This window comes from Pyrgilauda ruficollis, unplaced genomic scaffold (genome assembly GCF_017590135.1).
Source record: "Pyrgilauda ruficollis isolate IOZ18807 unplaced genomic scaffold, ASM1759013v1 scaffold57, whole genome shotgun sequence".
Classification (NCBI taxonomy): Eukaryota; Metazoa; Chordata; class Aves; order Passeriformes; family Passeridae; genus Pyrgilauda; species Pyrgilauda ruficollis.
Window position 1 is genome coordinate 3,014,573 of NW_024527377.1, and position 72,089 is coordinate 3,086,661.

Here is a 72,089-nt window from a genome sequence, read left to right on the forward strand (position 1 = left end):
GGCGAGATCAGCGAGTTTTAGTGATTGTATAAAGTTGTGAGCTGGACATTTCCCCAAACCTTAACCAGAAACAGATGTATGGAAAACAAACAAGTTTCACAGCAATCTATTGGGTCACAGGCTGCACCTACAGCAAGAAGAAATATTACTGCAACTTCCCCTTGCTTTACTAAAAGGTTTCCAGCAACCTTTGTTCCAGTTCCATCACTGGGGTAAGTCTGTGTCTGTACAAAATATTTTTATTTTAAAATCACTTCTGCAAGAAGAAAGGGAAAAGCCCCCAGGCTGTAAACATTACTGCACAACAATCCCTGCCATCTCTCTCTAATCTGAAAAAAAAAAAAAATGTGTATTTCTATATCTTGTCTTTTTGGAAGGGCCAGAAGGAAAGTCTACTTTCAGCCAGATGTGGAACATTTTTCCCCGCAAAGCTGCATGAATCTCTTCCTACAGGAGTTATATTGTTCCTGGTGCCCCAGTCAGCCGTGCTGGCTTTGTTTGAGACCTTTTTCCTTCTTCTTTTTTTTTTTTAATCCCTCTGGTGTTGAATTTGGAGTTACCAAAGCTACAGGAATGGAAGGAAGAGACCCGGTCACAGCTCAGAGCGACATCTCCGAGCAGCATTCCAGCAGGGTGTGGCAGTCTGCTCCTGCAGATGTTGTTCCCATCCCCAGGCAGCTGCAGCCCTTGCTGAAACCTCACTGAGCGACAACCCGAGAGGCTGAAGAACTGCACAAAGTCAGTGATTTTAAGATACTTGAAGTGCTTTTATACTGGCTGACAACAGTTGCCCGCTGGGAGGGAAGGATTTAGTAAAGCTTCAGGAAAGGGCACAGCAAAATGTCTGAGCTCAGCTGGTAACAGACTGGTCACACAGTTTCATTAAAACCAACTACCCCCCTCTTTTTTCCTATTTCTGGACAAGAGGAGCAGGACTGTCAATAAATGTATAAATAACCACTGCTTCTGGGTCTTTTCTGTGAACCTTCCAGGTGCTGTTCTGAGAAGATGGAGACAGTGCTGAGGAAAACGTAAGCTTTACCCTTTCCTGTAATCTTAGAAACTGCTGGCTGCATTTTGGAAATTGAAGAATACAAAAGGAGCCACAGTTGCCTGCTGGAGCTACAAATGCCTGAGTGACATCAACTCCCGTGCCTTGTTTCGGGCAGCTCTGAGACTTCGCTGTGCGATCCCGAGCCCTGGCAGCATCCCGGACCTGCTGGCTCACATCCGCCTCCCTTGCCCCGACCCTTGCTCCGTTCAGCATCAGCTGCCGAGGTTAATGCTAATCTCTCAACAATTCCTACCGCAGCTGTGTTACCGTCAGAGAAAAAAGGACCAATTTAAGCTTTCAGGAAAATCCCCACATCTCTGTCCTTGGCTCAGGAGCTCACAGCTGCCGGCACCAGAGGGCGCTTCGCCTCATCCTTGCACCGGCCGGAATTCCGGGAACATCCTTTTTATTCCTCATTCCCTTTATTCCCCTAGCCCTAGGGACAAGTTACGTGCAGGCCAAAGGCTGTACATCCCCCGGGCAGCCACTGCTGTCCGTTTATCGCTAGGACTCAGCTGCAGGAGAGGGAAAACGTGTCCAGGCGCCATCCGGACGGCGCCACGGGAAAAGCCGGGGCCGGCACCCCAGTACCGGCCCAGGCAAATTCTGCTGCTGCACAGCTCTGTTCCTGCACGACACACCGCCCCCGCCCCAAAGCCCTGAATCCTAGACAAATCCTACAAGTAGTTGTATTTTAAAGCCAATGTCCTGCATTGCCACGCTGCTACGTGGGCTCTGCTCTCCCCGTGCCTAATCCCAGTGTGCAGGAGCAGCGAGAAGGGAGCAGAGGCACTCGAAGGCTCCCAGGGGATTTCCAGCCCGACAGCACAGTGAGGGGACACAGGGCACACAGCAGCCCTGCCGGGGGACACTGATTCTGTACTTTGGTCTCCTGGCCAAGCCAAGCCATCCACTTTCTAACTAAACCCCTATTCCCTTCCCCTCCAAAGGAATCCTGTTGCCAGGCAGTAGCCCAGGACACTTGTCCCAGAACACATAGGTCACTGGTGATTTGTTTATCTGGATTACTCAATAGCCTGACAGCAGAAAAGCAGGTGTGTGGCATCTTTGACATCTCCAACCTTTCCTCCTCCTGGCAGCCCTCTCCTGCAGAGCCTCAAAACCTTTGGACGCATTTCCTCTCCCAGAACTTCCCAAAAGAGCTTTCAAGCACTCCTCGACCTCACCCCACCTCCCCTGGGGCACATGACACCCTCTCCACACCCTGCCTGGCTTTTCCCTGTAAGCTCTGTGCCCTGCAGTGATACAAGGGCTCAGGCAAATCTGTTGGAAGAGGGAAAGCTTGGAAAACTCTAGACTTGCATTGTCTCAGAACTGGTTCTCCAGTAATAGATTTTCCTAATATAACTGAGCTTTTTGCACCCGCAAAAACATGCTTCTCCTCCATTTTAACTAACAGTATTCAACACAGTTATTTTCCTCATTAGTATCTTAGTTCAATGCACATCAATTTGTAGCAGTTCCCACTAAACCATCTTTGAGGGAATTTTTTTTCCTTATTAGCATCCTGATGACATCAAGCTTCATTGAATAAATAATGATTAAAGGAAAAACGGGGGGATTGTAAAACAGATCAGTGGGAACCTTGTTCAGTCTTCAGGCCCATGTCCTAAGAATTTCCTTCCCCTGTTTTCAGAGAAAGGCCATGTGATCAGAGGGAAGGTTATTCTGCCCCAACCCAAAGAACATGCCTAAGGCTGCCTTCCATCTCCTCTCCCTCAACTTCCTGGTTTCTTGTTCCCATTACCTGCAGTGCAGAGTCTTCACCTTCAGTTCTTCAGCCCTTGCTGAAGAGAGGTGGATTTTCACAGAATACAACAGAGGAGTCAGCTAGAAAGACCCTGACCACCTTCTATGAACTCACAACGTACTATGAAAGGCTGTTTGGTTGAGAGGAAAAGCATCCTCTGGTGTGCACAGCAGTGTGCAAGAGCAGTGCTTCCTGGCCAAAAGCAGAGTAACTGCTGCAGTACTGATTCCAGGGATGAGGGATCCTCATGGATGCAGAGACACAACTGATGTGCTCAGCTGAGAGCAGTGAATGAACCGTCCCAGGGTGGCTCCCACCCTGCTGCTGCTGGGGCAGGAAGGAGCCATCTCCCAGTGTGCTCCCGGGTCACTCCCAGCAGGAGCTGAAGCCCAGCCGGCACCAGGATCCAAGCTGTCAGCCCAGGAGCGCTGGGACCCCTCTGCTGCACGGGCAGAACACGGCTCCAGGGGATGCAGTTCCACTCGAGCCACCACCAGGGCACATCGTGGAATCCAGACCCTCCTCACAACACCCTGGAGCTACAAACAGGAGCAGCAAAGGACTCAGCACTCCTTTTCAAGAGATGGCAGTGGAGGAGAAAGCATGATGAGAAACAAAGATACAAGACAATAAAGGTTAAGGTACTTTTATTATAAAAGTCTATACAATGAGCACCAGACATAGCAATGCAATTATATCTGGTTAAGTTATATATATTCCATATCTATATATCCATATAGATATATAGTTTTTGCTTTTACCAAAGTAAAACTGTTATATCACAAAATGCCTAGTTCTACCATTTATTTATTGCTCAACAAGGATGGCACAAAACACACTCAGCATAACTGTTGCCATGCTTATCTACTATACTGAATAAACAGCCAAACACTGCATAACAAACACAAAGCAGCTGTTAATTCTGAATTGGAACCAGTCTGATCACTCACTCACTTATAAAAATATTGGAATCATATAGATTTAAGCATTATAAAGGAGGAATATATTATTTAAAACATTTAAATAGTGCATATTGACATTTTGCATGTGGTATATAAAACACAAACATTCATGTACAACACTATACAGTACACATTAGTTTCAATGTTTGGATACACCCGTGTCTGCAGACTGATAGAAAAGGAACTGAAGTGTACATTGCACAATGGAACTGAATAAAACTGGTAAATGGTCTCAAAGACTACTTTAACCTCATAATTCTCTAAGGTCCCAGATCACTTTGCAGTTAAAAAAAAAAAAAAAAAAAAGAAAAAAAGGCATACCACCAGTGCTCAATAGTTTTAGTGCTTTTTTTTTTTCTGAATTCCAAAATTACATGCCTATAAGCAGAGTAAAACAAACCAAGAAGTATTCTACAGTACACAAATGAAATCTGAGCACTAAAAAATCCTACTTGCAACCTATTTCATATGCTTCATGACAGAACAGCAAGTCTCTGAGGTTATGTGCGAGCCATTTCTTACATCGTGAGAAAGTTCATTTTTGGTCTTTCATAAAGCAGAGTGAATCATTGCTATGTTGACATTAGCCAGTCATAAAAACATGCAGTGAGAGTAGGTGCATGCAAAACATGGCCACAATCAAACTGATACACTGAATTTAAAAAGAAAAACAACTGAGAAAGCACCAGCTGAAATTAACATTTTGATTTTGCCAGATCAGAAACAGCTGCGGATGGCTGCTGCAGAGCAAAGCTAGTCCCTAAATCATCATTCAGCACAGCAGATGTGATACTCAAAACATTATTTAGATTCAACTCTGAAGCTAAATCATGCAAGGCCCATAAACTGTTTTGCTTACATCGTAAGGATTAAGTAATGTATTTTTATTCTCCAACTGTAAAACAAAACCGTGATAAACAGCAGTAATCTTCCCACTCCAAACCGACGGTTCTCCCTGTGGTGCATGTTAACTATACTGATTTTAGCCCTTGACACCATACTCATTTCAGGTACAGTGGGATTTTAACTGTCCTAAGCCAGCTCCTTTCTGTGGAGCCACACAAGTTTGAGCACCACCAGATTTCCCAAACACCACAGTGTTCACTGTGCTCCTCAAATCTTCCGAAAGCGGAGATGCCGTATCCAATTCAGCCCAAACACTACGTCACCACTGGCTGACAAACAACAACCGAAAAAGGGATCAAATGAACAACAATGACATGAGTCCTGTAGGCAGCATGTGATTGAACTTTTCAGTTTTCCAAGGTTTAAAAGCCACTAAGAAAAGGTCACTTTCTGGTTTGTCCACTGTCACCTTTATCAAGGAGGAAACGTGACCGCTAATGAGCAAAATCCATAGACGTTAATTATTACTGTGTACAGGTGGAATTTAGAATACCAAAAAACCAAAGTTGTTCCACAGCAGTCCTTTGAAAGGAATTACAGTCTGTTTAAGTGTTCCAAGAATTAAGAGCTGTACCCTTAATTTGCTGATTTTTTAGGCAAGAGGAATAGTTCGGTGTAGCATTACAATATTAATAATTTCTTCAACAATGCAAAAGGTTAGTAATAACAAAAGTCTCAAAGTTCTTGAATGCTAAAGACAAAAAAAAGCTATGGTTGTTTTGGAACAGGATGGATGCATCTGGAATACAAAACTTCGATGGAAACTGTGTTTGCTAAAGTTGGATAGAGCAGTCTCAAACTCAGAAACCTTACTTGCTCTCTAGACAGGACCTACTTACCCTTCAAATATGTCCTAGTGGCACCACAGTAAAGTGCACAAACTGGATTCTTTCAACAGTGCATGACACATGAACACAAGCACCCAATAAGTACAGGGGTAGTATATGGAAACAGCATGTTACTCAACAGGTTGGAGGAACATAATTTAAATTGATTTTGAAGAATCTTGTTTGCTGATAAGGACTTCTAACAGCCTCAGTTTGGCTTTGATTTTCTTGTACTCCCTGTACTCATCCAGCATGGGGACCCGATCTTCTTTCTGTACATTCCTGTAAAAAGACAAACATCAAAATTTCAACTACATCCTCTATCCTCCAGCAAGCCAAACACAGAAGCAGCTACAGGATTATTTTAGGGCAGATGAAAATATTATTGGCAGCTTGTTCACCAACAACAGGCATGACATAGTTTATTGTAGTTAAAACTGCCATCACCTAAAAAACTGAATTAAAAATCCAGCAGAATTTATTCAGCACAACTGCTCCAGCAGTGGGTAATAATCATTGCCCTAAGCTCTCCTGGGAATTTTACAAACAGGATATGAAGAGATTCATTTCAGATTCTGTGTACACACTACAGAAAAAGACATATTTAAGTCAATCTACGTTTTTTACTGTAAGTAGATTGACCCACAAATTGGCAGCAGAGCATTATTCTTACTGGACTATAAAAAATAATCTATTAATATGATTAACGTAATTATTTGCCATTGAAGTCAAAAGGAGTTTTGTTCCAAATTCAGAAGTGCACGATGAAGCCACGTTACTGGAATTTGTGTGACCCGTGCTCCAGGAGTTTGTAGCTCAGGAGAAGGCACAGACAAGTGACAGCATTTGCCAGTCAAGAAAGTGACCTCTTAGGAGCACGACAATTCATGACAAAACAAAGAAACCTAAAAGAACTAAACTATATGGAGAATAAAAATTATAAAAACCTTCACTGGTAAAGCAAATATCCACTGCCAGAACTGACCTACTGCAACAAGGGGCAAATGGGCAAATTTCCCTGCCCTATGTTAAAGAACAGGGATAATATGGGATTTTTAAAATTAAAAAAGAAAAAATCATACTATCTAGTAGGTTGTTTTAAATGCTATTTTTAAAAAATGGAACTGTTAAAAATACATCAAGTTTTCTCCCTCAGGAGATGATCCACAGCAGATCAAAACAGAACAGATTCCAGCTGACAACATTCAAAGTTAGAAAATGCACTTGGCTACATAATGAGGCTGCAGCCCAGCATCTGGTTTGGTGCTAAACAAACCTTCCATTCTGCTGATAAAACTCCTCTTCAAATTCTCGTAATGTCTTACGTAGCTTCTTTTTCTCAGCTCTGGCTTTCCACAGTTGCTCCAATAATTCAGGCCTAAAAATTTCAAGTGAAAGAAAAATATGTTGGCCGTACAATAGAATTTAAATTCCACTGAAACAACTGAGCTAGCTCCACTAATAATTTATTTGTCTGGCTCATGAGGAACATGCTGTCAGTTTGAAAGTGAAATATTGAGAACAAACTAGCAGTTAATAAAGGGGTATAAATTTTCTGCTGTCTACACAGCTCAAGTAAGGCTGAAGAAGGTTTAGAAGATACTAAATAATTCAGAGTACAAAAAGATCTTAGTCAGACATGTCAGAGCAAAGAACACTCATTCAATCCAAACATTTCCTGAGAAGTGCTGAACATGTCACTCCCTTTCACCCAACATCATAGGTTTAGTATCATGACTCTAACTACAATAATGCAACTACTATAATTAAATTATCCACTCAATTGTCCATACATAGAAGCAGCTCGGGTGCTGGAGAGCCTCAGGTCCCGGGTGAGTTTCTCTTGACCATCTTCAATATCGGACTCAGAGTTTTCAACTGGGCTTAGAACGGGCTGTGTTTGGGCAGCAGTTTTTAAGATTTCATTCAGGTCTGTACACAAACCATCACTTTCCTCCTCTTCCTCCTGAAAGTGAAAACAGAAATTCAAATCAAATATGATGTATTTCAGTTCCCTATTACAAGTACTGGGAAGTATTTTTTTTTAAATGCACTTCACCTACCTTAATTTCTTCAAAAAAATGGGCAGTTTCACCTTCAATAATGGGCTGTAACATCTGCCCCCGCCTCTTGGTTGATGGTGATCCCTGAAAAAATGTAGATTTGTTTCAAAATGTACAGTAATACATCAAGTACTGTTTGAAGTCAAAATTACATTGAAATCACCCAAAATTTCCTCTCTGAGATGAATAAAAGACAGCGAACATACAGAGCACAAATAAAATAACCATACAACCCAAAAAGCTCAGGTACCCAAGGTATCCTTGACACAGAAATAATTGCTGTAGCTTATAATTCACTTTAAAATATTAATTTTCAGACTTAAAATAAAAAGCATTTGCCCTCTCCATGTTTTGTAGAAGATTCATAAAGTGCAATGACACCTCTGAATTTTGTACTTATTTTTGTTCTTCCCAAACCAAAGCACAGTTACAGAGGCCAGAGCTGGTTATCTCCTGCCAGACATCCATTGGGAATCCTGCCTGGTTCCTTTTCCAGACCACTCTGAAGCCCTGCAGGTGGAAGTGTGAAATCAGAGCTATGTGTTGCCACCTCAGAGTCAAAATCCTCTGAACTCCAGCCTAAAGCAAGTGCCCCTGTGCTGCCCAGGTGCCTGCTGCACACTTGCCATAATGTCCTGCTCATGCTTTATCCCCAGACAGCAGAAGCAACTCCAAGAGATGGTCTCTGGACAGGAAAATGTGAAACACAAAAGCCACACAGACAATGACCTGTCAAAAACTTTAGTTAGTGAAAGGTAAAGTCTCCTGCTTCTCTGGACATTTCCATACAGGTTTCAGTGCCTGTCATTGGTGTACCAGGATAAAGTAAGAGATCTCATGGAATCAATTGTCATACAAACCTAAAAATCCATTCTTAAATATCTGGCACTGAATATAGACTACTTAGAAGCTATCACTGAACAATCCTTGGCAGTAAGAGAGAGCTCCTCATATCTCTTATAGGTTTCCAAAGCAAAGACCTGTGAAAGAGATTTTACAGGTGCTGCCTACAGCACAGATTAGGAATCATGTTCCTGACATCTCTCCTGAATTTAAAATCCTTCTGGTGGGCTATCACCCATCCCTTTATTTCACAGCCAAAAAACCAGAATGGCTATGGTACACTGATAAGGCTATCCAGAATGTAAAACCCATCTCAGCTGAAGAGTCAGAATTTGAGGGGAGAGATGGGATAGAGCTCCATCAGTCAAGGGCACGACCAAAAAGCTGTGACTCACAGAGAAACACATCGGTGCCTAAGAGCAACCTGTGTTTATGGAGTCCAGAAAGAGATTCTCATAGAAAAGCCCTTAAACTTGACTGTGATGTAAATAATGTTTTTCTTTAAAAGGAACCACCAAAAACAATGTACGTGCAAGAAAGGCAGAATCTTGACCTGGTCCCTTTATCTCAGTGTACTCCAGCTTAGAGGGGAGAGCTCAGAACTGTCAGTGACAATGTAAACAGCAGATTTATGTTCCTGCTGAGTAAGCCCAGCTACCTGTGTCTGGGAAGAACTGTCTGTATGCAAAGAGATTATCTCACGTCAGCTGTGCAGTCCCTTCATTCCAAAAGGGTCAGCAGCCAACATCCAAACAGGTATTTTGCAAGTCTGGGTCAGTATGCAAGGCTAGGATTATGGCTCATGCAGAACAAAACCAGCTGGCTGTCATGCCCCAGCTGCTTTACAGGTACTATAAACAAGGTTACATCAATTTCCTTGCACAGTATGAAAACTTTTCTTCCTCATCTCTTAGAAGACCACAGAGTGAGGATAGAAAATTCAGAAGGAAATGAAGTGAAAACACAATGAAAAAGCATGGATGTTGTACAGATGCTGCAGGTGCTGGTAATATGTCTGTCTCTAGGGAAGCATGAAGGAATGAAATGGCTTTGATGGCAATCCTGTCACTCAAGCCTCTGCTGACAGCAACCTGCACTGCAACTGGTGTTACTATTCTGGGGAGGACTAAAAGTACAGTATGTGCTGTGGATCCATACCTAGCACAAGCACTTGGGAACATCTCAGCTACAGCAAGTTAGCACAGCTCACTTACTTCCACAGAGAGCCATTTAATTCCCAATAGCCATCAAGGTCACAGACAGCTTGGAACTGCTCTGTTCTCAGCAATAAATCAATCAAATGCCTCAAGTACAATGACAACAATATCTCATCTCTTCCACAAGAAAGATGTTTCACAGAACAGTATTACTAGCTCTTCTAAAGGCAGCCTTGCAGTTCAAAAGTGGGAAAATAAATATAAATAGCATTTGTTTTACTCACAAGAATAGGAGTAATGCTTGCTCTAGTTAACATTTGTTTTACAAGTCTGTATCTGTCATAAAGTGGCTTCACAATATGTCTTTCTTCTCTAGTAACCTAGAGGCAGAGAAACCACAGAATTAATTATACCGGTCACTCCATCACAGACAAGCAAACACAAAGCCGTGTGCTTCTCCTGCCAGGCTACCAGCGCTGCAACTAGGAATATGAAACTACCTCACACTGTGTGTATGAAAGGGGGTTTATGCACATAAAAGGGAGTAAGTGGGTGCTTTTTCATTCTCTCTCACTTTAATACCCTGTATTTTTCAGGCAAAAGATTTAAACGCTTCCTAAAAATTAGGGGAGCTTCTGCGCAGGCAAACCCTGTATTTAAATATCCATGGAAAAGAGGCAAAAAAGGGACCAAGAACTGGGGGAAAAGATGTATGCCTGGCAATGATGATGGCTCTACAGAAATGAAAGGAAAAAAAGAAAAAGATGAAACTGTAGAGAAGGGGGTGGGAACTGTCCTTTCATTTCTGTTTCTGTGAAATTCAGAATAACATTTCCAGTCTTTTCTGAGGAAATTCAATAATCTTGTTTATTTTTAAGACATCTCTTTGCCTCACAGACATACAAGGCACCAAATGACACCCATCACTTTGCACACACCAATAACCTGCTGATTTCTGAAAAGGGGCCTAATAATACATACTTTTTTCTTTTTTTAGAAGTCAATGCAGCAAGTTCCTCAGATGACAACATGGAGGCCAATAGATACCTTTGTGTTTTGGAGAAGGGAAAAAAAAGAAGAACCCCCCACACCAGCATTAAGTTCTAGTCTTACTATGGCTCCAGGGTTACTGCTGTCTATGCACACAATGGCAGAGTTTGAAATAAAGCCAAGCATTACCGGCCGTCCATGTTGGCTTTCATAATACAGGAGGCTCTTCTGGAGAGATGTTTTCTCTTCTACCAAATGGTCCTTTGTCATTTTCTATCAAGAATAATCAGCATTTAATCAAACACAAGTCACTTTTATTCGCTATCCAGATGCCTAAGCCAAACTTATCTTAGTTAATATCATACAAGCCACCTTCCTCCATTTAAAGCTGTTCAATATTGTCAGCACATACTTGTAAAGATTTTAATACAGAGCAAGGAGGATGTAGTTCATGTTGATAATTTCCCCACTGAGTCTGAAATATGATGGCCTGGTAAAGAGCTGCTAGCCAGAGGCATCATCATGTTGGATCAAGTAGTACCTCAAGTGCTCTATTTCCCCCTTATTCTCTTACAAAGAGCCTATCCAAACCTTATGCTTACCTTTATATCTTCTGGTAAACATCTCTCAACTCGTTTTTCCTTTAATCTTTTCAAAATGAGTTCAAGTGTAGCCTCCTTGGTGGGCTTCTTCTCTTTCTGCACAACCCGCATCTCATCTTCATTTTCTTCATCCTCTTGGTCAAGAGAGGAACCAAAGCTTTTTGGAAGAGTGTTACTTCGTGGGCGTGTTTGAGGTATGAATTCTCCCTCTGAGCTCCTCTGCTTTGCATCTGAAATGGGAAAAACTGCTCAATCCAAAGGTTTAAAAGAAATAACACAGTTTATTTAACTGCAAGTACAGGAACATAGCAATTTGCATTGGGAAAGTTTCTCTCCTGAAGAACTAAAGCACAAGAATAATTTGATTTTTGAATAGCGCAGAATGTAGAAACGAAACATTTTTGTGTGCTGTGGAATTTTATGAACGACTTAGCCATTTCAGTCATGAAGATAATTTGTGTTAGTAGAGAACAAGAAACTGTAGCAACCTCTTACCTTTTATTTGCTTTCTCAATTTGGTAAGTTCAGTCATCCATTTTAAAACTTTTGGATTGGCTGCAATATCACTATAGGAGGGCTGAAAAGAATACAAATAAACTACATATTAAAACAAACACACTAAATCTTGTTTATATGTACTTCTTTGAATATTTGGTAATATTTGTGATGGTGAATGTGAACAGTTACAGGAATGCCATTGAGTATCAGCTCCGAATCTCAGTGCCAACATAAGGACAACACTTGTGAAAAGAAAACTGAAACAACTTCAGCAGCTGAGCCAGAGAGTGGTAAGACACTTCTGCTTTCCCACACGTCTGAAATGGCCCCAGTCTCTCAGCAGAACTGTCACTCTGTCCCCCTTTGGCTCTGGCATTCTGGCAAATTTTCTAAATACTGCTGTTGCTCAGCTCCCTTTTGCAGACAGCAGTATGTAACAAAATTCTCATTTGTGAACACAGTTATTCAATAATGAACTACAAGAGTCACTCAGCCCTCCCATGCAGTCCTTTATCCTGAGTAAAGACGGAAGTGCTAACCTACCTTACTGTTTTTCTCTTTTTCAAACTGTTCCTCAAATTGCTTTATTTTTTTCTGTAATTTCTTGACAAGCTGATAAGGTGTCTTGTCTTCCCTTTTGTCATCTTTTGAGCTAAAGGATGCTCTTCGTGTTCTGTTTAAAAACATTATAAAAATCTCATTTAGATAATTAAATGAGTGCAAACAAGATGGATATTCAAGTCAGAGATTAATAATTTCGTTTTTTCTCCAGTTCATAATCCATTAATTTCAAGCTTTCAGAGCTATTTACTCAAACTGCTTTGAGCTGCTGCCTTCAAGATGTGATGTTATTTTTGTCTCTCTAACAGGAGCAATACCCACAACAGAAAAACGGTATTTGAAATTCAAGTGTAATGTACCATTAATTGCCAATCTTCTGGTGCCTGGGCTATTTATAAAAGTTACCATATACTCAGCTGTTCTTCAAGTACTGTGCACAGAATAAAGCCCAGGCTAGAAAATACCACTGAACAATCTTTGGTAATTAAACAGCTTCACTCAACTGTCTCAGGCAAGTTAAGAGATAATTAAGCCCAAAAGTATCCACATAATTTGTTAGTCTTACTAATAAATTTCTTAGATTTTACTAACAGACTTCTAAAGTATGTGGTTTTGGTTTTATATCATTTTTCACACAGCTCCTTGACACTTGCTGCTCTTGCAAAGCATTTTTTGCTTCAAGACTGACGTGAGAATTTTCCAGAACACTTATCATACAAAGTGCCTGAAACATCCCTCAACACAGCCAGTGAAATCTATGCAGCTCAAAATAATAGCAATACTAATCTAATAATCTACTGGAGCAGATCCTAATTAGTTTCAGAATGAGGAGAACAGCTATTATCAGCAGCATTTTTCTGCAGGTCAGTCTTCTACATAATTTTAACAGTACTTGTTAAATATCTTCTGTAGCTAATTGGGGATAACTTGCACAAGGATCTTTTGGCATCAGTAAATCTGCCAGACAGACAACTAGAAACTCTAAGCTTGTTCCAATCTCCTGTTTCAGGCTTTGTCATTTTTTTTGAGATTATTTCTTCCCTAACAGGGATGAAAATTCTTCTCAACTTCCCTTTCCCAGTAACAGGAGCAGACAGTACAGGTCACGGGTTATTACAGTTTTGGAGAGTCACACTGCCCAGTTCATACAAATAACCTGCTGCTTGTTTAGTGACAACTCTACTTTAATAAATTAGGTTAACAAAATACAAGAACAAAAAAAAAAAAAAGCCAGAGCTTATATAAAATCAGACCAGAGTCTAGCAAAGCCTAGTAAACAAAGGATATAAATACTACTTTCAGCCCAGGAAATGCCATTTGTCCAAAGCCATGACCAAATGCCAGGGAAAGCTCTGCAATCTTGTCCTATTTTTATCCTCTTTCCCTCAGCATCTGTCAAAGGCCAGTTGGAGAGACACGATCCCACCCCAGCTGAACCTCTGCTCTAACTCACTCCAGCAGTTCCTGGGCAGGCAGAGCAGTCAAAGGGTCACACAATGCTATGTTTGACCTTGGTCCTCAGTCCATTCAGATCATGAAAACCCACAGCAATCTCAAACAGCTGTATTTTCCTTTACATTTATGTGTGGCATAACACATCCTGCCCACCAGACTGCATTAAAATACACACCTAACAAAAGAAAGTGCTTTGGATGAGGAGTCCAACGTTTCTGGATCATGTAAGAAACGCTGGCTTTGCCCAAAATCCAAACTGCGATGTGACAATATGGGATGACAGTCCTCTTCCAGTGGATGATTAGTCATCCTCCCAGCCTGTGGGGAAAGCTGAGCTTCTCCAGATTCACTGTCCTCCTGCCAAGACTTGAAAGCAGGAAATGGATCTAGAAGATAAAAAAAGGAGAGAAAATGGTATTTTTCTGTTACCAGAACTATCAACAAGAGTCGAAACAAAAATGCGAACCCAATGCTTAGTCTTGTATGCTCTAGAGGATGTGGTGTCATACACACAGTGAATAAAAACAGTGAAATGCATCAGAAAGCTACAAATTCTGTCATATAACTGAAAGAAAAAGGTACTGAAATGAAGTATGCACACTAGGATCCCTTTTTCAAAGTGTATCTTGGGAGTATGCATTTCTGAGCAGTTCAACAGTTTAACAGAGCCTTATTTATGTATCAGAAATATAAAATAAGAATATGTTTATTGTTCATTGCAGTATTTTGCTGTGGAAATTCATTTTCATACTGTACTCATGTACTTTGAAAGTCGGTCCTCTTGGCTTTGAAGAAGGTAAGTTTGACAGTACCTCTTTAGGGACAATGCCCATTTGCTTAAGTCTTTTTCAAGGAGTGTTTTTGGGTTTTATGATAAAATCTACCTTAACACCACTGAGAAAAAGAGATTTCTTAATTTGTGGAAGGTGATTTTTTAGGAGGGAGATTCCAAAACAATCAGTTCTTTCAAATCCCTATGAAAAGCTCCTTGCTAACATTCTTTATAATTGACATGGTTTTCTTGCTGTCTAAAAAAAAAGCTGATACAGCCTTTCAATTACTTCAATTTAAAATCCCACCCCCCTTTTCCTTTCAGACTTGCCTGTTCTTTTTCCTAATTCAAATCTGAAATTTGAAAACTGGGTTCAAAGTGTGCAGAACAACAATAAAACCCACAAAGTCATCTTCAAAAACAAAATAACCCTTGTACCTGCTTTCCACTGCACATTTACTCAGTATGATTGGGAATTTTTTTCTTGTTTTTCAGCTGTGATCTTGCCTGTTTGCACAGTACAAGATACAAGAAGGGGACCTTTTTGAATCAACAAAAAAGCTGCAGATCAGAATATTCCCAAGATATAAGGGACAGCAGGTGAAGGGTTAGTTAGAAAGCAAACCATCAACTATCAAAAGGCAGATAACTGAACGTATGGCGAACCATACTTACCCTCCCCTTCTCTCTGCAGATGCATTGTTTTGAAATCAATGAGGGGGAAAGTGATAGGGCATGGCGCTAATAAAATGAAAAAGAATGGCAAAAATACTAAAGTGAACACACAGCACAGTCAGAACAAACTATACATAACATGTAAAGCAGGAAGATACAGTACCAGGGAAAAACATCCCATCTTTTTGGACCAGGCCCTGAGCACTCTCAGCTTCCAAGCAATTCCCATGGCAGGTAAGGATGCTCAGTCCTCAGCCAATTTGAACTTTTTACTGGAAAGATTTACAAAGAACTGGTAGAGGAATAGTAAAGACTCATTGCAGTTTAATAAGAGACTCATGCATCCTCACATGAACAAAGGCAAGCTCTAATGTTTTTGCTCAGAGCTTGTAAATAATAGAGATGGTGGTGATTTCCAAAAAAGCAGGGCAAATGCAGAAAAAATACTCAAAATATAGATCAACCATTCTGCATTTTCACCTTCGACCAGCAAGCATTTGATGTTGATTTTCAAGAACTCTGTTGCATACAGGCCTTTGAGTTTTCTATTAGATTGGCTTTAATAACCCAAATCTTGTAACTGAATTTGGACTAGTACAGATTTCTTAACAAAGTCACTCTACTTCAGTGGAATGCCACAAGGACTTGCAGTGCCTTGGAAGGCTGAGTTCCTAATAATCATCTTAAACAGGACTGAAGTAGTCAACATTCAAATACTTCACAGTGAAATTAAGACCTCTTGCAAAGAACATTATTTAATACCAAGAAGTAATAATATAAATTTATAAAAAGATACACTGCTTTATTTTCAAAACAAGGGTCATAAAGCTATTTGGGGAAGTAAAACCAAAAGCAACTTCATGAGCAGATTTAAGGAAATAATGAAAATGGATGCCACAAACCTTCTTAGAATACATATTAAGTCATCTTAACACAAACAGAGGATGTAACAAAATGTAATGTGCAAGTAAGCAATTAAACTAAATAAAACACTGAAAATATAAGCAGGATTTTTATGTTTTAGCTTTAGTTCTTAACTTGGGCAACAAGAACGGAAACCTGGACTCAGTGTCTTCGGGTGCCTGCAATTTGACTTCTCACATATGACATAGTCTGAATGTGCAGTTTGCTAGGGCTCAAGAGCACCAACCAGCAAATATCGTACAAAACAAATGAAGCCAATGACAAGTTGCAAACCTCATTATTTGCAAAAGGATAAAAAGGGGAGTGTGGACTCATGAAGGCAATTAATTTGCAAGGCAGTCAACAGCAGTAACAGTCAGTTCTCACCACTTGAGCTTCAGGACAAAGCTGTATGTGCTGACAGCTCGAAGCTGCACTGTTACAGAACACACATTCCAGCTTTACTTCCCTCATTTTAATACTTCCAACACTGCAACCACAAGTTAACTGCAGTGGTTCCTTGCTACCAGCGTCTTGCTACGGTTTCACTGTGACACTTAAAGGCATCTCAAGAAACAGCTGTCACTGCTGAAAGTTAAAACCCTGTCCCTGCACAGTTAACCTGCACTACATCCATCAAGTTGTATTGCAAGTTTTCCAAACCAGAAACGAGTGGCCTGTGGCCACAGCACTGTCAGTGACAGCTCACAGTGGTTTAGCAGCTTAGATCACTTGCATTTTTTAAGGTGTGATGACTCCAACACCAGGCAGAGGAAACAAGATACAAGGAAGACATAAAAAGAGAAGTATTTTGAAAAGAAGGTATTGACAAGAGTGTTTTGCTCTGGTTACAAAGGACTTATGGTTGTTTTAAGTAAAACAAAAGTTTTAACAGTTTAACCAGACATTTAAGCAATAAAATTCAGTCAAGTCACAAGCTCAAGGGATTGCTAAGCCTGGAAGGCAGCAAAGAATAAGGTCACAAACACAGGGAATCCTGTCTGAGAGAAAATTGTTACAAGTATTTTTCTTCTCCTAAAATGCAAACCGTGGAAGGACAAGGGGCACAAAAAAAATATCCATCTGCAACTTCAGCCTTTATTTGAAAATTCAGAGCTGCTTCAAGTTGTCCAATGACATGGAAACCAAAACAACTGACAGATTTTTCTGAAAAACTGAAATATGAACTGCTGTGTTTGGCAGGTTAGTGATTTTAAGTCAAATTCAGCCAATTCAATAGTTTACACTTAATAAAACAAAGACAAACAAGACACAATGATAATTTAAACTAAATTATACAATTAGACAAAGTGTTTTTAAAGACTTGGATGAGAGACTCAGGGTCATGAACTTTTAAAACAATAAAAAACAAAAACAAAACAAAACATGCCACCTAGAATGCAACTTGGACTTTTTTGCTTTCTTTCTTTAGTTTTCCCTTATATTTTTTCAAGGTTCTTAATTAAGCTGCAGATGGTTCTGAAACAAGATGAGACCTATGTCATGACTTGATTGCTCTTACCACGTGTACAGGAACATGCTGTTGTCTCCTGCTTTTACTTTGTAAATAGTTTTATTTATCACTCCTCCCTAACTATAGTGTGAGCTAAAGAGTGAAAATTACCTTCCCATTTGTCACCATCGGATACATTCTTCAGATCCAGATGTGGCACTTGGACACCCGGCGCTTCCTCGGGACCATGAACGCTGTCATCCCCCAGCACCTCTGAATCAGGGTTTGCATTAAGATCACAAGTCTTGCTACTTGAATCCTGTATTTAACAAACAGAACAATTTTATTATTACTTAGCAGCTGGAAATCAGGTATTTAATCAGTTCCAGCACTTCTAGAAATTTTAAGGAAAAAAGAAATCTTTCCAAAGTCGAGGAGTTAAGAATACAGACACACACCCCAGCAGCAGTCAATTATTTACATTCCAAAACATTTCTTACATGAGATGCATAAGGATAAACTTGCTGTGCTGCCCTAAGTTTCTGTCAAGTGACATGATGAGCTCTCTAACAGAGGTCTTGCAAGCCTTGCAGCCACCATAAGATGTTAAAAACTAAGTTTATTGTGTTATTTCACATTTATATTTCTTATAAGATGCTGTGTATCTGTATAAAAATGAAATCTTTCTTACCAGAAATGCCTCTGAAGATTTTCTATCATTGCCATCAAGCAATATACTATTTTCCCTAAAAAGAAGACACAGACCTCATTATTATTTTAAATGGACATTATCATTTAAATGGACAGGAAACACTATACACTCCCTTTTTTTTTTTTTCCCACAAATCCCATGCAGTTTAAGCCGATAGGCAACATATTTATTTAAGGCAATAATTAAAACTCTGGGGGATTAAAGTTAGATTACTTTTTTTCCAATTTCTGATCTTCACATTGAATTTCAAGTTGTAGCATGTAAACAACAATTAGACTTGAATAAAGCTGAAAATAAAACCAGCTCAGACCTTTATTCTCAAACAGAGAGCAAACATTTTAAAACTCAACAGAACAAAAACTGATATTTCAATCAGTGCTTAACTAAAGCTGCAAATTAACAGAGCTTTCTGGCTAGTCACTGTTGCTAACATTAATTCTTCAATCATTAAGAGCAATAAAATGTGCCAAAATATTTTGAAGAAAATAAATTTTTATTCTTCTGTTTCTCTTGCTCATAACATAGGGCTGATCACAAAAAAAAAGCTGTAGGTTAATCTTATAGATTTGTATGACTATAGAAAAACACAAACCTTTCACTATTATTTTCTCCATCAACATCATCATCTTCATCACACGGTTTCAATAATATGTCTGCAGTCTGTTAGGGAAAAGTATGTTTAGAAAGATTTGGGAATGGCTCTCAACAGAAAACATCTCCATAATCATCTCTGACCACAAAATGCCCTCAAGAACTGGAAGTTTCTTATGTGCGTGGATGGAAACTATGCTTTTTAACCATGTGACATTTTCACATCCCAAGTAAGGCCAGTGACCAGGTGTTGTAATCACCAGAAGTCAGATATAGACTTTTCATCTTCAGACAAACCGGTTTTTTTTAATTTCTTCAAGAAAGGTGTACCTAAAATTGTCACTCATGACATGAAGTTTGGGGTGACTAAAATCATGGCAGTTTGTACATCCTAGTCTCAAAAACAGTTGTGCCCAACATATATGAAATTAAACAAGTCTGACAAACCTTTTAAAGGAGCTACTAATCCCTGTAACTAAATAAGCAGCAACAGAATTGGAAGGGGATGAAAAAGTGCTGTCAGTTCTATGACACCATCTCACAAAACAAATTCAGATGAGTCCATGTCACCACTTTGTTCACTAGAAGTATTTATGCCAAAGCCCAGTAGTTGATTTCTTCAGAAAAGTGTCTTATTTGGGGGAATACAAGAAATTTGAAATAGAAAATATGTCATTTGGTTTTAAAGTTCAGGAATTCTCACAAAATGATCTTTACAGTGTCTGAATGTAACATCAAGTCACCAGGAGACTTCAAACACACCAACAGTTGCCAGCTTTATGCTGCAGACAGCAACTGACACCCCTGTCAGAAAAAACATCATTCTTCTGTTGACATTATTTCAGTCCTCAAGCCAAATTCCAATCTGGGGAAACAATTTTTAATTACAGTGCATTTGTCACACTCCAGCAGATAATTTCCATCGTGGAGATGAACTGTGTAAGTCTTGCACAGTCACACTTATTCGAATTGTGGAAACAGCTGCTTCCATTTCCATTTTGGGCCCAAAGGAGAACTCATGTGCAGAGCTTTCTTTTCCCACAACCCTACACACTCCTCTCAAACTCCTTCCATACAAGAGAATCACCACATTTCTCTTCAACCTCTCCCCAGATGGTACAACTCTCTAGTTGGAAACAGTGTATTAATAAGATGGAAAAAACTAACACTGAAAAAAACAAAACTCCACACCAAAATGTCACCATCTTACTACTGCCAACAATGGACAGAAGTCTATCAAAAAGCAAAAAAAGGCCAAGAATGACAGCAGGTGTGACAACTGAAGTATTTCTATTGTGCACTCACAAGCATCATATCCCCCTTTACATCCAATACCATGTTTTATGCATTTTGTGCTATAGGATAACAATCTAATTATTTTTTAGAACAAGTTTTGGCACTAAGGTATGAGGAAAGAACCAGGACAATGAATATATTCTGTGAAATTTAATTTACAGAATGGAATTCCAAAACAATATGCTAGTTTGTGGGAACAACTGGAAAATTTGGTTTGCTAGGTGATTCAAGAGAGTCATTTGGGATCCCCAACAGCACACAAAAGCCCAAGAGCAGAACACATCCCAGTAGTGAAAAGAACTACGGAAACATTTTGCTTTAATAAAAATACAGATTCCAGATGACTCAATTTCACTATGCTAAGGCATCCATTCCCATCTTTGCAAGTTCAAAGACCCATTAAATTCTTCTAGTTAATTTAAGTCTACTAACAATAGGTTTGCTTATCTGGTTATCTTTCAGGAAACAGTCCATAGACCAGGAAGATTTATGGACTCACAGGCAAGAAGCTGAAAACCATTGCAGAAACTTCTCTACACATGTGTAACAAACATCTCCACCCACAAAATTAATGATTTAGATTTGTAACAACAAAAGTGTTAGCAAATAAATAAGGAACTATAGATTTGGTTTTTTCATTGGAAGGTCTTATCTGACAGCTGCATATACTTGATGCAGTGGAAGAATACTCTCTCCTCTTGCACTTTAACTGTTATCCTTGATTTCATTTTTGTCAGCACATATTTTACAGAATTCCTTGACTCCATCAACTAGTGCTGAAAAGAACAGGATATCTCTGCCTACCATAGAAGGAACTGGAAATAGAGAGGAAAGGCTGTAATTAGCTAATGACAAAACCTTCCTAGCACAAGCACAGCCAAGAGGCTGCAAAGTCTCAAGGTGACTGCTACCCTTTCCTGATCCATGCAAGGTGACTCTGGGCTATGCTGTAATCAGCTCTACAGCTTCTGCTCCTCAGGAAGCCTTTACTAACACAGATGGCATTCAAACCAGTGCTATGCTGCCTCATACTCCAGCTTACCTCAGCAGAAGGAAGGGCTGGTATCTGTGAAAGAAGAATGGAAAAGTATCAGCCAGGGACCAAACAAGTCACACCAAAATACACAGAGATTTCTCAGTGCACATGGCACAACAAGGAAGACAACTGACTGCACAGAGCAAAAGCACCACATAAAGCTACATCAGAGCTCTTAGGAAAACTTGGATCTCTAGAGCACTAAAGTTGCAGCAACTTATGATTTGATATACAGGAGAATCTTCCTCTCACCTGAATGCTTTCTTCTTCCTCAGTTACAGTATCTTGTTTCATAGCTTCACTGTCTAAATCAGTGCAAACCAATACTTCAGAGCAGTCTCCTGTGTTTTCACTGCTACCAGTGTCATTATCTTCAATAACATCATTCCTAAAGATACAAACAGAAAGACTTTAGAAACCTGTTGTTACACCTTAAAAAAAAAATAAAAAAAAAACCCACCACAAAAAAAAAACACCTCCCCCCCTTTAACGTTATCCAACATCAGGATGTTTTTTGTTTGAGTTTTTTTTTTTTTTTTAACAGAATTATTCTGACCTGTAGGCAAAATTAATTATTAATGTGGTGTTTTGTACATCCAGACATGACAGACGTAATAAAATGTATTTATTTGATTCTTGTCTGAAGGGTCAGGCATACACCTCACACTTACAGTACTAACCTAAGGAATTAAATCACCATAGCCAGAAGCAATGACATCCTGAAACTACAGTGACTCAATGACACTGCTGTGGCTACACTCCTCTCAGTACTGAGGCCAGTTAGTTTATAGCTACTGTCACTGGGTTCCCCTCCAGTGAGAAATCACATTATTTCTAACATTTAATCTGCTAAGACTTCAACTTAAGGCATGTAACACTACAGCCAGATTAAAACTAATTGACACCATATTTATATTCACATATATGCTTTATGTGCCACCACATGACTCTGTCATTCATCACAAGCCTTTGACTTCTTTGCCTTCCTATTCCTCACTCAAAAAGAATTCCAGACCACATCAAGAAAGCTCCTTCTCTATCAGATATAGAGAAAATAAACAAGATGGGTTGAAAATTAACATTTTAACTCTTTTTTCTTAATTAGCACTAAGAAATTGGCACTGGATCATTGCTTTTTTCAGTTCTTAATTTAACTGTGTATTTGCCTTGTGCATACTCTGCTGCTTTAAAGAACCCAGACACCCCCTTGAAGAACAATATCATGTATCCTCTCTCACAGTTAATCCACAGTGGAATGATGATCAGAAGCATTTGCAGCAGTGCCTGTGCCAGAGGAGGATACTGGTTTCAAACCGGCAGTGATGGCACTTGGAGCCTCCTGCTCTGAGATCAGCCAACCTTTACAGCACTTGCACTGGGACTGAAGGAATTCAGCTGCTACAGGGCTGAGAGGCAATTACCCCCTTACAAACTACTTCAAAGACATTGAATCTTTAGGATTAAAACTCAGATTTAATTGATCATTACCAGCAATGACTATTACTTTTATGATCCACTGCAAACTTTATTCCTATCTTCTAAAACCAGTAAAGACTGAACAATTTAGAAAAGAGCATCTAAGTCTCTGAACACTTCATGTATTTCAGGTTCTGTTCATCTGTTCCAGCTCTGACCAACAAAGAATCTTAGGTACTGAAATCTTAACAACACATTTTTGAAGTCTGAGTATTAATCACAACTACTTATTTTTAATGAAGCACCAAAATGTACCAGCTTCCAAATGCTGCCATGGCAATCACTGCACTCAGAATCTGTCCTGATTTAAAAGAAAAATAAAATCTGATCAAATAAAGTTGGAACTGTATGCAAATAGACCCACAGTGGTCATTCTATCCATTTTTGGCTGTTTCATTGACACTGGTAGCCAGAGCAGTAAAGTAGTTATGTTGATGTGGAAAGACAGGGCTATGAAACAGAATCTACAATAACTTTAATACGTTAAAATTTTCTTGTAAATCACATGGATGAGATAAGAATGAAAGCACTGGAGTAAATTTAAGTTCCTGTGCTATTTGCACAGAATTCAGCAGTAAAGCAGACACTACCCTTCACAGCATTTTTAGCTATAAGATCAATTTAAAATACTTCTGCTTCAAGAGCAATTGATTACTGGCACCTGATGGAAGCTGATTTGTTTTAAAATACATACAACTGAAGTCAACAGCCAAAGTTGTAACTTTTGGGTCTAGGTGGGGGGTTTGGGTAGTTTTTTTTGGAAGAGTTAAGATACACAATCCTACAGAATTCATCACAGACACAACAAAATCTTACTGGTTGTTAGATCCTTCCTCATCCCCACTGGGATTTTTTGTTTCATTGTTACAGCCCAGTCGTTGTTGTTGCTGTATGTGTTTCAGATCGTTATCCAAGCTGCTCTGCAGGTCGAAAAGATGCTGTTCCACAGCTGCTCTGATTGTTCTTTCTAAAATGCTAAAAAAGAAATAAGATGGAAAAGTCCTATTAAGAGCTCTACTTTTGCACTGATCAACTAGACATAAAAGCAGAGATAAACCTTACATGACAATAATTTTTGATGGCAGTACTTCAAGGCAGGAGACTAACTTTTCCAAAAAGGCAGTGGAAATTACTACACTTACTATTTTTTAATCCATTAAGATTTACATGAAGTATTATGAAGTTTATCAACAGTACTTTAAGATTAATCAACACATTACAATAACTAACCTATTTTTTAACAATTATACACAAAAACTTATAAGAGCCTTATAGATTACTGTGACAGTAAATTCCTGTGTCTGTAACAGGTGAGAATCAACCCTGGAGCAAGTTCCACTTCATCACATGTGGCTGCACCCTCTCCTGAACAGGGCTGCCATCTTAAAAGGCAAAAGTCAACAAATAGGAGCAACAATCAGCAAGTACCTGATGAAGGACACAGGATATATCCAAAATTTCATCAAGAACATTACTCTTTAAAAACAGTATTCTTTAAAAACTACTCCACTGAGCACCTGTCAGGCAGCTCATCCTCAACACAAAAGAGGCCTCTAAAAATCCGCCTGTAAAAATCTTAAGCTATTTAATCCCATTTTAACTCTGAAATTGTGCTTTTATTTTTCCTCCACATAGGTACAAAGAATTCCACTGAACTGTACTCAGCATCACTTGTGCTAAAATTACAATATGAATGGTATTATAAGCTTAAGTAAAAAACTTCAGATGTATCTAAGTGTAAAACCAAAGTTCTGGACTCTGGACTCAAGCACACTGCTCTCATGCTCCTGCAGTCAACAGCACTGACAGGCATTTGGTACTTCCTGCATTAGTGTTATATGCCACCAGTGAAATCCTTCACAGTATAATATGTTCCTTCAGAACTGTAATCAAACCTACTGCATTTTTTTGAAAGGATACATAACTTCTATGCATGTTCTAGCAAGGGCACAACTCAAACATTTCATATTTTCATTATACTTACTCTGCAGAGGCTGGCAAGATACTTATGGGAGAGATATGAGCACTGCAATAAAGAAAGAAAAGTTAATATAATGCAAAAACTTATCACACTAAATAGAAGTCTTGAAGTCAACAGAAAGCAACCTAAAAATACTTAAATATTGCATGTGATGCAGCTACCAGAAGTAGAATAAACATGAAAGGAACACCCTGATTTGCAGTCCTCTATTATTTAAATGACAAAAATCTTAAGGAGCACCACCACGAGGCAGAAAGTTGTAGAAGTAGCAATGCAGATTTCTGTCTCACAAGAGCCAATATTTGTTGTGTTATGAAGCTCCAAGCTCTCAGATGCATGGTCTTTCCCATGGGAAATACTAATCATTCTGTAGTCAAACATTTCCTGACACCTTGCTTAAGAATGCAGATTTTAACCTTGCTGCCTAAAGCAAATTCCAAATTACTCTGCTTTCCCCCACAGGTTCTTCCCACTGTTGCATAATTTTGTTCTGCAATGCTCAACAGATCTTCAACACTCTCTGAGCACAGCTACAACATTTCAAGTAGAAGGCAGATTTTGGGACAGAAGCCTGATTTTTGTAAAGCATCTGGAAATCTCCAGACAAAGCCACTTCAGCCTAGAATGTTAAACTCCTCGAGGAGGGGTGGGAGGGTGGAAATCAACATAACTAACACAAGCCAGTTAAGTCATGTGTGTGTGGTCCCTCTACAATTTTTCATTAATATGATTAAAATTTTATTATAAACAGAATACTTAAAACTTCAGACAGAGTGACCATAAAGAATAAAAGCTGAGAAATCTGCTATAAACAACCCTGAATTGCAACACAGACACCTCACCCAGAAAAAATTAAATATTAATTTCAGCTTAAGTTGGAGGCAGGGATGGAGGTAAAAAAAAAAAAAGCTTTTTCTTTCTATTACAGATAACTAAGCTCAAAAAGCTGAAAAAGATTTTAAGCTACTCTTTACCATGCAGCAACACTGTTGCCAAAGTTGATTTAAAGTATTATTTTCATGAATGCATATGGTAAACCCTGAAATACAAAGGAGCTTGCCACTGCCCTGGAGAACTAGCAATCATTACCTCTGGGAGGTGTCCTATCAGTTTTAAATGCTATGAGCCTTGCTTGCACTAAAAAATGCAGACAGTCTCTCTGTTTACCCAAGAATAGTTTTAACACAGCAAATACCTTGGTTAGAAGTTCCAAGGTTTATTAGTAGTTCCACCACTAGAGAGAAATCATCTCAAGCAGTCTTTCTATTTTTCCTTCCTCCAAGTAGGTGAAACACAAGCAATAAAGGGCTTTCAATTAAACATAAGGTGATAAAGAAAGTGGTTAAGGTATTTATTTTAAAATAACTATACCAGTTTGCCTTAGACACCTTGTACTGGGCCAAGAGCAGAGTGCACAGAATTTAAAGCCCATATGACACAAAGTGAACAAGCAGGTGCTCATAGATTCTTTTAAATTCTTTTCCTCCCTTTTTTTTTTTAAATGGAAACTGGCTGACAAATCAAGTTCATCTTATGATTTGTGTGTGTGTGCCTGGTGAAAAGCCAAAGCTGATCTACTCCAAATGCATTGAGAACAGACAACACTCAACTACTATTTCAAAGCAGACATAGCTTCAGGAAATTAAAACACCTTGTAGCCACTGATTTCAAAGCTGCAGATCAAATAACTGAGGGGGAACATGCTGCCATTTTATATTTTTCTTACAAACAAAAAAATGGAGGAGGCAGTTTACTGCTTAGGGTATTTACATGTCATTTGTATTTCCATGCACAGAAGTTCAGCATAGTCCTACAACCGAAGTCAATTTCCTGATAAACATACTTTGTATCAGCAATACTTGAAATAAAAATTGAAAGTATGAAGCTACAAGTTTAGCTCCATGAACAAAGTAAGCACCATCTTGGGAGAAAAACCCCAATAATATTTCAAAATACAAAGTATCCATCTCAGTAAGTTCTACCAAAGTTGCATTATAAAAGGTATGCTTGTATTCTAAAGATACAAATACATAATTGTGTAAATTGAAATTGAATTACTATTGGAACAGTCACTCCTTGGACAAATTGGTAGAAAAAAATGAGGCAATTAGAGCACAGAACACTGCAACACCCTAATTGCAAAAGAGAGCAAGAAAAACTCAGTCAAGGGCACAAGTACAAACACTATTTATAGGAAACTGATGACTTGAAAACCTTTTCTTCTACCACTTGAGACAATGAGGAAATGTGTCAAGAATAGGGAGAATCAAACTCATCTCCAAAGAATCCAGATGATTGCAGACATGGTTCAGAAGAAAATTTTCCATCCTAGTGTGTAACCTTCAGCCCCCAGCACAGGATGGCTCTCCAGTGCTTTCACTCAACACCTTTGGGAGCATTAGAGGTACTCAGCAAAGGCTGTGCATAAATCAGCAGTATTACAAATCCTAAAGAATTCTCTTACTACATGAAGAATGTCTTACATCTTCAACTCACTTTAGCAATTAAGCACTTTCTGAAACAAATGTGACAATCTTAGTGAAAAGCCATTACAACTTCTAAGCCCACTACCACAGTTTAAGGATACTTTTTAAAAGCTGTAATTTTTAATGCCAGACAGAGCCTTAACGCAGCATGACACAGCAAGACACAGAAAGGTAAACATCTTTGTTTCATAATGCTAACTCCCTCCTGAGAATCCCTCCAGCACAGCTCCCTAACCAGAAAAGGTCCCAGTAAAAACATATCCAAAGTAGAAAAATACAGTAACTGGAGATAAAACATGTCCAAGTTCTCCTCGGTAATTTCCTGACTGTACACACATTCTTATTTCTCATTAAAATAATCAGTTGAGGTATTATTTCACTTTTTATCTCCAAACCACATTACATTTAATCTCACATAATTTTAAAAGTTAAAGCCTTACTTGCAATCATACCAAAATCACATTTTCTTTTCATATATTTACCTGTGCAGCAGAACTTTGCAGGCCATTCTGATTATTTTTGCTATCCCAAAAGAGCACTTCATGTAAAAATGCTTCATCTGGAAGCCAGCAAAGCGTGCTGTGGGCTGCTGGCTGTGCATGCTGCTGGCTGTGCTCCGGGGGCTGCCTGCGAGCGGCACCTCTGGAGTGCTGCACTAAACCCTGCAGTCTAAATAGAAATCGACTGCAACATGAGGTCACTCCTGACAATAAGCTGCCCAATCAACACTTGAAAGCTCTCCTAACGTGTTGTTTACAGATTTTCCAGGATGGAAGGAGGAAAAAGTATTTGGATGCTAGAAATAGCACTACATTAAAATAATAATGTATTCTCTAGCAGTTTAGGCAGCTCTTCTATTCAGTCAGCTATACCATGGATTTTGTCTCCCTTGGCAGGTGTTAATATTATCACTTCTCTCTGATCAGAGCTAGTTAAATAACAAAAGGGTTAACAAAAGTATCCCAGAAGCAGTGAGGCTATTGCCCTTGTCACTGCATTTAGCAGAAACAAAGTAAATTGTTTATATAACTTACTGCCTGTCACATCTCATATTTTTACACATATAATTTTGAAAACTCCAAAACGAAAGAGATTTTATATGAGGCTTCTAACTGACAACCTTTGAGATTAACTGCCCAATTAAATCAAATACTGCTTGGCAAGGCTCAGGGATGAAAAATTTGGAATAATGACAGAGAAGGATTCTAAAGTACTTATTTCACCAGCATGTCTTAAAATTCAGCTGCAATGCTGAGTCAGTAATTCTTTACTCCAAAAGTCAGGAGAGCAGAATGGAAAGAGCCGTGGGGAAAAGGCTTCTGGTAAAGGAGAACAAGTTTCCTTTACGTGCTCAACACCAACCTGGGAGCAACAAATGCTCCCTGCTGGGTAATGGGCTCAAAGATCACTCCACAGGTTTATTAGAAATACCATTTTCAAGCAGTCACTAAACCAAAGTGCATTACTGATTATCCACATTTTCACAAGATCTCTAACTCAAAGTCAAATTAACACCATGCAGTGCAGGAAGGTCATAGGTTTCAGCAAGAACAAACAGAATGAGTAGAGAAAAAAGACAGTGAGCAAAATTAGAAGCAAGTTATAGTCCAAATAACAAGGAGGAAGGTCAGATGCCCCATTGTACAAATCAAGATAAACAATCTCTTTTAGTATTCTTCACAGAGAGACCAAAATACAGGGATATTTGGTTCCCAAAATCTGACAACAACAAAAAGGAAACAAAACTCCAGCTTAAAGAACTACAAGAATCATGTTTAAGATCTACTTCTCCTCCTCCTTCCTGTATAAGCTGCCACAGGCTCTACATCAGGACAAAGATAAATAATCCAAATAAAGCTGCATTAACATTTGCTTTCTTAATTATTTTTTTTCTTACATCGAGAAACTAAGACAAAAACAAGGCCACTAAATACACACATAAAAGCCATCAGGTTTGGGAAAATATTTACAGTATTTATAGTGGTTAAAAGTTTAATAAAGAGCACTTTCTCATTCACTTTATAACTTTGTTTCCTGCAGTTGTTCTGGTTTAACAGTCAAAATTCTCCTCCTAAAGGATTCCTCCTTATCCTTCCCCACAAATTATTTAAAATGCCAACCATAATTAATGTCTATTCATTTTTAATTAACCTTAAACATCTAGTAAAATGTTTGTCTCTTCAGGCTATCCAATTTAAACTTTCAAACATGTTGAGTTTGTCACTACTGCTGTGTTTACACGTTCCAGAAGCAACCTAATACCTGTGAATAGTTAAACTGCAACTTTTTTTAATTTAATTCAAACTAAAAATAAGAAGCTTTATTACTGATAAAGATAATTAACTATTAAAATATAATTTCAATTACGAAACAGAATCATGATTCCATCATTATTTGGCATTTTACAGCTTCTTGCCATGAAGCAGAATGAAGCATGCAGCCAGCAGCTGAACACACTCCAACCAAAAATCCACATTCTTGAAACTACCCATTCTTAGGAAGTAATTTATTTGTGATTTTCCCTGCATTTCTTCTACTTTCAGTCATGTTTTTATTATAGATTCCTCCTACTCATCCCTACAATTTCTTATATGCAATGCCCATACCAAACACATGCTGCAGAGGGGAAGAGGTAAAATTCACCATCTGTAGAATGTAAACTCTAAGTACAAATAAAGCAGACTTAACAATAAAACCTTGCATACTACAAACAAGTAAAATATAAATCTGTGTATTAAGCAAGCACCAATAAGCTCTCAAATGGAAGTATTATTTTATGTTTACACACTCTTTTATGGGAATTGTGCTTAAAGCTGGGTCACCCTCCAACATTCCTGCCTATATGGCATTTTGCAACTTCCAAACCTGCCCACAGCTCTCCAGAACCACGTGACAAGAAACAGTCCCAGGATCTCCCATTGGAAAGATGGTACAGAACAAGTTTGGATCTACCAGCATGCAGATTCGTCTTATTTCTGCTATAAAGTTACTGTTTAAATACAACTTTACAGTTTCACTAGAATATGCTCTTTTTAACTTTGCCTGCATAAATTCCCATACTTAATCTCATCTGATCCTACAGGCATTCCTCTGCTGAATTTAGGAACAGTTATTTTAACCCACATTTTACTATTATAAGAACTGCACCTACTTCTAAAGCTTCACTTTGTAGACACCAACACTTATCTCAAAAGTCTGGCAGTTTCTCTCTCTGACAGAATAAATTACAATCCAAATCCTAAATCCAGACTCCAAGGCAGAACCAAGTTACCTTGTTGATGCTGTAACATTCCTGGAATCTGAGAGACTCCCTGTCATATCTAGATGCACCACAGCTGGACTTTCAACAGGTTTCTCTGTGCTGTCTTCTGGAAGTTCTTCTGACTGCTCAAGCTTTACATCTTCCTCTTCTTCCAAGAGATCATTGATCTAAAAAACATTTAATCAAAGATAAGGGATTGAAAAGTTCCTTTCAAGAGGTCCAGGGAATTAAAAAAGCATGAAAGGTATGGAAGTAACATGAAGAAGGAGAATGCTTTTTAATTTTAGGAAAAAACAGGCACACTAGACTTGCTTTTATGTAAAACTGTAAATTCTACACCATTAAAAAGCTGCTCTTGAATGCTGGACAAAAACTGAAAAGCACAAAGCACCTCTGATGCCATAAATGAACACACGCAGAATGAAGAAACAATAAAATCCCAACCACACTGAAATAATGAACTACACAACCTTTCTTCTTCTATGTCTAAAACTGATAATTCTCTATTCCACAGGTAGCCTTATTCATGTATCAGAAGCATTTTCAAACCCTCCTAGGGAAGACAATACAGAAGTCTATGAACCCAAACTTCAAAGCTCAAAATGAACACTTACAAAGTTTCTGTGCCCTTGTCTATTTTTGTTTCTTTGTTTCCAAACACAGATGTTTTTCCTGAAGCAGCAAAATATGGCCAATTTAAAAAGTAAAACAATATAGCCAAGTGGTAACTCAAGACAGCAGAAACTTCATTTTTTAAAAAGCAACTATGTCTAAAACACAAAAAGGGAAAGAAAAAAGTGATTCCATTTGACTCCCAAGGTGCCTCTGTGACTGATTATTGATCTCCCAATCCTGCAAACCCAAAAATTAAAGCAGCGGCCTCAAGAAAACATGCTTTATAAAATCTGTCACCAGTGTAAAACAAAAACATTAAATTAAGAAAAATTGAAACTTCAGAAGTTTAAAATTACACACAAGACAGAGAGAAGATATTTGTTAGTTTTTAAAAGGAGTGTAACATGTTATATGGCACCACATTCCAGGCAAGAAACGTATTTATCCCTGATTTTCCTCTGTAACTGCAAGAGGATGTGCCAGTGAAGCAAAGGCAAGCCCACCCACACACTGGGGCAGATGCCAGCGGGGCTGTGCCCTGCAGGGACAGCGTCTCTTCTGTCCCACCGCACTGGCCTGACAGAAGTGCACTGTTGACATCTGGTGGAGACACCACGAAATTAAAGGGACACCCCACCAGCCCTCCAACTAAGGGAAAAAACAAACAAAACCACACACCAAACACATTTTGTACTTAGGAAACCCTTTTGCTGAAACATGTAACAAGGCACAGCCAAGCCAGTAATTTCAAAGCATGAGAGCACAGCAGCTCTGGTTTACAGAGCAGCTATCCCAACCCAGTGACAGCCTCCAGCTGCAGCAGTCACAGCCCAGCTTTGTTCAGCAGCTCCCTGCATGCAGCAGGGCTGTGGCAGCTCTCAGTGCCAGGTTCCTGCATGGAGCTTTGCAGAGTGGCAGTGTTTGCTCCAGGAGCTCTCACAGCAGACACTGCTCGCTCCAGAACCTGCTGCCCAGCCTGGCACACCAGACCAACACCTACTGCAGGGAAGAGGAAGCAGTCAACTGCCCCAGTGCTTGCCTTACCTGTCTTTCTAGAGGAGGGGTTTGTGAGATAGGCTGTAAAATTCAGCACTCTTTGTTACCTGCCTTAGCAACTGCTTATTTTCCCCCTTTCCTCTTTACAGAAAACACATCATTTTCAAGTCTTAGAATCAGAAACACCATTCAAAAACTTTGGCACAGGAAAGCACGACTGATAACATCATCAAGTGGAGTGCAAGACCCTGCATGCTCCTGTAAGACACACCTAGAAATACTCTTGACCAAGACCAGTCGCCATTCATTTGATCAAAAAACAGTTCTTTATTCCTAAATTGGTAATTAGAAAGCTGTTTATAACAGTGTCTATGTTGGGCAGGATTTCACTGTTGGTTTAGCTCCTATATATTTTTCAATATAGTACAGTTACACTTACTATAGAATCAAGAATTTCACAAGCATTAAGAAAATGCCAGGTTTTGTTAGTTTGCAGGAAACTTCTAAGTCATACTAAAGAAAATGTATTTCAATAAATCTTTCATAACATAAATGTAAATGTATAACAGACAGTTAAGTGGTAACATATAGCCATTCAAAATATTCTTACCTGCTCAGTTATTGAGCTTAAATCATTAGTAGATGAAAAATCTTCCTCTTCATTTTCAAAAAACTCATAGTAGTTCTCCAGAAGTCCCGCCATTATTCTGCTAACTATTTCCTGTTCTTTCAGATCCTCCACATCTGTGTAAATGCTAAAGATTTCAACACTGCTTTAGTTTAAAAATCTAAATGCAACATTTCCCCAAAGAACACCTCTGAATGTCTTCTATGACTAAGTGCTACACTTGACACCATTATCCCCTGCCCATTCTGAACACACACAACTTTAAGCATGCCTTTACACTACTGCCTTGTAAAGCTTTATACCATTTTATATTTTAAAATCCTGGATTAGCAACTATTTAGTCAATTAAATTTTCATGAGGAGTATTTAAAAGTCAAATATTTTCCTGCGGAGAGGAAACAACAGTATAAGCTGGTACTTTACCAGCCTTCTCCCAGAACTCTTTTCTTGCTACAAATAGTAGCCTTACATACTATCACTAAAATATTTGAACCTCAGAATAAATACAGTAATGCAACAATCAAAACAGTGGCTTCTCATGACACAGCTCAGAGACAAGCTGATGTTTAAATCTCAGAAAAATTGCAAAACCAAACTGGGGTGAGAGTGTGGGTGGGAACAGAAAAGGATTCTGCTTGAAACACATTGTGCACTTTGTTACTGTTGCTCAGGGACCAGGAATGACTTTAAACTACAGAGAGAACTCAAATTCCCACAGAAACAGTGAATTAACTTTTTTAATTAACTTACTGAAAAACATCCGGGCCAAAGACTGCAGCTAAAGAACTTGCTGACCAAATTTCTTCATGATGTGATGCTACGTTAGCTAAAAATTTACACAGAAACTTTAACAAACTGTAATTAACAGGTGGAAGCTGCTGCAAGAGGAACCTCAACTTTCTTCCAAATTCATCTTCATTATTATAATCTGAAAAAGCAATACAAATATTTTAGTTACAAAGAAGGTATCTTTTCCTATTTGATAGCGATCAGCTTGTTGCCTCTGACAATTACTTACTTCTGAAAAGACAACTGATTTGATCAGTGAAAACTTGCTTGCGTTTGTTCATTATTATCCACCACATTCTCTTCTGCACGTTTTCCCCAATTAATGCCCACTCAAATTCCTGATTTCAGAGGCCAAACTCTGTATGTTTTTGTTTTACCGTTGTTACATAACAACGGCTCCACAGAAGAGCTCTAGAGAGAGCAACAGCTCCAGATAGCGAGTTAACTGCCATCTACTTAAATTCTTCTGGCACACAAGCTGCTTTGACACCTTTTCCTTTACAAGCATCCCATTCTCACCACTCTACCTGCTTTTATAATACTTAACTGATAAATCCAAGCTATCTCAATGTAATCATCTTCACATGTGCTTAGCTTGAAGCCTGCTGATTCAATTTCAGATCTGAGAAAGGGTCACCATAAAATCTCCTCATTCTCACCCCGTTTAACTACACTCTTCATCAAAATATGTCCCCATAAATCTTATTTGTTACCTCATCAGCCTTACAGGCAGCAAGGTTCAAAGAATTACAGCTGTTTGTACCTAATTGAGAAATTTCATATATAGGAAATGTCAGGAAAGCAAAATGGGAGAAAAATTGATACAAAGAGGCCTCCCTTTCTTTCTCAGACACTTGAAAACTCTTCTAAGATCAGTTAGAGAGGGAAAAGCACATTTGAAAATGATGAACATCTCTGCCTCTCTAGATGAGAGAGCAGAGACATCCTAGTCCTTAATATCTACAAAGTAAAGAGTGAGTAAATTCCCTGTTGAGCATGTATAGGAGCACCAAGCAGGATCTGCAGGATTTCATTTGCTCAGACACAGACAACATCTATAGCAGCTGAATACAGGCAACCAAGCACAGAAAATGGTTGTCTAAGCACATAACACATTAAAATGAATATTTCATTGACAGTTCTTACTCTAGAAATGCACTTTGGAAACAGAACAGAAAAAAAAAAATACTTTAAAATGTACTTTAACAATGTAGACTTTTATAAGAAAGGGACCACAGCAAGGTGATAATCAGACCACTCTGAACATACACATCTCCATGTTTTGTCTAACCAATCCCTCCTGAAACTTAAGTTCTAAACAAGCAGAGACCCAAAGGCACAACGTTCTTACCCCTAAATGAAGTGCTCTGGTACCAAGGCAGGGATACACGCTTGTGGGACACAAGGCCACGTGCACTGGGATGGCCACATTCACACCTCAATCAGCCAAATCACCTGTCTTAGAGGAACCACCTGCCTGCAATGAGCTCCTAACGACGCACACAGGCCACACCTTGCTGTGTAATGAAGGTATGCTGAGAACAAAACCTGACCTAATGATATGGAAGAACTGCTGAAGAACGAGAAAACAAGAACTAGCACATAGGTCAACAATTACTAGCACCTTCTGCAGGTCTTTAAGCAATTCCTCTGCCTCATATGCAGCTGATGATGTATTTCTGAAAACTAACTGAGATATGTCTATCAGACAGACAAAACCCAGTTAGAGAAATTCAAAAGTCTCATTTTAGCATCTGAAAACACTGTTTCAAGTTTATGTGGTTTGATTTCCTTGTTACAGATAACTTTAAATTTTTCTGAAATAACTTTTACACTTTAAAAAAGACAGTAAAGACAATAAGCTGCAAGTTTAAGTGAAGTGTCTCTACATATTGGACAAAAGGGAATTAAATGGGGACTTGCATGCTAGAAACAATCCATGTGTAAACCTATCCACAGTGCTCAAAGACAGGAGGAAAAAACCTATGGTCACACTAGATTTTACAGTCATAGAATGGAATTCTGCTGTCACACCAAGTGAATGTACTTCAGTCCCATTTCCAGTTCTGGTAGATACCATTGCAACCAAAGTGCACAGCAGCACTATCACTATTATTATTACACAGAGCACCAAAGACACCTTAGTGGCAGTACAAATCTCAATACAATACTGGGTTTTACTCCTAAAATCATCAAATAAAAACAGTGAAGCAAAAAGAGTTATTACCTTGAGAAAGTTGCATCAAATGTATGTGCAAACTGCCTGGAATAACTGGCTCTGGAAGTTCTTGAAGAAAAAATCTAAGAAGGCTAATAGCTGAGGGTACATCTGCTTCTTTAACCAGGTCCACATCTTCTCCATTATCATATCGTTGCCGGAGCCACTCCACTGTCTCAGCATTCCCATTGACTTGGAAAAGTCCTTCTTGTTCCAGACCCCCTGGGTCAGAAAAAAAAATTGCAGAAATAAACTTTGAGCTCTGGTATGGACAAATATATCGGAAAAATTAGTGATAATCAGCTATGCACAATTCCCACACTGACTGAAACATTTTCTGGACAACAGTTTTGCACAACTTCCAGCAGTTCCCTTCCCAACACACAATTTCTTGTGCCCAGTAACAATAAAATAACATGGGAAATGTTAGCAGTACCTAAACCACAGCATTTCCTATGAGGTGCCCTGCAGAGCTGACTACATTACTGTTGGCTAGAAAACAGTGATACACATAACAAAAGGAGCAAAGAAAGGAAGTAACCCAAAACAACCAAATTGCATCCAGTTGAATAATTAACTTCAGAAAACAATTACTCTTCAAATCCATTCTGTAAGAATAACAGTGAAATATGTTATTTTAAATACAGCAAGCTGATACATACCATGTTCCTCAATATAGTCCACGACATGGCGGACTATGAATGGAACCTCATTGTCTGGTTGCCCTTCTTGCTGCAGCTCATCAAGTGGAATTCCAAATATTTTGTTAGCAAGAACAGAGTTGCAGTTACTCAAGGAAGGGGAGGAGCTCTTCCTCATATCTTTTTGCAGCCAAAAATCAAAGCTGTCTTTTCTGTCAATAGGAGAAATTAAAACCAAAAGGCCCACTTCAATGCATGTTTTTGAAAGCATTAATCTGTAACACAGTGTTTTAATTACCTAATGCAAATACTCTCTAGTCTGTCTCCATCCATGCACTGCTTTAATGGACAGCTCTGTAATGACTCCAAACACAGCCTACTCAATAAACAACTATCACTGAGGTGTTCTGTCCAACCCTCAACAGAGGACTGAGAAAAACATATACAGCAGCAAGAAAAATGCAGAAAATTCTAGTTACCACATTTCTAATTAAGTTCTAAGGTATTTTGGTAGATTCCTCAGTACTTTTTCTGACAGTATTTAGTAGCCAGGCTTTTGAAACTCAATACAAAAGCCTCTTAACAGGAAACGAAACCAGTGGATCACACCAAACCAAAACCCTAAGTTTCAATCATATAAAATGACTAAGTATTTTGTGATACACAACTGCGCTGTAATAATTTTAAAATATACTTGGCATTTTCTGGTCCACATAATAAAGATTTCAACACCTGCATCAAATTAAAATTTTTAGTGAACAGAAAACCCCCAAAACTAGTTTTTAGATGCTCAGTGATACCATTCTATCATGCAGAAGCTCGAGCTTCACTTGCAAGTCTTTGCTTGATATAGGATCTAGATAGATAACAAAGGGCAGTGTAAGTCAGTCAGGCTGTAATCCTGTCAAAACCAAAATATTTCTTCTAGGAAAGAAAAAAAATGTCCTTTCAAAATAAATAATAAAAAGAAAAGAAAACATACTTGCTTAAATGCAAGCAGTCACTTTGACAGAAGTTGGCACACAGAACATAAAGTATATGCTGTTAGTCAAAGCACTGCAACCAAACTAAAATTCTCTGTTTACCAAGAGGTAAATTCTAATAGATTAGACATTCTGAAATCCACACTTGCTTTTCTTTTTTTTTCCCCCCCAGCAAAACAAGTTAAGAAACCCACCTCAGAGTACTTAAACAGCCGAGTTTGAAAAACGCTTTCTGCGCCAGCTGCCCTCACTGACCAAGCATTCTTTTGTCATTTATGGTTGTTTAAGATTATGGCAAAAGATCAGCCTGTAGTTCCTCATTGAAGAATAGCAGAACTCGATCAGTACTTCAGCAGTTAATCTGAAAATAAAGAAAATATTATTAGATCATACAGTTTTCAACAGTTTTAATCTCAGTCAGGAATCCAAACATCACGTTAGAGGAATTCTCGTCAAATCATCAGTTTCTTGTTCTGAACAAGAAAGCATAAAGGTCACATTAGCACAGCTTACGAGAGAGCCCCTAAAACAGCAAGTCACTCTTTTCACTTATGAGCTAACCAAATCTGAAGTGAAAGCTAGCATAGGACATCTAAATCTTAACAATTATGAAATAATTTGCAGACTCATTCAATCCTCTTCCAAAGAATCAAGGAGGGCTGAGTAGCTTACACAGTGTGTTTTAAAGCACCTACCATACTAAAACATTATAATGGCTATGAAATTTTTAGAAGGATCTCAGGCACTGGTCTAATTCAACATCTTTAAACAGCAAGAGCAAAACCAAAATCCTAACTAAGGAACCTTTACAGTCAACCAGTTTTTGATGGTACTGATCATCTTTTCTAGGAAGTTGACTACGTGTCCTAACTGCCAGTTCAAAGTCCAAGTGATCATCAGGTCTGGATACAGGAAGCAACTTCCCCCATGTCAGATTCCATAGACCCACCCACATTTTTGCCACCTTTTATTTAGAATCCAGATTATCTGGACAGTTTTCATGTTCTCAGCTCTCAAAATAGCTACAAACCACAGTAAACCAGCTTTATGATTTTCTGTGGTATTAAAAATTTAAATTGCAGCTTCATGGCACAGTGGAGCCAATGTAATGTGTAATGCCCAGAATCAAAGGGTCTCGTCAGCCCCTTGGTCTCCCCCAGTACCTGCTCTAAATAAACTCAAGCAACTGTGATTGGGCAAAACAAGCTTGTGACATACACATAACCACAACACTCATCACCAAAACTAGACAATAAAGAGGCTTTCCACAGCTTCAAAAAATTCACTGAAACCTTTTGTTTCATAACTGGAGATTGATATGACAGCCTGGAGACAAGTACCTTCCCTCCCTTTGTTCTCCCACACCAGCTCCTGCTTCTGTTCCACATCAGGACAAATAAACTTTATCTTCACTTGCAAATTCCTGACAACCAAGCCCTCTGCTTTCAGTACCAAAATGCCAGACCATTCATTAGCCTATCACAACAGGAGCCCAGAGTACTCTCAGTAGTTTGAATAAAGCAGTTTTCCTCTCCCAACCCTCCCCAAACTGCATCCATGTGCTAAGGGAGTTGGTCATAAGCTGTATGTGAGACTACTTCTACCTCCTCAGCATTTTCTTGCATTGAGGCCTAGAGGAAAAAATATTTCAGGCTTAAAAGTGTTTAAATTGTCTATTGCCTTGTATTATACACAGGCTGTAAACCTGTTAAGTCTCAACACAAGTGAATTCTGGTCTGAGATCAGGACTCCATGTGTGCTGACAAAAGAAAATGAAGGGTTATATTCTAGTCAATGGATTTTACTTTTTCTTTTACCCTATCATAATCAAATCTGTTATTACCAATTCTTGGTTACTAAAAGATTCTATCAGATTCCAACAATGATGCAGCTGCAATTCATGACCCTCCTACAATTAATGGAGGCCTTGTACAACCATTTTTCTTATTGTTCTGGTATTTTAAGTGAAAGTCAACGTCTTTGCACGTAAGTAGATTTTAATCAATCCAAATATATCAAGCAAAATTTAAGATATGAAGTTGCACACAGTCTATTTTCTCAAGCTCTACCAAAGTCAGTTTGTCCACAATGAACCAGAAAACCTCACACTGGCCAGCTGTGGGGTGAAGGGCAGCTGGGAGAAAACCTTTGATGGATCTGCCATAATGCTTCAGGCTGACTTGGTAAAACCAACAAATAAACCTTCAAAACAAACATCACCTAATAAAAAGACCAGATTAGAACTAACCACTTCTTTTTAATTCAGCACCAAATGAACAATCCTGCAGCCCAGCTTTCTCAGCAGAGGTAACTTTGTGCTCAGTTCACTGACATGAAAGCTCAGCCACTTTTGCCAGGTGGATGAACAGGCTGCTTGAATATTCATTTCATTCAAGAGGCATGAAAAAAAGAAAAAAAGATACAGACTTCTATTTTAACTGGCTTGGCAAGGTAAGAATGAAGTTGAAATAGCCTGGTTGTCTCATTGTTAGAGCAAAACTGGATTTACAACCCAGGTTTATACTTTGAAGAAAGCTTTACATGGCTTATTATCACCTAGAAAAAATAGTGAAAGCCTCATTTTCAGCCCCTCAGACACACACACACTTTAATACACATTTCAATATACCCTTATACACGACAATCCATTTTCAGAGCATTTCAGTTTTTCCCTTTCAGTTCAGGCTTTCGTATCCTTACAGGCTGTGATACAATTAATCTGACATTTACAAAATCTAGAAAGAGCTAGAAAGTCTGGAAGTTATTCAGCTTTCAGCAAGTTTTACTTCCTGCTATTTCCAACATTGTAAAAAACTGTTAATTATTAAACATTTTATCTTCACTTTTTATATGGATCAGAAGCTTTCCCACTTGCCCTCCCGTGACTCAGGAAGTGCAGCACGTCACTGCAGACACACATGAGAACTAGGACAGGACGTGTAACCTTCAGGATTATTTCCAGAGTCTTTTACAGATTCTCAGCAATGATGTGGAGTTTTTAATACTTTTTTTTACCCCAATCAAACAACTGAGGAAACAGGAGCTAACCCACTCAGTCAACTCTTTCTACTTTTACCCATATTATCCTGATCCTTTTGAGCACATGCTTTCCCCTCACAATTTCATAACCTAAATGCTTCACAAGTTCTATCAAGAAAAAGACAAAAAATAGCAACTCAAAAAAAACCAAAAAAAACCACACAAAAGAAAACTACCTAGCTTGAGTTTAATTATAAACATTCTGGTTGCATTTTTTTCAATCTACTTCCCCTCCTTGTTACTACAAACATTTAAAAACATCCTTAAGCTACAATCATGCTCTACAAAACATAAACGCAGGAAAGTGAAAATACTCCTTATTATAACCACATCTTACACCACAATTTTACAAGAGACTGAAAAAAACTTACTATGTCCTTTGCAACATGTTGAGCCCAAGCATCTTAAATGAGAGTAAAACACAGAGTTTTGTTTTGTATTGTGGATTTCAGTGCTCTCTGGTGTTATTTAAAAAAATTTGGTTTGCTTTTTTCTATTAAGGCAAGTTCTTCACAGAGTCTGCTGGGAAAACAGCACCAAGAGCTTCATTTTGCCATCATAATAGCATTCACTTATCTTGGCAACTCGAGAAGTATTTACACCCACACATGAAATGCCACTAAAAACCCCACAGAATACATGGCTAACTGTTCATATTTGAGGAATACACATGAAAATTTAGACTTACATTTAGTTCAGCTTTTACATTAATGACTGAAGTACAAATAATATATGGGCATCATTTTAAATTTAAGTCCTCAGGGTTCCACCACCTTTCTTTAAAACAAAGGAATGAAGCAACAAGTAAAAATAAACAAAGAAAGGCTGCAAACTGAAACTGCGCCATAGGAATGAAAACATTAATTCTTCGTGTAGAATGTCTGCCACAAGTCTCAACTATTTAAGCAATTCTTTTATTTGCTTGTTTTATGTAGCAAGAAATTCATATTGTCCCTGAAACAAACCCAAAGCTAACACTTACGGCTGTTTTGCTCTCTTTTTAATATATTATTTCGTGACATTAGCAAACATCACCAGTGATTTTTTTTTTTTTTTTAATACATAAAAGTAAAAACTAAGATTTTTAGATAGGGAAAAAAAGCAACAAAATGGCCAGTCCCAGCTTCTCAGGAAACACACCTCAAGTTTTTTGGCTTTTTCAGCCCGCAGTGCTGTGACCCTGTGAACCACCACATGCCTGCAAACCGCAACCTAACAGATCACTTACACATCCTCCAGCACAAAGAGATCAAGGATCCTTGTCTGCAACAATTATTTACAAATAAAATTCCACAAAAACATTAGAGTCTCAAAGTTTTTGATTTCTTCCTCTATATTTGATGAAGAAAAATAATGTATTATGTTTACTTGTATGACTTACGGCTAGACAATACCTGTGATGTCCCCCTGCATGCCTACAGCAAACATATTATTAAATCCAAATAAATAATTGATTTTTTTTTTTGGCTAAATTCGAAATTATCAAATTTTAAACAGATTTTCTAAAAAGAATTTCTAAATGATGACCAAAACTTAAGAAGCTAATTCCAAGCTGGAATCACAGGAACTCTCCTCATGACATCACCCAGAGGCAGCTGCCAGGCGAGGGCAGGAGCAAGAAGCCTTCCCTGGGAAACTCCAGAGTCCCAGCTCACTCAGAACACACAGAGCCACCCGGCAACTGCTGAACTGCACTTATTTCTGTCTCCAAAAAACGGCAACCAGCACTCTTGATCTACTCTTCAGTTTTGTTGAGATAAAAGGAAACTGATTTTTTGTAATGTTATGTCAGAACTGTAACAATTAACACTGGCTGATTTTTATGCCATTTGTATACTCAAATTACTGTGAGCATTCCCAATGGATGAACTGCTTTTGGGCAAAAGAGCTTTTCCTCATCTGATTTTCAGCTTTTGTTCAGCTAACAAGTAAAAACAGAGTATTTTGCTTGTTTGAAATAATCCAGTCAAAATTGAAAAGATGGCCAGGCTGGGGAGGGGACATAGCTTGGAGTAAATTTGTACAAAAGACAAACTGAAATTAATCCCACAAACAGAACTCTACTACAAACCCAGGACACAGAAAAGGATAAATTTGTCTCAAGAGTACAGTAAAATGCACACAGAGATGTCTCAGTGCTTGAACAGACACAGAACATCCTCTATGTAAAAAGAATAATCACATTTAAGTACTCATTAATACATTTGAATAGCCAAAACAATAATTATTTAGAATAAAACTTTTAAACCCAGCAAGATTAGCTTAAAATAGACACTCAAAGCAAGATTTCCTCTTTCTGGCTCAATGAAATCAGCTATCAAGAGGTATTTTAGTCACAAGTCTAGACTGGCAAATCAGACAATTTGGCTCAGTTATTATTTTAAATTAATAAATTTAAATTTAAATTTCTTAAGAACACAATCGCTATCCCCATTAAGGCATACTGTTTGATATTAGGTATAACTACAAAATTTAACTTGCAGTGCTGAAGGAATCCATGTTAGAATAAATCTCCTCTCAAGCAGATGTGACTTTCCTGCTCCCTTCGTTTCTCATTATGGTTCCCAACTCTCCACTGCCCTGTTTGCTTTCTGGTTAAGTAGGAATCAGAAGGAAACCAGCCCACTGCAGTTTTGCACACAATCACAAAGGGAGTCAGCAGAAGCATGAACACCAGCTCTTTAATTAATGAACTGTTTGCCTGTGTATGCCTTCACATGTGCATTCACACACACATTAAACCTCAATGCTATTGAGCACAAATCTCCATCGTTTGCCACCAGCGCTTCTGAGATAGTCTCAAAACCACCCAACGACAAAGTGCTGGTTATACTGACACAGCAAGTAGAAGCACAAAAAATACAATGTAAGATTTAGCGGAATGCAATTCTAATGCAATTTTTGTTCCCTGGGAATGTGGCAGCAAGCCTTCTAATTTACAAATTAGAACAATTTAAATTAAGCCTTTATGTTGTTTCCATGCAAGAAAGAAACAAAACACCTCATGAAAACTCCTCTGGAAGAGATATAACTAAAACTAATAGAATTTTGGATTTTGTGGGGTTTTCAAAATTTATTTACAAGCCAAGAAACCGTAATACTGATTAGTATTTATTTTCCATTAAAGTTTAGTCTACAGTTTCAGTTGAGAGAACCTGATCACATTCTGAAAAAGCCCATCGTTCATGGACTTTCACGAGAGACAGATCCCATTAAAAAACCTCAAATACAGTGACTGATTTAAGCAACATTCCAAAAAAATCCTACACTTTTAAAGAACAAGCTGAGAGATCATCAAAATGTTAGCTGGTTTTGATAAGCAAAAATAATGTTTTATATTCACTTACTAGATAAAATCCAAAGGCTTTTTAACAGCATTACAGCAACTTATAATCCTCCAACTACATTGTAGCAAGAAAATAAAACCATCAGCAATACCAGAAAAAGTAGATGTTTGCTCAGTGCCTCACACCCACCACCACGCACTGCCAGATTTGCTCTCATCTGCTGCTGCCAATGCACATGTGCAGAATTCTAAAGAAACTTCCTGCTCACACAGATCCCATCACACTCTTAACAACAGTAGTTAATAAATAAAAAGGCTTTTGTATCTTGTGTAACAGCTAATTATATTCATCCTACTTGCCACCCCCCAATGCAAAGCTCTACTCCACCAACCACACACATCTCACTGCCCCTGCATCAGATAATGCAGAACTTTGCATGGCATTATAAAAGTACAGTAAAGTAACAGACAGGAAGAAATTATCAGCAACACTATGCAACTTGCAAGCTTCACGTTATAAAACCAAAGCAGTTTAACAATTGTCACTGCTGTTAAAACAGACTTTGGAACAGAAGCCAAGCTATCTCAGAGACACCAAAAAAGCAAACTATAAATATATAATGCACTTAATTCATTATACATAAGTTATCCCATTACATATATTTATCATCAGTTTGTTCCTCCCCTCCCAAACGGGTCAGCAGAAATACACACTGGAACTCAGCAGATCACAAAATGGTTCACAGCCCCTTCGCTATCGAAACACTGCCTCTGTCAGAACCTTGAGCACGTGCCACCAAAATAAAGGACAGGCTCAGCACCCCCACTGCAGGAGAAAGACATTTCAATGAAGAGTTCAGTGCTGCAGCAATGATTCTCTCAATTTCAAGAGATGGGGGGGGGGGGGGGGGAAAAGGTCTGGTACTGAGGTCTCCCATCAAAACTTGATTATGACTAAATTTGAAGAAATCATCAGAAATCGTAAGGTTAAGAGTTACATTGCAGACTAAAATTAACTAACCTGATTATATTTCTAGAGTGCCAAGACAACAAAAGATTTCATTAAATGTAAAGTTCAGCAGAAAGGGGAGAAACCATTTCAAACATACACACTTCAAAAAACGGGAAAAGGAAGAACCACATTCATAAGATTCCAGCTCTCACCTTTTCAGTTTTGTCCATGTGTTATTATCCTACACAGCTGAGCACAAAATTTAATCCTAACACACTGCAGGGAACAGTGAACAGAAGAGACACATGAGGAGAGCTGCCAGCGGCACTGGAACCTGGACAATCAGTGCAGGGTTCCCACCAGATACAGGGCTCAGATCCAGCAGATGCCCCACCCAAATGTCCTTAGAAATGTCCAAACAGTGAAGAAAATAAAAACCATTTAAACCTATCTATAGGAAAAGCCTCTACAACCACAGTCTTTGTTACAAGCTGTTTGAACACAAACATAAAGCCCTATCTGTATTTTAAGCTCAAATGGCACATTTTTCTTTTTTTCTTAAGACAAATATACAGGATTTCACACATTCACAGGGGAAAGACCACATGAGTAGAACTGTTTTTATCACAATAGAACTATTTTCACTAGTCAGAATATGGGCCTGCAAAATATTACCCATTTCTTGTAGTGAATGACTCCACCCATATGTTGCAAACATAACAGGTTTTGACCTTCTAACTATGTTTTTAAGACTTCAAAACAAATCAGCTCTACAGAAAAAAAAAAAAAAAAAGCCTGGTAGAAGATGCAGTAACGAATACATTGTTTTAGGGTGCAATAATCCACAGAATTTACTTGAACTGACTGAACTTTCACAAATCTCAACAGCTGCCTATCAACCCAGCACAAACTGTGAAGATAAATCTGAATTTACCAAGCCTTGAGACAGCTAGTCGTTCTCAAACAAAATTTTTGCAGGTAAAATCTCTCACTTTACAGAAAATAATAGTAATCAATACTGAATTGCTCAATTATATTAACTTTCCAGGGAGCAATGTAAAATTCTTACATTCTCTGCCTGACTCCAATTTTACAAGAGACATAGAGCCCCTCTGCTGAAAAACTGATAGAGCGGTCACTTTACAAACTGCACAAGAAACAATCTCCCTCTTCCATAGCCCTTCACAGAAGATTTCATATTCCTTCACTTCTGTATCTCCTCCTCGTAGGTTTTGGATAAAGTGTTATTTTTCAGTTCTTAAGTAACAGTCCTCACACCTGAAATGATCAATAAATAAACAACTAGGCCTGCAATGCAAGGAAAAAAGTTTAAAAAGTTTGCCATCCTTCATCTTTCAGATCAAATGATGAATTGCCCTGCACGTAGTTAATTCACTCCCACCTAAATGGCCACTAGATTTTTGTGTGCTAATATGGTAGCAACATTAACCTGGTGCTATGCACGGAATTAAAGGGCAACTTGAAGCATTCTCTTACCGACATCACTTCCTCTTCCATGTAGCTACAGCTTCTTTTGTGGGGGATGGGAAAAAAAGAGAACCACCACACACAAAAAAATTAAAAATCCAAACTTTAAAACAAAAAAAAAATCACCTCAGACTTGGCGGGTTTTTCTCACTTTCCCATAGCCCTGGAAAGGGGCATGGCTGCTCAGCTGTAGCATTTGTCCAGAAATCCAAAGGCTGAGTACCAGAAAAGAAAAAAACCCTATCCCATAAAGCCTTCCCACACAGCAAGCAGGGACTCAAAACTTTCTGATGTCTGTTCCAAACGCACTGAATATTTCTCCAGCCTCACCTGCTTTTGCAAACATGCCATTATGTACATTAGAAAGCAATGCTTCACTGCCTGCACAGGCTCTCAGGGTATGAGCCACACATGACAAATGTTAAATTAAGTCTTTTAATGAGTGCGAGAAGATCCTCCAGTGTTCCAAGCAACACAAAAACGAAGTGCCCAAAGTAACACAGAGCAGATAGAAACTATCATTTGCCAACTCAGACGTTTTGAGGTGTTGTTCGTGTCAAAATCCGCAAGCATTAAAAGCTACCAGGAGCTTCTCTGAGTCAGCTTCCTTAAATGTAACCATGGGACACTCTACTTGATTGATTTTTCTAAAACAATACTGTAAATTTCCAGTTTGATACTTTCAAAACATTGAGGTATTTAAATCCTTATTGTTACATAGTCGAGACAAGGAAAGAATCCCTATGGAGTCAAACAATGTATAAAATACAGAGAAAGAAGATTAAAAGAGATCCTAAACATCTTCAAGTCTATGCGACAAAGAACACATAAAGCAATTTACTAGTTATGAGCAGTAAAAAAAAAGAAAACAAAATAGCTAAACTGCTTATAATATAGGCCAACAAATCAGCTTTCTATTCTTTTTATATTGCAGATTAAACTGCATGGAAGACAGGAAAACTTCAAACCTAAACGCTAATCCAGTTTAACAATTTGTTCTAAATTCACAAACTAACAATTCCATCCCTGAGGACATTCAGGAACTCATGCCAAAACAAAAAAAAATAAACAATTGTGTAGTTTTTATATATTCACTTTCTTTTTCTTTCTTTTTTTTTTTTTTTAACAGGCAGGAGTTATTACATGGTATTTACTTTCTTCATCTGTTACCTCTTTTCCCCAGCTTGAGCCTGGCAGCAGTAAGAAATTTTGTAAAAATTTCTCCAAATGCAGCCAGACCAAGGAACTTGAGAATAAGAGAGCTGTGCATTAAAAGCTGGCGTTGCAGTACGTGATGGCAGGTTTTTTGTTGTTGGGTTTTGTTGGTTTTTTTCCAAACCTTGAAGGAGCACCCTAACACCGGGCCATCTCATGTTAAAGCAACTTTTTGACAGCAAGAAACATTTCCACTGAAATATTCCAATCCCTAAGGAGCTTCCACGAACAATGGAAACCCACAGCAGCAAACCCCTCGGAAGATACATTTGGTCGCAGGCTGGCGCGTTCAGTCCGTGACCCAGCGTTCTTAACGCCAGCGCTGCCTTCGTGACCACAGGCGATTTAGTGACCGCCCTCCTTCCAACTTCAGGGACCACCTGGGCAGTCAGGGGGCGGCGAGGCTGACGCTGTCACCGCGCCAAGCCCCCTGCCAGGGGGCACCCGGCTGCTCCGGGCGAGGAGGGAGCAGCCTGGGCACACAACTCCTGCAGGAGCCGGGCTGTCAGCGCTGCCTGCGCGGTCCCACCGACACCAGCCTGGGAGACGCTCCCGCCTCTTGACAGCTCCCAGCGAGCGGCTCCCGGCTCGGCAGGAGGAAGTTCCCGCGCCCCGCTCGGGCCGGTGCCAGAAGGTTCCTGAAGCCTGACGTGACACCGAGCGGCCCGAGCGGGGACCCCCCGCGCATGCGCCCCGCGCCCCTCACCGTTGCCGGGTGACTCGCCCTCCCCGCCGTCCTCAGCACCACCAGCAGGTTCCTCCGCCTCTTCCTACCCCGGGGGCCGGCGCGGGCCTCTCCTCGCCGCTCCGCTCTCCTCGCAGCCCTCCTCCGCCGGCCGCTGTCCGCGCCGTGTGCCGCGGCCGCCGCGCTGCCGGGACCCGACGCCGTCCGTGCCCTCACAGCCGCTCCGAGCTCCGAGCCGCGAGCGGGGGGTCCCCGACGGCAGCGGCGGCGACGGGCGGAAGTGACGCGCTGACTGACAGGTGCAGAGCGCGCGCCCCCCGCCCGCCTCCCCCCGGGGGTCACGTGCCGCGGGGCGGGGCGGGCGCTGAGGGCGGGCGGGACCCGCGCCCTGAGGCGGCGGCGGCCGCGGGCGGGTGGCCTGGGGTGCGAGCGAGGGTCGCCCCAAAATTAACGTTTTCCTCGTGTTCTCGCCCTCAGGGTAGTTCGGCCACCCGCCCGCATCGGCCTGTGCGGGCTCCGAGTCACAGAGTCAAATAGCTTGGGGAGGACCTCTGAGCTCGTCGGGCCCAACCTTGGACCGCACATCACCGCGTCCACCACGCCCGGGCACTGAGTGCCGCGTCCGGTGTTTCCTTAAACAGCTCTCTGCACAGCCCGTTCCGATGTGTGATCGCCCTTTCCGTGAAGAAATTCCTCCTGTCCAAGCTAAACCTACTCTGGTGCAGTTTAAGACTCTCCTCTCATCGTGGGTGCCCAGAGAGTGACCACGGCCAGCAGTGGCACCATGCATGCTCATACCCTGCTGGCTTTGGTTGGGCTTGAGGAGAAATTTCTTCACGGAAAGAATGATCAGACATTGGAATGGGCTGTCCAGGGAGGTGGTGGTGTCATCGTCCCTGGAGCTGTTTAAGAGAAACCTGGACAAGGCACTCGGTGCCTGGTTGACATAGGTTGGACTCAACAACTTCAGAAGTCTTTTTTGGCGTAATTGATTCTGATATTCCAATTTTGCTTTTCTCATAACCATATTAAAATATTTCCTGTAAATCTTCTGAATTGAAGCATGAAGAGCAATCACTGCCAAACATTTCCCAAATGTAAGCACACCAGAAGTAATGAAGTGCCCTTTGACAAAGAGCTAATGCATTTTGAAACACAAAATTTAGCACCCTTAAAGTGAGTTAGCATAAGTTAGAGAGGAGATGCAAGCTTACACCCGAAGTGTTAAAACCAGTGCCTGGCAGTCTGTGGTTCCCACATGCCACGCTGAAACTACAACAGCTTTTTCTGTCATGCAGTGCCAGCAGCCATAGGTGGTGGGTTTAATAAGGCATTTAAGGAAACTTGGATTTAGTTAGTAAAAATCCTCTCAGGAAAAGCTTTTTTCTCCCGTGAAAAACTGACAAAGAGTATATGAAAGGGGGAAAAAATTATACAAGCAGGATGGGATTAATTGAAACCTCTGTATTTTCAATAGCTGGGAGGATTTTTTTTCAGGTTTTCCAGCATGGATTCTGAATTTTATCTAGAGATACATTTATAAGACTCATTAAAACGTTTTGCATTTAGAATCCAAAGAAGGGAGAGTCACAACCCCACAGTAAATTAACCTGGGTTTAATCAGATCTACAACTCTCTTTTCCTGCTGGAAGATTTGGTGTCATTAGGAGGTACCACACAAACCCAATAAAACGTGTAGGGTCGGGGGAAATGGTCTGTGTGTGCTCTCTGTCTGTTTCCACAGCAGACTTCTCCACTTGAAGCACTAATAAAATTTCCTCGCATCAGGATGAGGTTTCTGAATTTGTATTTTGTATACATAGCCGTGTTCTTTCTGATTCATTTAGCCTCATCAACAACAATAAAGATACTGAATCAGAACAAGCTGGCAATTTTGTTGATGAAACATGGGGGAGAGCGGACTCCAGCTGGCTCTTCAGCAGATCCATTGGCCGGTTGACAGGAATAAAACTGCAAGAAACCTGACACAGAAAGCACATGCGGTGAGAGGAGACAGACAGCAGAGGCAGGCAGGTAGGCAGGCACTGCACAGCACCTGTTTGCTGCTTTTGAGTCCAAGGCAGTGGTTTCTCTCCTCTGAACTGGCTCTGAATGCACCATTTCATGCCAGCTTATCCTACCTCCTTTCAAAGGCTTCCAAGGCTCCTTGCAGGGGGCAGACATATGCAGTCCCAGGCTGCCATTTTAGGCTTTTCTGCTCACTTTGTGCTCTTGCTGTCTACTTGAAAGGTTGAGGACAACCCAGGAGTCAGTCATAGAATATCTCAAGTTGGAAGGGGCCCATGAGGATAGAGTCCAACTCTCTGCTCCTCACAGGACTGTCTAAAGCTAAGCCATGTGACTAAGAGCATTGTCCAGATACTCCTTGAACTCTGGCAGACTTGGCACTGTGACCAACTCCCTGAGGAGTCTTTTCCAATGGCCAAACACCCTCTCTGTGAAGAACCTTTTCCTTATATCCAGCCCGAATTTTCCCTGACTCAACTTGATTCCATTTCCTCAGGCTGTATGACTAGTCATCGAAGAGAAGATCAGCATCTCCCCTCACCTTTGAGGGAAGCTGCAGGGTGTGATGAGAGCCCCCTCTGTCTCTTCATCTCTGAGCTGAACAAATGCCATGAGCTAATCTGCTCTTTGTAAGACTTTCCCTTGAGACTTTTCACCATCTTAGTCTCTGTCTGATGCTTTAGCCACATTTTCTAAGGTAGTAAATTGAGAGAGAAGAGAGGCAAGAACTTAATGAGTGTCTGCATGGTTACATGCCCAAAATTCAGCTGTTGAAAGCATCTGCCTCTCAGATCACTCCTAAACATCACAATAGAGCAATGTCCATTAACTGTTCCCACTGCATTTTCCACTGTCTCAGGCACACCTGAAGTGTGAAGGCAGCATTCCACACTCCTCCCCCTCTGCTGCTGTGCAGGCTGTGGAGCTCCCACAGCCTCGTTTCCCACTCCAAACCCAGGGGCACATTCAGAGCAGGGGTTCTGCAGGGCAGGGCTGCAGTCCCACCATGTGACACTGCACTGTCACCCCGTGTCAGGAGGTGTGACGCTGCGCTGCCCTGTACAGTGACACGGCCCCGGTGTCAGGCTGCTGAGGAGCAAAGGGCCCATTCCCCCGCTGCTGCACAGCTCCAGGAGCTTGGCAGGTGCAGCTGGTCAGCGTCTGGCTCCTGTGACTGAAGAGCCAGAGTGCCACGGCATCCCTGTCTCATCCGTAAATCCATGTCCAGAGCCACACCATGAAAGGGGAGCCATTTCTGCAGCTCAATGTGTTTTCCTACAAGTCCTTACAGCTAAATTGCTCAGCTTAAAAGTTTTGCAGAGATTGACTGCTAAGTGCTTACAAAGTAACTCAGTAGATCTGAAATAATTACTGGTGTAATTCCCTTGTTTTCAGAAAAAGCCATTCATGAGCACAAACCACTGTTGCCTGTATGGGTCACAGAAGAACTGGAGACATGTTTCCTTCCTTTCCAGTTCCTATCATGACCTAGCATGGCTTGAGAATAAATATTCTCTGAAGAATTTATCTTCTAATTAAGTCTACTTCCAGCAAGAGCCCTGCATTACACCTCATCAGAAATTGAAGAAACTGAAAGAAAAATGTCCTTATTCCAACCATGCTGAATGTTGTACAAGGCTTAGTACAAACTGAGCTAAAATACTCCAAAACTTAAATCAGCTTTGCAAAGCCATAGAATCCTTGGAAAGTTGTTAGCCTGCCATGCAATTCTTTACCTTCGTATTAGGTTGTTATCTTACTAGGAGGAAATGGGAATCTGACACGTAGCAAAACAAGACACTCTCTGTTGTAATACCTGTGTATTATATGCCAAACAGTTTTTCCTGGAGAATATCCGTATGTCAGCAAGGTGTTTGTTTTTGGGTTTAATTTTTTACCTAAAAATTATGTTATACATTCTTCTGAACTTGTAAATGCTCAATTTTTGCCTTTAAGTGGATCCTATTGATATCTTGCAAAAAATATTGACAAGCACGAGTCCTTTTCACACCCAGGAAGAATTAGCAAACCCTTTCCAGCTGGATGCTCTGCAAAGAACTTTCCTTTCCTGTGTATTTCATCCACAGACAGAGACATGTCCCCAAGCTGAGTCTTTACTTTGTTCTTTTCCAGCATTATAGCATTTTCTAACAAACATTTTTTTTCAGGAGGTCCAGAACATGACACTTGGTCTTGCTGAACATCCATAACTCTCCATGGAAACTCTCATATCAGCAAGTATACAGTAGTTCTAACTCATGGTGTCCAAAAGGGCACCTAAGAAGCAAAGTTCACTTTTAAATCTTTGCCCTGTATTAAAAAATGAGGATTCACAATGCTCAAGCAAACAGGTTAAAGGATCTGTTTTATAGAAACACAAACTCCAGCCGAGAGAAAACCATTCATCATTTCAAAGACTGTCAGCCATTACTAGACACATATGTAAGGATTTTTTTAAAACTGAATTCAGTATCAAAGGCACATGTTCTGTGTAAATGTCAGACATTTTTACTCATTTTTCTACTAGAGTTCTGTGATTAAAATAAACATTTACAGCATGAGATTTTTTTCCCCTGCCTCTGAACATTTTTTGGATCTGAATCTCGGTTTTAGAAGATCTGTCTTTAAAGTAGAAATCTAGGAATGTGGGTCAAATGCGGCTTTTAAGGCTTGTTCATATTTTAATTGCATGTTTGCAGACTTAACAAGAGATAATTCTTCCCTCCTTGAAATTCAAGACATCGAAAGGTTAATTCAGTCTTCTCAGTTCCATTTCCTTCCGTCTGTTCCCCTTCCCACACTCCTCCCCACCCCCCATCTGTAGACAGCTGAGTTATTTGAATTTTGTGCAAGCTAGTATTCATCCAAAGGGGAAAATCACTCAACGTATGCACCAGGCAAGCGAAAATTGCAGTACTGCACACTTGCATTTTTTACTTCCTATTTGCTTTTCTCTGCATTCACCAGCTTGGGCTGTGGACATACACACTCATGCCCCAAGGATAAAGTTAAATTAAAGCTTGTGTGTCCCCATTGCTGTTGAATCCCCATTCTTTGCACTCACGTGGAATCTGTGCTCAAGCTGCCGTGGTGCTTTTACCTTGGCTTGAGGAAAGGCTGCAGTTCCCGTTACCACAATTTGTCAGCTGCCAACACAATCACGCTGTGCTGCTCCCATGTTATTTCATGGTGTGGTCACTCATACTCAAGGTACACTAACTCCAGAGGAGTCACTTTGACAGAGCTCAGGTTAACCCTGGGATGAAGAGAGAGCTTTAATCCAACTGATTTTGGCACTTTACATACATTTGCAAGGAAAAAAAATCATAAAAATACTCATTAAAAATGTTCTAGTTCACTCAGGTTCTGAAGAAAGATATGTTCACTTCAGATGCCAGGAGATGTAAACAGTATCATCTTTCTTTATTCTCTTTTTCACATTTTAAGAAAGAAAGACAGTGTTTAATCTTAAAATACTTGCAGCTTTCATGGAAAAGGCAGAAGTTAATAGATGTGGAACTCACTTATTACCATTTTCTTACATAATCGTTGACCTTGTACACAACATGTATACTTATGTATTTGACTCACACTGTATAACAAGCTTATCAAATTGGAATTTTTTTTCTGGAAAAGATGATGGAGAAATACAAGTTGTTATTCTGTAAATTGCTCAGAGTAATCAGCTAGAAAAGATAACTTGGCCGCCTTTTCTGTTCCTCTGCTTCAGCAGCCTTGTTTCCTTAAGCTGCTGAAAAATTTCAGGGTTTATCTTCTCCCCAAACATAAAACCACTCAGGCTACCAGGAGTCCCAGGCTATTGAGAGTGGAATGATTTGGCAACACAAAGAGAAGTTCTGGTGAGGTTCCCCTCAAAACTACATCCACAGCCCTGTGGAATGAAGAATTGCTCACCTCTGTAGCTACCCTAACACAGCATGGATTGTAACAACAAACCCACCTATTGTCCTTTCTCCTCTGGACAAAAGGAAAATCTAAAGTTAACATAAAGCTAGTAGATCTCTGGATTTTATGATTTTTGATCTATCTTCTCCTGGATTATGTTGGTTATCTATTTGCTGCACAGCAGGTGCCACAATTTGAATGGTAGAATGGTAATGAAGCAAAGAGAGGGAGAATCTCAAGAGTGGATTGTTTCATTTCAGAGCAGCCAGCTACACTGAGAAAAGCCATGTTTGAGCACACTCCCAATGCTCATCCAAGATTTCCCTGTCTTACTTCTTCCCTAAACTGCTGCTTGCAGGAGATGCTTCTGTCCAGAGACAGAAGGGGTGGGGGAAAGACTGTTAAAGACTCAAAGTCATGCTAAACTTGTGTCTTTAGACCAGTATTCATCACAAACTGTCATGTGCTCTGTAGCACTAACTAATGTGACTAACACATCACATGCTTTGTTCCCAACCCTGGCTTTGGGGAGAGAAGCTTGTGCATGGACATTCTGTATTAATTCTACTTTTTCCTTTAATAATTCATGCATGGGTCAACACATTTTGCTAGAAGGGGCCAGGCCAGAGCCAAGTACTTTGTGCTGGAAGACACACTTTTGGCCAGTGTTTGAGAAAGCTCTGTTGCAAGAATCTCCATCTGGTTAAACTTTCAAAAATTCACCCCCATACCAAGTTTTATAATATTGAAAAAAAAAAAAAAAAAGAAAAAAAGAGAGAGAGAGAGAGGAAATTTCTACTCCCACTAGCTTATGTTTTCTCCTTTTGCTCTTTGCTGCAACAGTGCTTCTGGTATAGACTTCCCTGAACTCCTGAGCTATTTGGAAAACATGGAGTTGGAAAAAATAGCCCAGAGAGGGACTATATAAAGTGCCTCTCCTCTCCCCTCATCTTCTGCATGTACCTACCCTCAAGGTTCAATGGTCTTGATAAGGAAAATGAAACACCTTAGGTAATGCTAAAACGTCCAGTGTAAGACGAGTGTCGAGTATTTACTGAGTGGCAGTGCAGCATTAGAGCAGAGAGCCTGCCAAAGAGGGATCAGTGCCTTCCTTACACCCCCAGGATTCATTGTCTCTTAGCCTGGGAACCTGTCTCCGTTCCCAAACAGGGATATTTTTTTTGGCAGCAAGACGGAACAAAAGGCACAAAGAGAACTAAGAAAACCCTTTCAGTGAAGCTGTAGTCTTTTTTTTTCCTGTTCCCCTGAGGACTGGAAACCTTCTAAGGACAGCTCATAATATACCCAATCCTGCTACCTGCCTGGAAGGTGCTCAGTGCTCACAGGGACCTGCAGGAATTAGGGTCTGTGCAGATTCCAGCCCAGCTTTCAGCCTTGACAAATTGATCCCCTACCTTTAGCACCAAAAATACCACAGCATTTTGAAAATGAAATCACTGTTATATTTGAGTGGGTGTGTTATTTCGAGACAGCACTAATGTGATTATAAAATCAGTTGTGTCAGCTTATTGGCTCAGCTACAGACACTGATCTGCTCGAGCGTCTGTTCCTCTACCCGGCTGCTCGCCTTAGGGTGCTTTGTCCCCCCTCAGCTCCCCGTGGAAATAGAGACCATTTGGTTCCCACTGCTGCACTGAAGAGAAAGAAACCCCTTCTTCTGGCAGTTGCCCACCTCGTCTCTATGAAACCTGGCATTTCCAGAGCACCTCTTGTGCCAAACATGAGCACAGCATCCCCCAGCCCACTAAAGGCTACAGCCCATATATGTATGTGTATCTATATATATATATATATTTATATATATGTATATGCATGGCACGCTGCTTCCAAGTGACAGCAGCCAAGGGAAAAGGTCAAGTGGCGGCAGGGTCCAAACCTCCCAGCTTCACTTTTCAGACTTTTCACTTGAGCTCCCTCTAAACGTTTCCTCTCACCTGTTATCGAATCCTGGGAGCAAGTGTTTGTTTTTCCTGCTGCTCTGTGGGTGTCTGACAGACTCGGTGCCTTGTGCTGCCAGGCATGGTTTAATGCTGTCAATGGCAGGTGACTCACTGGTATCAGAAGTGTCAGTCCTGGCAGGTTTGACTCAGCCCTTCATCTTTTGGCAACAAATTGAAATAAAATAGAGTTTCCATTGTATGAGGCAGCTTTTCAGGCACAGCCATACCAGTGTAGCTTTATATGCTTTATGTGTGGAGCATCTGGAAAGATTCTATAGTCTTCATGCTCCACTGGCTTCCTGGTTTTTCACATTTCTATACACTGGATCATTCTTCTGCCTCTGTGCAACATGAAGAAAGTTGAGGTTTTCATTGCAACCACATCTTCCCAAGGCCAGGTAAATGCCATGTTCCCCTTACTGTAGACAGTGACTCTGAAATCCTGCAATTAAAAACCTGACAAAGAGCAGCTTTGCTGCTGATACACCAAAAATATTTCCATTACTAGTGAAAGGAAAAGGCATCTGAGTATGATATTACCTACCCATCTTTACCTCAAAGTATGCAATGCCCTCAGGCCAAATTCCAAATTTTCCATATGTAAACTGTATCCAGCTGTGTGTGCTGCACTGAGTATATAAACATGATGTTTGAATCCCACACGAGCTGTGTTTGACCACAGCACTGAATTTACAAGCTACAGAAACTTGACAGGCTCTTTATGCAATGGTCAAGATGTTTGTTATGGAGATGAGTATCTCCTGATTTCAGCAGAGTGAGAACGTGTAAGTTCTCATCATTATGTTTTTTGGGTCAGCATTGTTGCACCTTCTTCACAAACCCAACTGAATATCAATTAAAAACTTGGTCATCTTTAGCCTAAAAACCCAAATAATATATCCCAAACTGTTTAAGTATTAGGTTGGACAATAAATTGGGCAATTAAAGTGGTAGTGGTGGTGAAAACAAGCATGCTTACCCTGTCTTAGCATGTTGAGAAGAGCCTGAGCTCTGCTGTGGATCCTGGGGGCAGAGTCTGTGACTGGACACAGAAAACCAAAAGTGAGATTCTTCTGCTTTTCTGTTCTGAACCCTTTGTTTGCTCTCTACAACTGAGAGAACTTGTACTACTCTTGAAGTTTAAGAATTTTTGTCCTTTTAGTCTCTGTTCATAATCAGAATTATAAATGTTATTTTTACAAATGGACAAATATTAAATATTAATTATAAACTGAAACTCATTAGCTGCCTGGATTCATGAATCACTCAGATTATGTTTTAAAGTCTTTTCTGATCTAAATCTTGTGTCCAGCCAAACAAGAGGTTAATGCTCTGTCTTTAAACAGACACAAAGACTCTTCAGTGCCAAACCTCAGCTACGGCTTACACCAAATATTCACCCAATGGCTGCCTTCCTGCTTTTTCCCTGGGGGTTTCAGTCAGGAACACAGCTTCCTATTTGTGACAACTAGTTGGATATGTGGGATGGAAGCAAAGGAACCGAGTCCTGACATTAAATGTGTGGAGCACACACACAGTGATTTGGTGTGGTCAGTGCAGATGCAGAGATAACCAAGCCAGCCTGCACAAATCCCTTAGGCTGGGAAAAACCTTTAAGATCAAGTCCAACCACAAACCTGTTCATTGTTTTAGTTTAAACAAACATTGTAAGAAGAGGTCCTTAAGACACATTTAAGCACATTAAAGCCATTTTCTCCATGCACACATATCAAATTCAAACCCACTCCACCTAAGCCTGTGGTGCCTACAGAAAGATCCACAGACCTTCCAGGGGCTCCCAGTCAGCTGAGACATCTCTGTCCTGCTGAGCTCACTGCTCAAGCTGCCTTGCAGTCAGTAGAGAAAGCCAGGTACTCCTAGGGCACAATCAATTTGATCCCAACTTCATTGCCTCCCTTGTGACTGTCATGGAGTCTAGACAGGAATTTCAGGTGGAGACACTGAAAGGTGCACAAGAGGAAACCCACACCAGTATCCAGGAGGATGCACACAGCCCTTCTCTCCCTGCTTCCAGAGCTGTGGGCTGAGGGAGGCACCAGCAAGTGAGTTAACAGCTACCAAAACAGGCACAAGCAGAAATTCACTGTACATCCCTTTAGGATGCATTCCTGGGTGTCAGTGTGGTGCCTGGGCTGTGCTAATCCCAGACTTGGCCCTTGGTCATGGCAATCACACCATGGCTGTGCTGAGAGCCCTCCAGAGCCCCAGGCTTGTGCTTCTGCCAGCCTGGGCATGATCCCCAGGGGTGTTGCTGAATGCACCTACAATTCCCCCCTTAAAAACCAATCTGGCAGCAGCAATCCCCAAACCTCAACCTTACTCCAAACCTCAGCACTGGGAAATGGTGGGAAGGGAAACTTCAATATGATTGCCATGGTAAATGAAGAGAACAGAAAAAAAGAAAAATCAAGATGTAATTTGGCAGATTTCCATGTCAGTTTTCCCATTTCCCTCCCTCATGCACTTTCTACAGGAGCAATCTGTCCTTTCCCTAAACGCTGAGCAATCCCAGCACTAAACTAATCAATATTAATAGTGATGGGTTCGGGAGGGGGGAGGAGGGGAGAGGAGAGGAGAGGAGAGGAGGGATTACCCTGACCTTTTTCAACTCACACTGCCTCAGACGGCCACCAAGCAGCTGAAGAGAGAGCAGCCAGACGGTAATGCCATGTGGTTTTAGTAGCTTTGCAATTTTTTAAATTTTTTTTTTCCTTGTGAATATTTACTCTGTTGTCTCAGTGCAGATAGCAATGAAATCTGATTTTCTGCAGGAAGGAAAAAATATAATTATATCAGCCATCTCCGGGCCAAGCCTTGCCTTGATGGGAAACTCCACTAAAATAAGGGGAATAATGCCCAGGCTGGATTTTAACTTGAATTTCTTAATAAAAAGAGGAATTGGATTAGGGAAGTTTTGACAGGTGAAATGCTGCTGTGCTTTGTGGAATTCTCTTTATTATAATAGAGTATAATCAAAGCCATTGAGCTGTGACTGGGATATGGAGCAAGAGCAAACAAAGGGCTGGGGGAACCAGTCCTCTATTGTTATGTTCAAGTGTCCACAGCAGCTCAGGGGATGATGTACTCAGTACAGGGGGCTCAGAATGAAAGACAAATCCTATTCATTAAAAGAAAATCATAATTGAAGCTCTTTGTTCCTGTTAAATTTGGGGTTTATTGTAGATTTTCTAGTTAGCAGCATTTCTTAAAATACAGGTTAATGTCAGGGGCACCGTGGATTACTGGCAATTAATCATTGTCTCTTTATTACATATTATTCTTGTTGCCATGTGCAAAATATGATTTTTAGAAATTGCATCTGAGAAATCCAGGGAAAATTCTATTTATGTGTTTCTTCTTTTGCTCTGAAAGAGCCAAGCCTCAGGGAAATGTCCCAGATTGAGTGTTAGGTTTGTGGAGGTTTTTGAATAAACATTTTTCTGGTATTTTAATATTTTTTCTCTTGAGGAAAAAATGCTTTGCAGATGGCTGGTATCACAGCACTAGCTAATGAAGCCATGGGTGTGTTTTCCCTTTCTTTGTCAGGACCCATCATGTCCGACAAACCAGATTTTGCAGAAATTGAAACATTTGACAAGACCAAGCTGAAGAAGACAGAAACCAGAGAGAAAAATCCACTGCCCACTAAAGAAAGTAAGTGCTTATGAGGCTATTTGAAGTACGAGTAGCAAGGACATAATCCATATTGCAGTTCATATGCAAAATGAATACTAATCACAGGATTACAGGCTCAAACTCATCCCTGACTTTAAGTGGGGATAATACTAAGACTCTATGCTGGGCTTCCAAGGATACCAGTAATTATAACCAGCGGTGCATTTTGTCTGAAAAACCCTTTCTGATGGGATTGCTCTTGCTTCTGCTAAAATCAAGAGCAGTGTTCCCACTGGGTGCTGGTAACAGGATCAGTCTGTTTGTAATTACCTTGTTACCAGCCCCCCTGGAGGCACAGGGGACCCTTAGCCCATCCCTGGCAGGCCGGGCAGCATCCCCAGAGGGTGCTGGGCTCTGGGTTTAATGTTAGCAGGCAGATGAGCTGCTGCCTCCCACTGGTACCTGCTGTCAGCCCTGGGCAGGAGACCTCCAGGCACCTTGTGTGGGAATAAGGCTGCAAGCAAACCCATCATCATCATCCTCATCATCATCATCCTCATCTAACAGGCAACCTCCCTCAGAAAAGCACCCCTAAGCTGTTCTCATGCAGGGTCTTCTCCCATACACACTGTGCACAGGCAGCCACATAAGGCTGGGATTCATGTTCAGCTTCAGATATGAAAAGAGCATTTGGAGCAGATTTTGTGAGCAGTTTCCTTCAGAAGAGTGTTGCTAATCACTGTGGATGTGTGTGCTGATAGCCATGCACATGCACAGTCTCAGCATTAGATACCTGATTTTTTCCCTGTTTTATTATCCTTGCCAATGCTGAAGCTGTAAATACAAGAGGAGCTTTGCACACCATGAGCTGCTCCCTTCTACCTATGTAGATGGGGAAAGGAGTTGTCATTTTCAGGGTGATCAAAACAACTGTTGTGGATTTAATTCTCTGGCTTTGAGTATGGCCATAGAAATCGGTATCATTCAGAACCATTATCATTGAATCACAGAATGGTTTGGGTTAAAAGGACTTTAAAGATCATCTTGTTTCAACCCCATACCATGGGCAAGGATAGCTCCCACTTGAAGAGGTTACTCCAAGCCCTCCAGCCTGGCCTAGGACACTTCCAGGGATGGGGCAGGCACAGCTTCTCTGGGAAACCTGTGCCAGGGCCTCACCACCCTCACAGGGAAGAATTTCTTTCTCACATCTAGTCTAACCCTGCCCTCTGTCAGTGTGAAGCCATTCCCTGCTTTTCTGTCACTCTAGGCCCATGTCCAAAGTCCCCCTCCAGGTCTTTTGTATCTCCTTTAAGTGCAAGAAGGGGTTCTAAAGTCTCCCCAGACCCTTCTTTTCTTCAGGCTGTACACCCCCAAAACTCCCTCAGTCTGTCTCTATAGGAAGGCAAAGTTTATTGTTCATAAACAGTAATGTTTACTGATGGTGTTTTTGTTTCCTGTTTTTCTGCCAGCTATCGAACAGGAAAAGCAAAGTGAAAGTACAGCCTGAGCATAAAACTGAAGATGTGACTGCTGCTTCTTCAGTGGGGTTTTGGCTTCTGAGTTGGATTGTTGTTTTATTTTGTCCTTCCCACCCCATACTTGTTGTCCATTTATTTTAAGAAACATTTGTTCATTTAATGTTCCCTGGAGAAGTTTGTTTTGTGTTTGTTGAAGAAGATACTATGTATTTGCATTCTTAAAATTATAATTCCAAGTTCTGTATCGACCCCATTATTTGGCAAAAAAAAAAAAAAAGGCAATTTGCATAGAAATTGTTTTCCTCAACCTCACAATAAACAGGTTTCTTCTGACCAACTGTCTTTGAGCCTTGCAGAAATCAAGTTTACACTGCAGCTCTTACTAACATCTTTCTTCCCCCTTTGCATTTCCACAGCAGCTCAGGGCTTTGGGCAGGCTGGGAAGGGTCACCCCAGGCACTCACAGGTCCCTTGGCTGGAACACAGCCCCTCTCCATCACCTGCATCCTGCAGAATCCCAGAGCCCCAGATGGCACCAATCCACAGGAACCCCCCTGACTGCCCTCACAGCAGCCTGGAGACTTCACCCCCATCCCTTGTGTCACTCCTGGTGTTTCGTGGGAACCCTGAGGGACAAACTGTGGGTGCCAGGAGATTTGAAACCCCCAGCCTGGCAGCAGGCATGGGTAAGAGGGGAAGCCACTGGCCTGCTTCAGTCTTGCCCAGCACTAAATTAGAGTTCCAGAGACAAGTAGCCACTTACAAATTCCATGCCAAATTGATGGTTGGGCTGAGGACATACTCAAATTAACACTACAGGTGAAAAAAAGGGCTGTAGCACCCTCTCTGTAGCTTTTTTATCTCTTTAACTTGCAAAGATCCAGTCAACCTTGTGATAACTGCAGCCTTTGGCCCATCACATACCAAGCAATACAAGAATGAGGGAAGATGGAAGGAAGAAAGAAAATTAAGTATTGCATTGATTTTAGGGGATGAGAGAAAGACCTTTAGCAGCACAGGGGTGTAAGACACAAACCTTCAAAGCAAGAAAGGACTCCCTACATCTTCATTACTGGAGGAGCAATAACATCCTCACAGGTCTGCAGAGGACTTGGCAAAAACAGACTCTGGTACCAGCTCAGGAGACTCTCAATTACATGGTATCACATTATCTCTGGAATTAATTTGCAATCATATTAGAAAAACTAGTGCTTACTCTGGGCAGATAAACTGCTGTCCCTGGAGCTTTGGTCCTACTTGTGCTGTGAAGTGAGAGTAGCTCTGTGTACTTCAGCAGGGTTAGTCTGGGCTTGTACCTGCATGAGGTGAGGCACAGCCTACAGGATTCAGGAAACAGAAGGGAATGGCTGGGGTGATGTCCAGAAAGCTTTTGTTTGCTTAAGGGCTGTTTGACACTTGACATTAAATGTGAACAGCCAGAACTGCAATTAAAAGTAGCAAGACTGTGATGTTTGGTGGCAACAAAAAGTAACCAGAGGTAATCAGGAGACCAAAGGAAAACACAGGGCAAGAGGAGCAATGATTTCTGTCAGAGATTTGTTAATGTGGTGGTGTCCAAAGGGATCAGACTGCTGTTTCAGTCCACATTCATCAGTTCAACACTGATGATGTCTTCTTTTCATTACCAAGGGTTTTTTTCCATTCTCATTTGAGTGCCCCTTGGCACCTGACTCAAAGGGGTAGTTATTTTCAGGTCAGCTGGATTTACTAAGACTGATTTTTATATAAAAGGTAAGGAATGCTAGAGGTTGAGCAACAAAGAAATCAGTGCTCTTTTCTTTGTGACTCATGGCCTCCCCTCACCCCTGCACACTTCGGGGTCAAGGACCCTCTGACATTATTTAAATATTTGCTTTGATGATAGGAGGAAGCATTTAGAGATAGCACTTAGAGCAACACCACCTATGGAAATCTGTAGAGTTCCTACTGTTCAACCAGATTTTATTCAACCTGTTCCTTTCCCCAGGATGGTTTTTAAGCTCTGTATTGCACTCAGCAGTAAAGCCACAGAGGAGACTTCCACCTTGGTTTTGTCCCATGTGATGATCTCCCTCCATCTCTGCCAGTTCAGAGCATCTGCCAACTCACTCAGCAAATACACTGTAAATCACCAAAAACTTCTTTGGCATCATTGAAACAGGGGCTGGTCTCTGTGCCCACAAGTTCACCCAAAAATCAAAGGCCTGGGCTGTGTCCTCAGCCTGCACTTCTTGGGCAGAAGGGAAGGGAGGTCTGGCCAAAGCAAGAAAACAACAGAGATATTCTGCTCTTGTGTTTGCAAGAGGCAAAGGATTGGCAGCACAGCTCAGGTTTGCCCTAGCACTTGGCTCGGGCTGCTCCTGGTGCTGCTGCAGGGCTCAGTCTCCCCCCATGAAGCCTGCTCCCAATTTAGCTGTTTGAATTTAAAGTTTGAAATGGTAAAATCAACATCTCAGTGCTTTTAACCACACATTCCACACCACTAAACAGGCTGAGAAGAACTTTAGTCACATTCCTGACCCCTTGATCTGGCTACAAAGGCTACAAACACCTGCTCACCTGGAAAAACTCCTCAAGGTTAAAGGCCAGATCTTCCCAGCTTTCCCCCAGCTGCCCCAGGTGGAACATGGCTTTGTGGCAGGGCTTGGGGAGTGCTTCTTTCACAATTAGCAGCTCAGACAGGCTCAAAGTTACAAACACATAGCTGCAGTACTCTGATTTGAGAAACATCCCTCTCTGCTGCTGGGGGAGACCATTTCAACCCAGGAACTGCATCAGGAGATTGAAGTTTGTCAAGAGCAGAGACAGGTTTGGCTCCCTGTTATCTTAAGAGCATTAAAGCCCTTATCTGTGGGGCAAACTGGGGACACCAACCAGGAAACCGCTCATTACTTCAGGCTGAGAGAGGGAATTTTCATCCTTCCAGGCATTACACAAGGAAATATTTGTTGCTGCCATTGAGGGAGCTACAAGCAGAGCCAAGCTAAGCTAAACCAAAGCAAACAGCTTACCCACACCTAGGAAACACCTTCTGGGTGTTAACCTGACCTTCACCCCCTGGAAGAGCATCTTCCAGCTCCAAGGCTCCCAGCAGCACCCACCCAGGAGCTGAGGCCCTTTCCCAGCCTCCATGGTGATGGGCAGCCAAGCTGGAGACAAGCTCATCAATAAACAGAGCCAGCTCCAGGTGGGAAACTTAAATATTTCTGCCAATTAGCAGCAGCCCCTTGCTGTTATGTAAAGGTGCATAAACAAGGTGTTACCTTGCAACTGCTCCAAAGGAAAAACACCTTCCATGCTAATGCAGTTATGGCAAAAAAAAAAAAAAAATCATTATATGCAGATAAACACCCACTTTCTTGGCATCACCATGAAGCCAGTTTTGCCCCCTGGATCCCAGGGATGGGGCCAGGCCTCTCAGGATCTTGGCCAAGTCCACCTGCCCCCGTGAGTCACCTCTAATTGCTGTGCACAGTTGCAGCAAGCCCTGGCTGGGCAGAGGAGATCTGCATTCCTGTTATCGTTATACCACAGTGAGTTGATTTAATAAATCTCATTAGGCAGGCATTTGATAGCAGTGAAAGCCAGGCAGAACAAGCCCTGAGCCTGGTTCTCCTAGGCAAAGGGTATTTGAGTGTTCCACCACAGCTGGAGCCTGGTGAAGGCCCTGGAGGTCCTGCCAGCCCCAGCTCGGATACCATGGCCAAACCTCAAAGCACATGTGGGTTTTTTTTCAAATATATTTGGGTGTTCTCTCTTAATTGGGGCATTAGCCCCGTGGCTGCTGCGACATGCCACAGCTCTACAGTGACAAATGCAGTGGGTTTAGGCCAGTGCTTGGCCACCACAATAAAAGCTGGAATACCTGTGCAAGGCCAAGGCTGGAGAAGTCTTTGGAAAACACCTTTGTGTGTTTGTTCTGCCCTGAGCACTGGTGCTGATGCAGCAGAGACCTCTCCTGCTGAGAGAGGATCAGGGAAGGAAACCAGGAGAGATGTGAGCAAAGGAAGATCTGCAAAAGCTCTGTGGGATCAGGAACCACACCACGTGGGAAGGAGGTCAGGGCTGGAGTGCAGCCAGGGAGGTGCCCATGGCAGCACAAACTCCAGGCAGAAGAAGCCAGGGTGGTTCTCATGCCCCTGCCTGGCTCACCCCTTGTTTTTCCAAAAACACAGGGTGAAAACAATAGTCTTTTGAAAAGCACGAACCTTCTGGTGCCAAGCTGGGGGAGCCTCCCACACTGTGCAGGGGCAAACAAAGGCTCTGTGTCCTCCTGGAGCCCTGGCATGTGCAGCCAGCCCTGGCCTGGCCACCTGTTCCCACCCAGAGCTCCAGCAGTCCCGGCCCATCCCGGGCACCGAGGTGTGTCCCGGCAGCACAGCCTGCTCGGGCTGGGGCGTGAGAGGCACGCTGGGGCTGAGCCAGGCTGGGTGGGAGAGGTGTGCTGGGGTGTTCCTCCAGCTCCAGCCCAACGCCGCTCCAACTGACAGCAGGGAAAGCTCTGCTTCCATCTCCCGTGCCCGGAGAGGCGGCTCCGTGTGCTCGCTGCCTTGTCAGGAGAGCTGGCTTGGGAAGGAACAGTTGCTGGGGATGGTTCTGCACATCTTGTAAGCTGTGCTGACAACAGCTCTTGACAACTCCTACCATCAACTGCAAATCTCCCAGTGCTTCGTGTTTGCTTCAAGGCTCGGGGCCAGAATTCGTTCAGTCCGTGGGGAACCGGGAGGGAAGGAAGAGGAGGAGGGAGCAAAAGGGGGGTTTGAGCTGCTCTGGTCAAAGGGACACTTGAAAATGTGGTCTCTTAAGGCTCCAGCAGTATGCACTGAACAAAAAGAATGAGAATTTTAAAAATTAAAAAAAAACAATTTCAGGAATTTTAAGCTGGTCTCACGAATTCAGAGGCCAGCTCAGTATCAAAATTTTTGATTTGGCGAAGTTGCAACAACAAGGGAGGAAAAAAATTGTGTGTGACTCCAAGTGGGTGTTTTCAAACAGCATCATGTTTGGGGAAAATAATCCTCCTTGGTCTGCTTTGTTTTCTCATGATGCTGGAAATAATTCTTCTCCTCAGAGAGAAGAATTGGGGTTTTATTTTTCTATCTAATCATGGGCGCTATCTCAGGTCACGCCTGACCACAGCTGGCCCCCCATCCTTGCTAGCACTGGGAGGAGTCACCACCACAAAGTGTTAAAGAAACACGTGTGCAGGTCCAAAATCACACATTTCATTTAGCAATGAAGAAATCAGGCATGAGGAGCCTTGGCTGAAGGCGTGTGCCTTTGGGGCTGAGCCCAAGGGCACTGATGGAGGCAGCAGGGATGCCCTGGGGCAGCAGCATCACTCCCACTGCCAGGACCCTTCTCTGCAGGGAGCAGGAGCAGCAATAGCTTATAGTATTGCAATAGCTCCATAATGGCTTTAGAATAGCTCCAGCCTGCTCACTGCTCCCCCAGATTCCCCGTTTAATTTCTGTCCTGTCCAGGCTGTTATTCCAGGGGATCTGGGTGACCCAAGCCCGCGGTGCTGCTCCTGGCCGTGTGCATGGACACAGCACGGGCAGCAAGGAGCCCGGGCCCCGGGAGGGAAGAGGTGTCACCCAGCCTGTGCCAGCTGCAGCCCCTCTCGCTGGCAGACACCCCCAGGAACGCTGATGGCTTTGGGGGCATCGCTCCAGAGCCAGACCGGGGCAGTGGCAGTGCCGTGACCCTGGGCAGGTGGGTGCCGCTGGAGGATTGCTCTTGCCCACGCAGCTCCATCACGGCCACATGAGCCGCACACCCACAGCTGAGGATTTTTTGGGTTTTTTTCCCCTCAACATGTCTTGAAAATCCCAAGGCTTGGCCAGGCAGCCCGGGCACGGGAAGCTCCGCAGGGCTGTTCGGGATTGCTGCACAGCCTGGGGGCTCGGCTGGGGACACTCTGCAGGCTGTGCCACCCCGTGTGCCCCCGGGCACTGCCAGCGGGCACGGCGGGTGCGGGACGGGCTGGGGACGGCTGTGCCGTGCGGGGATGTCCCACAGGGGGGAGCCTTGTCACCAGCCTGCGGGGACACTGCCGGGACACTGCCGGGGACACTGCCGGGACAGTGCGGGGACACTGTGGGGACACTGCGGGGACACTGACGGGACACTGTGGGGACACCCCCCCGCCCCCGCCAGGCCCCCTCCGCTGCCGGCGCTGTGCCCTGCGTTTGTTCCCGGCGCTTGGCTCCATTTCCACCCCTCAGATTTAACAAACGCGAAGCGAACCGCGTTCATCCTCACGGGGCAGGGCGGAGAGCCCTCCAGAACCACCGCGGCTCAGGTGTTCAGAGCTGGTCTGGGATTTACCAAGTGAATATGATCAAGGAAATCTTTTTCTAAAGAGTGTCACTGGGAAAATTCACCCCGTGGAGTGTCCTAGCAGTTCTCTGTGCCTGGAGGATGCTGATGGGCTGAAGCCCTGAACCATCCCCACCTTACACATTCCCATTGGATCAACTTTAAACTGAATAGCAAAGGCCTAAAACTGGTTTAGTAAAACCAGAGACCTTGCAAAGAGCTGTCATCCCACTCTGACCTCAGGTAACGCTGGAGCTGTCTCCTCCTGCCTCAGAGATGGAGAAATGCACGGCGCTAGCAGACTGATGGAAGTGATGATGAACACAGCATCAGTGCCCCGTGCACTGAGAAATGGAAATACAGAGCTCAACCCAGCTCAGCCCAGCTCTGTATTTCCGAGACAGGCAAAGCAAGAGGGGTTTCCTTAGGGGGAACCACAGCAAAGTGCCAGAGCCCAGGTGGGCACCACGGGGGGAACAAACCCTGCAGCAGCTCAGGCTCCTCACTGCCTTCATGGGCAAAGCTGGTGCCAGAAGCAACTTTTATCCTCACTTTGTTTTTCCCAGAAAAACTCAAAGAATTTTTTAAGTTGTTCTAAGCCCAGATTCCTCCAGAGGAAGCCACAGCTTTCTGCACTTGGAATCACCTCTGTCCAAAGAAACAAAGACAAGTTTAAAGAAAATATTCGTGGCTCAATTCACCATTTTCTTCTGTGAGTTTCAAAACCTCTCACACTGAGTGTGCCAGACAGAGCCAGCAGCAACAGCCATATCATCCAACTCAGAATTTAAGATCTTTGGGCTTGATCTGTGACATGAAATGGATGGGAGACAGGAGAGATGACAGAGCCTCAGCCACAAAGGGGTAATACAAGGACCCATGCTGGGAAAGGATGGGGAGCTCCACATGAGCCAGGTTGTAATCAGTTAATTTAACTTGAGTATGGCTAGGAATAATTAAGAAGGATGTGATAATTTTCCTCTGTATCAGTGCCCAATCTCTTCCTGGACAGGCTTTCACCTGGGAGGTGACACCTTGCCAGGACAGAGATCTGGTCCCTGCATGCATGCCCAGGCAGTAACCTATCAGCTGCACTGATTCTGTTTGCATGACACTTCCTTTAAAGAGGGAGAGAAAAACAAAACACTTGTCCCTACTTTATAAGGCTGCTGTGTAAACAGCCCTGTAGGTTTTGGGGGACACACCTAAAGGAGGCAGGTGAGGTGAGGCTGATGAGGTCACGGGGCACCAAGTGCTCTCTAGAGCTTTCCCCAGAGAGATGGGCACTGCTGCTGGCAGGGGGAAATCCCCTCCAGCCACTGTCCCCAATCCATTGGGCTGGAGGGGTCCTGACCCATCTCCCAGCCCATCCTCCCCACTGCAGTGGGGCCATACTCATCCACCTCCTTCCTGACACATGGTGAGCCCACAGCAAGTTAAATCTGCATCTTGAGCCCCTTGCTCTGCCTCCTGTTGATGGAATAAAAGTTTTCCCACCCCTATTTTCTCTATTTTCTCATTTCTAGCCTAAACACATCATCCTGTGCTCACAGATCCAAGAGTTCTGCAATGCTCTGAGGCCTTTTCTACAACCCCAATCAGGACATTCCCAAATCACCTTGACAGCCCTTGCTGGGAAGGATTTATGTCCCTGGCCAGCTTGTGTCTAGAAAGATTAGAATTTGGTTCCAAATCTCAATTTTTTTTCCTTCCTGGAACCAAAAGGTACAACCTGGAGCTTCCTGTGGTGCTGCTGGCTTCCATCCCAGGATGTTTCCTTCAGTAGCAGAGGCTCTCACCTTGGACTTGATGAAGTTCACTGCTCACCCCATCATGCTGCAGGAGGCTGTGCTGGGAATCAGGGTCAAAATTAAGACAGAAAAACTGAGTGCATTGGTACAGCTGAGGGCACAAAGTGCTGCTGAGAGACAGGAACCCCTTGGGATAATTTTTTTCACTGGGAAAGCACACCCTAAGCCAGCTCTGTTGGGTGGTTTAATCTTGTTTTCAGTAAATATTGGGCTGCTTCTGTGTGCCAAAACAGGCATGAAGAGGACCAAGCCTGTGGGATAGGTGTGGCACAATACCTGATTCCAGTTAGATCTCCATCCCCAATTACTATTCATTAATCAAAACATATTCATTATACAGGCAAAACTCCCCCCAGCATTGCCAGGTCCAGGGCTTTGGCCCTGCCTCTGTTTGCTCCTGCTGGGAACTGCAACAGCCCACAGGGACTGTGCAGCAGGCAGAACAATGGAGACATATTTTCCCCAATACAAGAAAGCTGAGAAGACTAAAAATAAAAATTCCTAGAGGAGCTGGGTGTGCAGGAGGGTTGCCCCACAGCTGCAGCGCTCTGGGGTGGAGCATTGAGCAGCACAGGGACACATCCCCTTTGCTGTGTACAGACCAAGGGGCTTGGGGGCTTCCTGGGGAGAGCACCATAAACCATCCTCCACCTCACCAGCGAGGGGGTGGCTTCCTAATTACCCAGGTGGGTTTCTATTGTAGGGAGGGCAGCAATGCAGGATTTGACGCCAGGGCTCTGAATGTGTCACCTGCCAAGGGCAATTTAGCAAGTGGCCTGTGCTTTATTTTCCTGTTGTCCACAGCCACGGGGCAGCACAAGCCGAGACCCCACCCCTGTGGGACCTGCCATCCTGATAAACTGATTTACATCATGTCTGCCTTCCCTGAAAACCCACATTGTGTGTGAAAAGGGTTTTGTGGGTGCGTGGGGCTGTATATACTCTTGTTGTCTCTTTAATTCAAGCAGATACCAAAATGCTTTAGGATTTTGACCGTCCCATGAAAAGCACTGCCTGTTTGGTTACATAAATGAGAAAAAAAGCACCAACATTTTGTCAGTTAAGTCGAGGGGGTCCAGCTGACACTCAGGACACTGCTTTGCAAGCAGCCTGTCCCTCAGCATCCCTCAGTGCAGGCTCTGGTGCTGGTCCGTGCTGGGCAGCTGATGGCTCAGGAGGCCCAGGCTGCCCAGAACCCCTGACAGCACACATTCTTCAGGACCAGGTAAAATCAACAGAATTTGTCTTCCAGACTTTTTTCTCCATCCAGAACCAAACCAAAAGCAGGTCTCCAGGCAGTGAGAAAATCAAAGGGAAAGCACCTTCAGCATAATTTCTCAGATGACCCACAGGGGGTGGGTCACCATGGGGTGACCAGTGGGCTGTTCCCATGGGTGATGGGGGAGCACCCAGCCCTGCAGCCTCCAGAGCCCAGCTGGTCTTGGCCCACGTGTGCCCAGTGACTTACAGAGCAAAGCACCAAAATCAGCTTCTAAACAGCTCTGCCCAGTTCAGCTGTGCCCTTGATCCACCCCGAGATCTCCAGACCACCTGTTTCTGTGCCTCAGTTTACCCAGCTGCAAACAGAAATGCGTACATTTAATCTCTTCTACTGCAAGGACATTGCACGAAGTGGTCTATAAGTGCAAATTTATTAACACAGCAAGACCCAAATCTGCTTTTGCCTAAGGTGGAAAAGTCAAGCAGAAATACAGTTGGGATCAGAGCACTCATTGCTGGGTACCCTGCAGAAGTGCTGGCTCCTGCCTGCCAGGCCTGAGCAGTTAATGTGGAAAAAACCTGCAGCAGTGTGGGGAGGCTTGTCCCAGCACGCTGCTTTGTTTGCTGACAACTAGTGCAAGTGACAACGTTATGAGTGACTTTTAAGATGGCTGTGACTTTAATTAGAAAGGACATTTTTAATAGCCTGGGCAAAGAGCTGTGTGGTCCTGCCAGCGGCTGCTCGCGGCACAGCTCACGCCCAGGGACGCTGTTATTCCTCTGGCATGTGATAGCAATATCATGTGTGAACTGACAGAACAGACATGCCAACATTTTTTTAGCTGCACAAGCTGTCTCAGACCAGGAAAAAACCCATCTAAATGGCCTCAGGGGCAGCCAGACACAACCCCCCAAAATTACCTGTGTGCTCACAGCAAATGCACGCAGATTTCCAAGCCATATGTATGGGCTTTAATCAATGAGCTCCCCTGATACATGGGAAACACTTCATTCCCAGTAATTGTCCTTTGACAGCTCTAACAAGTAGGATCTGTTTGGGATGGTAATGATTAAAATGCTGACTCACAGAGGGTTTTCCATGCTGGTGGGACTGCACCAGCTTTGTGCTCACTTGGAAGGTATTTTGCATCCCTGCTTTTTAACCAATCTGCAATTTTAATCCTCTGGTTACAAACGGGTTGTTTGTGGCTTTGCCCAGCTGACTCCAGGTTTTCCTTGTGCAGAGTCTGGAGGGAGAGGGCTCTCTCCCCACTTGCTGAGGGGCAGCAGGACAGGGAGAATCCCTGTGCTTGCTGCAGCCAGGGGCAGAGAGGAGCTGGTCTGTCTCCAGGACAGAGAGAGAGGAGTGACAGGTCTCCAGCAGCGGGAGCTGAGCCCACAGACCTGCACTTCAGACACCAGCTGTGAGGTGTCAAACCCCAGGGCAGGCTGCTGGCTCTGCAGTGCTCTTGAGCATTTCATGGCAGGACAGAAAACTACTTCTCAAAGATATTGAGGTGCATGCCCCTGCCTGGCCATTGTGCTGCTGGCTGTGGCCACTTGCCTGTGTGTAAAGATGGGGTTTGTCCCTGTGTGTCCCCTTCTGCTTGAGGGACAGCTCCCCAGGTGCCATGTCCAGTCCAGGCCCGTTCCCTTGAACCTCACTTTGCAAACCTCACTTTGATCAGTGCCCTTGCAGCAGCAGTGGTTAACTCAGGGAGGTGGGTGTAGCCCAGGGTCAGTCAGGGAGCTGAGAGGAGCAGGGAAAAGGCAGCACCTCTGCCTGCCATGGGGCCAAAGAACCATCGCAGGCAGATGCTGTGCCTGTGTGCCATGGGACAGTGACAGGCAGAGCCA

General features: G+C 41.8%; 2 protein-coding genes across 6 annotated transcripts; one reads left to right on the plus strand and one right to left on the minus strand.

The window, feature by feature from the left end:
- Positions 1-3,455: 3,455 nt before the first annotated feature.
- On the minus strand, positions 3,456-48,146 carry FAM13B (family with sequence similarity 13 member B). Of its 5 annotated transcripts, XM_041481840.1 has the most exons (25): positions 47,889-48,146; positions 37,397-37,563; positions 36,241-36,431; positions 35,588-35,800; positions 33,322-33,499; positions 32,554-32,698; positions 30,342-30,499; positions 24,588-24,629; positions 23,420-23,578; positions 21,380-21,515; positions 21,134-21,157; positions 18,797-18,864; positions 18,184-18,238; positions 17,664-17,811; positions 15,137-15,202; positions 13,865-14,075; positions 12,217-12,346; positions 11,671-11,752; positions 11,176-11,405; positions 10,763-10,846; positions 9,868-9,963; positions 7,584-7,667; positions 7,314-7,486; positions 6,797-6,898; positions 3,456-5,802 (listed from the first exon to the last, which is right to left on the minus strand). In XM_041481840.1, exons 3-25 carry the CDS (start codon positions 36,395-36,397, stop codon positions 5,679-5,681), a joined length of 2,865 nt encoding a protein of 954 aa, XP_041337774.1. In that variant the 5' UTR covers positions 36,398-36,431; positions 37,397-37,563; positions 47,889-48,146; the 3' UTR covers positions 3,456-5,678. The 5 variants fall into 5 exon arrangements, with proteins under 5 accessions (XP_041337774.1, XP_041337775.1, XP_041337776.1 ...); XM_041481841.1 differs by lacking the exon at positions 15,137-15,202; XM_041481842.1 differs by lacking the exon at positions 9,868-9,963.
- Positions 48,147-58,406: 10,260 nt separating this feature from the next.
- On the plus strand, positions 58,407-61,212 carry LOC121361399 (thymosin beta-12-like). The gene is made up of 3 exons (XM_041482059.1): positions 58,407-58,443; positions 59,330-59,437; positions 60,871-61,212. The coding sequence occupies exons 2-3, from the start codon at positions 59,338-59,340 to the stop codon at positions 60,906-60,908; spliced, it is 138 nt and encodes a 45-aa protein (XP_041337993.1). The 5' UTR covers positions 58,407-58,443; positions 59,330-59,337; the 3' UTR covers positions 60,909-61,212.
- The last annotated feature ends 10,877 nt before the right edge of the window (positions 61,213-72,089 follow it).

What these genes read in the sequence shown, in the direction of transcription:
- FAM13B (XM_041481840.1), bottom strand. Translation starts at nt 36,397, where the DNA reads ATGAGGAAGAGCTCCTCCCCTTCCTTGAGTAACTGCAACTCTGTTCTT. An exon ending in TTTGGCCCGGATGTTTTTCA is followed by an intron (nt 32,699 to 33,321) that starts GTAAGTTAATTA and finishes TGAAATCTTTAG; the next exon opens with CATTTACACAGATGTGGAGG. An exon ending in CGATGGTGACAAATGGGAAG is followed by an intron (nt 15,203 to 17,663) that starts GTAATTTTCACT and finishes TCATTTTATTAG; the next exon opens with CGCCATGCCCTATCACTTTC.
- LOC121361399 (XM_041482059.1), top strand. Translation starts at nt 59,338, where the DNA reads ATGTCCGACAAACCAGATTTTGCAGAAATTGAAACATTTGACAAGACC. An exon ending in TCCACTGCCCACTAAAGAAA is followed by an intron (nt 59,438 to 60,870) that starts GTAAGTGCTTAT and finishes TTTTTCTGCCAG; the next exon opens with CTATCGAACAGGAAAAGCAA.